This window comes from Lolium perenne, chromosome 5, assembly GCF_019359855.2.
Source record: "Lolium perenne isolate Kyuss_39 chromosome 5, Kyuss_2.0, whole genome shotgun sequence".
Lineage (NCBI taxonomy): Eukaryota > Viridiplantae > Streptophyta > Magnoliopsida > Poales > Poaceae > Lolium > Lolium perenne.
In genome coordinates this window covers 239,331,882-239,402,686 of record NC_067248.2, presented here as the reverse complement: position 1 = coordinate 239,402,686, position 70,805 = coordinate 239,331,882, and the positions used below count along the sequence as shown (strand labels likewise).

Below are 70,805 nucleotides of genomic sequence, written 5' to 3'. Positions count from 1 at the left end.
ATAATAAAATTCTTGGGTATTTGTACCAGATTGGTTGGTATGAGATGTCATACAATACAACGCAATACAAGAATACGATGGCCTAAGTGACTGATAAGGAATATGGTAATAATGCACGTACGGAACATAATAAAGTGTTATTATGTCTCATCGTTGGCATTCTACCTAGCCCTTAGAGTTTATAATAAAGAACTTAATAAATTGTTATTTTGCTCTGGTCAAATGAAAACAATGAGTTGTTCAAATTATGACATTGCTCCATGTACGATGGATAAGTTATTATAAATCTTAATGGTGAAACACACATACATAATACTGACGCTAAAATGCCATAAGGCAAATGATTTGAATTCCACTCATTAGTGGAACCGCCATTTAGGTCATGTTAGAAAGGAACGCATGAAGGAACTCCATTTGAATGGAATTTTGGAGTCATATGATTTTTGAATCATTTGGCGCTTGCAAATCTCTTCTAAAAGGAAATGACTTAAATACCGTTCATAGGCCAAGAGTTGAACGGGCAACTAACTTAGTGGAAACATACATGATGATATATGTGGTTCACCGGCATAGTTGTGTGCGGGAGATTCTTCTACTTCATGAAAACTTCCAACAATGAATTGAGTATATATATGTGGATATATTCGATAAGGAAGAGGTTTGAAACATTTGAATGGATTCAAATAAATTTCAGCATGAAGTGGAAATCATCGTAATAGAAAAGTCAAATATCTATGATTGGATCATAGTGGAAATATTTGAATTACGAGTTTTAGCGAACATATAAGAGAGTTATGAAGTTGTTCTACAACTCACGTTTCTTGGAGTATCATAGTGATGATGAAGTATCCGAGATACGTCTCCAAACCTTGTTGGATCAAAGATGAGATAAAATAGTGATGCCATTATATTTTTATGGATTATGCTTTAGAGACTACCGCTTTTACACTAAATAGAGCATCATCATAATCCGTTGAAATGACACCATACGAGTTATGGCATGGGTATAAACCCTAATAGTCCTTTCTTAAATTTTGGTATGCATAGCATAAGTAAATAAGTTTACAACCAAAATCGGATGAATGTCTTTGTTGGTTATCCCAGAGAATTGATTGGGAATTCTTTCCACTATGGAGACAAAGATAAAAGTGTTTGTCGATGTTTCTTACTTATTTCAAAGAAATTGTTTCTAGCGAACTATTTGAGTGGGAGGACAATGGAACTTGATAAGGTTCATGAACCTGAGCATGATGATCAGAGTAGCACAGCATCGGAAATGGTTCCAGAAGTAGCTACGAAGATCATGGCTCCCATGTCTACAAAGTGTTATAGTCATGGAGATCAAAGTACTTATTGAACCTTGTAGGTATGGTTTACTTTATGATCAAATAAATGATTTGTGGACAAAGGATTGATTTTGAACAATAATAAACCAACTACATACAAAGAAGTTATGATGGGCCCTGACTCCGTTAAAATGGCTATGCGCCATGAAATCCAAGATAGGTGAATACTTTTGAAAGTAAATGGATCTATAACATAGATGGACTTGGACGGAATATCCTTAAAGAAGCTTGACTTATCGAAAAATTGTTTACGACAAAGTTCAAAGAGTTGACTACGATAAGATTAGATCTTCCGTGGCAATGCTTATAGTCTATGTGGATTATTCTAGTAATCGCTACATATTTCTTTTATGAGATATGATAGTAGGATGGCAGAAATACATTCCTTACCAGAAGTATGTATGAAGGATTCATACCAGATACAACCAAGAGTTTTGCTGGTCCTTGGAATACTAGATAGGTATACAAACTTCAATTGGATGAAGTGAGTATCACGGAGTTGGAATCTTCACCGGATGAAATAGTCAAAGAGTTTTTGATTTCATCAGAAACGATGAAGATGCTTGCATTTGCAAGAAATTAAGTGGGAGCGTTAAGACATATTTATAATACTTTATGTAGATGACATATCGTTGATTATAAATAATGTAATTATATAATTGATTAAAAAGGTTTCATTGAGAATTAACTTCAATGAAAGGATATGGAGTGAAATATATTTAGTGTCAAGATCTATGAAGATAGATTGAAACACATAATAAGTTTAAGTTAAAGTACATAGAATGGATATTGAAGTAGTTCAATATAGAAATATTAAGAAAAATGTTCTTGTCATGTGAAGGTTTAAAAACACTTGAGTGTATCTGACACTCAATGAGTAAAAACACATGAGTGACTTTAGATCACGAATAATATGTACAAAGTCAGATGTCCTGTGCTCTAAAAGGGAGCATATACCAGAATGATTCATGTGATGATCATTGGACAACAGTAATAATATCCCTGAGTACTTTAGAAGAACCAAGGATATATATATATATAGTTTTTGTATGGGGTAATGACAAACAAATCGCTGTAAGGTGTTGCACCGATATTAGTTTGGTCACATATAAAAATATTTTTCAATCTCAATTAGGATAAGTGTTGATTAAAAGGTAGCGCAATGAGCTAGAAGAAGTCTTTTCTAGATTTAGAAGAGTTCTAAATAGTGTGACGGATTCTACAAACGAAGGCAGAATATGTCATTGTTTTGACAATGACTAAGAGTGTTAAGTCGAGGAGTTCTTTGAGAACTTGGTGTAGTTCCGATAGTGTCAGAACTTTGAAGCTATATTGTGTGTGACAATATTAGTGACTTATTTCAGACCGCGGAATTAAGGTTCCACCAGAAGACTGAACATATACGATTAATGCCGACTCATTTGGAAAATGAGTGATGCGTTGAGACGCAAATGAATTTCAAAATACATACGGTTCTGAGCATGTCAGATTCGTTGACTAAAACCTCTCCCGTAAGCAAAACATGATAAGCACCAGAAGGCCAAGGTGTTATATCTTTTCAAATGTAAACTAGATTATTGACTCTAGTGCAAGTGGGAGACTGTTGGAGATATGCCCAAGAGGCAATAATAAATTAGTTATTGTTATATCTTAGTGTTCATGATAAATGTTTACATCCCATGCTATAATTGTATCATCCGAAACATTGGTACATGTGTGTTATGTAAACAACAAGGAGTCCCTAGTAAGCCTCTTGTATAACTAGCTTGTTGATTAATGGATGATCATGGTTTCGTGATCATGAACATTGGATGTTATTAATAACAAGGTTATGTCATTAGGTGAATGATATAATGGACACACACCCAAATGAGCGTAGCATAAGATCAAGTCATTAAGTTTCATTTGCTATAAGCTTTCGATACATAGTTGCCTAAGTCCTTCGACCATGAGATCATATAAATCACTTACACCGGAAGGGTACTTTGATTACATCAAACGCCATTGCGTAAATGGGTGGTTATAAAGATGGGATTAAGTATTTGGAAAGTGTGAGTTGAGGCATATGGATCAATAGTGGGATTTGTCCATCCTGATGACGGATAGATATACTCTAGGCCCTCTCGGTGGAATGTCGTCTGATTAGCTTGCAAGCATATGATTGGATCATAAGAGATGACATACCACGGTACGAGTAAAGAGTACTTGTCGGTAACGAGGTTGAACAAGGTATGGAGATACCGATGATCGAACCTCGGACAAGTAAAATATCGCGAGACAAAGGGAATCGGCATCGTATGTAAATGGTTCAATCGATCACTAAGTCATCGTTGAATATGTGGGAGCCATTATGGATCTCCAGATCCCGCTATTGGTTATTGCTCGGAGAGGAGTCTCGACCATGTCTGCATAGTTCGCGAACCGTAGGGTGACGCGCTTAAGGTTCGATGTCGCATAAGTAGATTCGGAATATGAGATGGAGACCGAAGTTTGTTCGGAGTCTCGGATGAGATCCAGGACATCACGAGGAGGTCCGGAATGGTCCGGAGAATAAGATTCATATATGGGAAGTCATTTTCAGGGTTACCGGAAAAGTTCAGGATTTTTCGGTATTGTACCGGAGGTTCTAGAAGGTTCCGGAGGGTACCATAGTGGGGCCCACCTATCCCGGACGACCAACATGGACCGGAGGGGTCGCATAGGCCCACATGGGCCATGCACACCAGCCCCCCCAAGGCCCATGTGGCTGTACCAAGTGGATAAGATCAAATCCCTTGAAAATAGGGACTTAACTTGGGGGGAAGTTCCCCCCTTGTTTTGGCCGACCCAAAGGCTTGGAGGAGGGGCCAAGGCAGCCCCCCCACGCCTATATAAGAGGGAGGGGAGGGCTAGGGCGCAGCACATCATTTCCCCAAGCCCTAGCCGCCCCTCTCTCCCTCCTCCTTCTTCCTGCGCAGGCTTGGCGAAGCCCTGCAGTAATTTCTCCTCCACCTCCACCATCACGCCGTTGTGCTGCTGGGATTCCGAGGGGATCTACCACACCTCCGCTGCCCGCTGGAACGGGGAGAGGACGGGCTTCATCGACACCGTACGCGCGACCGAGTACGGAAGTGCTGCCGGATTGCAGCACTGGGGATGATCGTCTACACCAACAACGAGATCTAATCTCGTAGACTTTGGAAATCTTCGAGGGTTAGTCTCACATCAATCTCGTTGCTCCGATCTTGTAGATTAGATCTTGGGTGTTCCATAGATTGGATCTTGGATTTATTCGTCTTGCGGTAGGAAATTTTTTTGTTTTCTATGCTACGAACCCCATCATATAGGAATGCTCAAGATCCAACATTGCCCAAGAGAAGGAAATATGGTTGCTCATAAACTTGCAAAACGATGCTTTGAGACTGATAGTATTATTCAGTGGGAGGGAGATCCACCAAGTCATGTTTTAGTAGATGCCCTTAATGATGTAGCTCTTTTGAGCAACGATGTAATCGAACAATGATTTCAGCAGCAAGTTTCAGACGCACTCTTTTCCTTACCAGGGTACCGAAGGGGGCTGGAAGGTTTTTAATGAGGCGGCTTGCTTGCTAGGTTAATATATTTGTGCTTTTCAAAAAAAAAAGCGTGTAAGTTATCCGAAGCAAAAGGAAAGAGTGTGATCCTAGGAGGTTTGATGTCTAAACACGATTTAACTTGGAGCCTCCTAGCTTAGTGCACAAAACGACATAATACAATGTGTTTGTGTACAAAAAGTAAACGGATATTGTATTTTTTATTTTATAGGGTTTTATTATTTACTTTTGGTACCTATATTTGCTTTTGATCACTAGGTAGCTCTTCACTTCATTATTGTGCTACTTTATGATTCCAAATATGATGTCGGGTACTTTTGCTCTATGAAACCTAAATTTGCACATAATCTTTCTTTTCTTCATAATTTCAGGTTTGAAAATGGGCAACGCGGGGCGGAGGAGTGCAATTTTTTTCTTAAAAAGTGCAGTTCCTTAGTTTGTAATAGTTTTTACGCCCAAAATTGCACGTACATACTTGTGCCAGTTTAGGCTCACAAATGTAGCCTAAATTGGATATACTCTTGTGAGTTTTTGTTTGCCAACACGTGAATGGATATTTTTGATTTTCTTTTCACGTTTGTGTTGTGTGCAAGGTTGAAAAAAACAGTCGCATGCGCAAGGGAGCAAGGGATGTGAACTATGGTGAAGTCGACTGCGCTCCACAAAACATTCCTGAAAATAACAATCACGCACGATTTCGAACATGACATACGGAGTAGTGGAGTACAAGTCACGAACACAATCTTCTGCTTTTCTTTTCGCCAAGCAAACAGTCACAGTCACGAACTGATCGATCAGGATTCAGGACGAGCGATCGCACGTGCTATTTCCTTTGTGCGTCTCGCTCAAGGTACTGGAGAACCTCCTCCGGCGGCACGTCGCGCCACACCCGCTGCCTCATTGCCGCCTCCTTGTGTTATAAAAGCGACAAGCAAATAACGAAGAACGAAACAAAAACACACGCAGGGGACACAAGATTTAACGTGGAAAATCCCTTCCAACACAAAAGGAGAAAAAACCACGGACGCCAGCCAGCAAAACTTCACTATATCGGAGAGTGTTTACAAACGCCGTGGGTTATCTTATAATCTGATAAACCCTAGCCGGCGGCTTACAAGATGTATATATACGCTTCGGCCCAAGCCTCCGGCGACGGGCCTCGCTCCGCTCGTCAGAAGTTAGCCCCCCTTTAGTATATGAATTTAGATCAAAATACAACAAACTCCACCTTGAGACAAATTCCATCTTGTAGCATAAACTTGAACAATCTTCTGAACAACCAAGAAAAACACTTGATGGCGCCAACAACCACTTAGACTAAACAGTTATACCAACCAAGCTCGAGCAAAGCTCAAACTTGAAAACAGGACTGACTTTGTCATCATATCAGCAGAATTATCATAAGTACTTATCTTGCATACCTTCAGTTTACCTTGAGCAACAATGTCACGGACATAATAGGTACTTGATATCAATGTGCTTTGTGCTCTAATGGAACATTTGATCTTTAGTAAGGTATATTGCACTTTGACTGTCAGAAAACAAGTTAATGCAAGAATCATCTCCACAAAGCTCAGCATACAAACCTTTTAACCAAACAGACTCTTTGCAAGCTTCATTAATTGCTATATATTCTACTTCGGTCGTAGATTGGGCAACAACAGATTGTAACGTTGCCTTCCAACTCACAGCACATCCACCAACAGTGAACACATAACCTGTGAGGGATCTTCTCTTATCCAAATCGGCAGCAAAATCTGAATCTACATAGCCTACGAGTCCCTCACCGGTCTTGCCAAACTTCAAGCAAGTTTTGGATGTGCCACGAAGGTACCTGAAAATTCACTGAACAACTTTCCAATGTTCTTTACTAGGATCAGCCAGATATCGACTCACCAAACTCATAGCATATGATAAATCAGGACGAGAACAAACCATGGCATACATCAAGCAACCAACAACACTAGAATATGGAACTCGTGACATGTACTCAATATCTTCATCAGTACTAGGACATTGCAATGCTGAAAATTTGAAGTGAGAGGCAATTGGTGTACTAACAGACTTTGCATCATGCATATTAAAACGATGAAGAACTTTCTGAATGTAATTTTGCTGACTAAGAAATAACACACTAGATTTTCTGTCTCTTGTAATTTCCATACCTAATATTTTCTTAGCAGCACCAAGATCCTTCATCTCAAATTCACTACTCAATTATGCTTTCAAAGTAGTGATCTCTTTCTTGTTCTTGGCAGCAATCAACATATCATCAACATATAACAGCAAGTATATAGGTGATCCATTAACAAACTTGATGTAAACATAACTATCATACTGAGATCTCTTAAACTCATGTGCAAGCATAAACGAATCAAACCTTTTGTACCACTGTCTTGGAGACTGTTTCAGACCATAAAGGGACCTCTTCAACTTGCAAACAAGATCCTCCTTACCAGGCACAACAAAACCTTCAGGTTGGTCCATGTATATCGCCCCTTCTTCAGGGTAGTCGATGTGCTCGGCGGCGACCCGCTCTTCATCTTTCGCAACCTGCGCTCTGTCGCCGACACCGGTGCCGTCCGCTTCGCCTTGCGGATCGCACCGACGAGGCGGGCCGATGTGCGTTTGCCCTTGCGCGGCTTGCGCCCCATTAGGATCAGAGAGCGGTGCGCGATCTAAGTACAGAGTGTGCTGTTTTCAGCATTTTCCGACCTGAGCTCTTTATATAGAGCTCGTGCGACGAGACTGCATATATGGAACATGAGGGCATGTGAACCCACTTTTTGAAAAGTTCCGTTTGTGATCTCAAAACATGTTTTAAAAATCGAAACACAAAATGATTTCCCAGATGATCTCAAATATGTGCCCTGGACATGAGTTTCGTGACGAAAAAATCTTTTATTTTGTCTCGGCAAAAAAGTGAAATTTTGCAGGACTATACAGCAGTATATATGTGACATATTTTGTCTTTTTTAGATTCTGAAATAAAAAAGTGGTTTCTCCGCGAAAACTTTCTACGCACACATGAAACATGCGTACGTATCCGGATATTTTTATTTCAGAATTTTTTAACATTTGAAAAGTGCATTTCCAACTAGGGTTCACATGCACCCAGGTTCAAACCGGACTTTTCCTCGTGCGATACTCTCTTAATGACAGGCTTCGAGAATGGCAAACGACAAAGGGGAGTGCTAGGAATCGGATGCCGATAGATAGACTCCCATCGGACTCCTTTTGCGACGTCCGACAAACGTACTCGAGTAATGGCTGCCAGATTCGTCGACCAATGTATTTGGAACCTCGTCATCACGGTCCTCTGCACCTGCATATTGCCAGACTACCTGTTCGTGTGCGCAATCACTGCTAAAAAAAAGTCCTTCGGTTCCACGTTGTACCGTGTAATTAATCTTTGATAGTCAAGTGGTATATGTTCCTATTGTAGCTTTCTGTAACATCTTTTTACATAGATCAACGCTTAGATTTTCAAATGTGTGTTTTCTTATATCCGAGATACTATACCTTTGTATTTTGACTAGGTCATGATTAGCTAACCTAGTGTGCTATAGGTGTTGTTGTTCCATGAAGTAGCCATTGATACATTTAAGCAATGTTAGACAGAATCATGATTATTTTTTTGATTATGTATGCTACCTAAAACTCTAATATTTTGTGTGTGAATTAAATATTGGGATTTATTGACCAGAGGGGTGAATGAAAGATTATCAAATTCGAACCAACTTGGAGCAACAGAAGAGTTGAAGCAACAACAAAGCAGACTAAGATAGCAACAAGATTTCTGTTTCAACTAGAGTCTTGAAGCATAGAGTCTTGAAGCATATGGAATTTGATCGTGTCACGGTTATTCCAAAAGCTTCGACTAGGTTGGACTCCACTTACTTGGATGAGGATGAAGCGATTGCCACATCAGATGGTCAGCTTCTTTCTCATCTAGTTGGTGAGGTGTCAGAGGTGGGTTTGGATGAGGACGACATGTACTCTTTATATGACTTAAAGGCATCTCGTCGGAAATCCAAATCTCCCTCTAGCAAAAAACCGCGGAAACGGTTAAAAATTCCCAACTATCCAATTGTTTCCCAATGAATGGCATGTTCGCAAATAGCAGAGGTCTTGGTGACTTGGCTAAACACTTACATTTTGCCGACTGCATTAGGGATCATAATTTGGATTTTTTGGCTATTTCTGAGACGGGGCGACGGGATTTCTCGCAAAGTCTTCTGAACCGTATATCCGGTGGTTTAGACTTTACTTGGATATCCTGTCCGCCCCGTGGGCGCTCCGGGGGGATCCTACTCGGTGTCAAAACAGACTCTATGGAAGTGTTAGCACATTCGGTTGGGGAATACCATATCAAATTCCACATCCGTAATAGAGCTGACAATTTCATATGGAGTCTTGTAGCCGTGTATGGTGCTGCCCAGGAAGCTCATAAGGCCGCCTTCCTACGCGAGTTGGTGAATCTAGCAAAGGAAAACCCTCACCCTATTCTCATAGGGGGGGATTTTAATTTGCTGAGATTTCCATGCGAGAAGAGCAGAGGTAGTTTTGACAATCATTGGCCTTTCTTGTTCAATGCGGTCATAGACAGCTTGGATTTGAGGGAGGTGTCAATGACTGGCAGACAATTTACTTGGGCTAACAATCTTCCAGAGCCAACATATGAATAGCTAGATCGCGTACTAATGGATACCGACTGGGAATTGAAATTTCCAATGGTGACGGTACGCGCACTAGAACGTATTGTTGGGTTCTCGGATCATGCTCCCATATTATTATCCACTGGTTTACCTAGACCTCCGAATAACCGCCGTTTCAAATTTGAACTCGGTTGGCTGAATCGAGAAGGTTTTCAAACCATGGTTAAAAAGGTATGGGATAGGCCGGTTGTGGGTGTGTCTCCGATACAGAGGTGGAATAACAAAATGCGTGCGGTACGCAAACACCTATGTGGTTGGGCACGACATACAACTGGCATTCTTAGAAAAGAAAAACAACGACTCTCATCTATTATAGATGACCTCGAAGCTAAAGCAGAAGTTAGACCGCTTTCCGCACAAGAGATTGAGCAAAAAAGCCAATCAAACGCGGAAATCACAAAACTTCTGCGCGAAGAGGAGCTGAAATGGTACCAACGATCTAAGGCCCAATTTATTCTCGAAGGAGATTCAAATACAAGGTACTTCCATTGTGTGGCTAATGGCAGACAAAGGAAGAAGCTTATTCGTACTCTCGTTCAGGATGAGGGGACGATTGAGGTTCATGAGCAGCTAAAGTCGTTTATTACAAGTTATTACAAAGGGCTTTTTGGTGCTCCAGAGGAAAGCAATTTCTCGTTGGATGAGACAAGAACGGAGGATATCCCCCAAGTCTCTCAAGCGGAGAATAATTTTCTCACTTCGCCTTACTCTGAGGAGGAAGTTAGAAAAGCTGTCTTCCAAATGGAGCATAATAAAGCCCCTGGCCCTGATGGTTTCCCAGCTGAATTTTATCAATCTTTCTGGGATGTCATCAAGGCTGATTTGCTAGCTCTTTTTACGGATCTGCATGCTGGGCAACTAGAGCTTTTTAGGCTCAACTTTGGTGAAATTATCTTATTGCCCAAGGTTAATGAGGCAGAAAGGATTCAACAATACCGTCCTATTTGTCTTCTTAATGTGAGCTTTAAAATATTCACTAAAGTTGCCACGATCCGATTAAATTCGGTGGCAGATCATGTGATTAGGCCCTCTCAAACAGCTTTTATGCAAGGACGGAATATTCTGGATGGGGTTGTAGTCCTCCATGAAACTGTTCATGAATTGCATAGAAAGAAGTTGAATGGCGTCATTTTAAAGATCGACTTCGAAAAAGCATATGATAAGGTCAAGTGGCCCTTTTTGCAACAAACTCTCAGAATGAAAGGTTTCTCTGGTGAGTGGTGTGCGTTAATCAATAGTTTTATCTCAGGAGGAAGTGTTGCCATTAAAGTCAATGATGACGTGGGCAAATACTTCCAGACTAAGAGAGGACTAAGACAGGGAGATCCATTATCGCTAGTGCTATTTAATATAGTGGCTGATATGCTTGCTGTCTTGATTGAACGTGCAAAGTCTGAGGGCCAGATTGAAGGGGTTATTCCTCACCTGGTTGATGGAGGTTTATCCATTCTTCAATATGCCGATGATACAATTCTTTTTATGGATCATGACATAGACAAGGCTCGGAACCTGAAGTTAATTCTTTCTGCGTTCGAGCTTTTGTCTGGTCTGAAAATAAATTTCCATAAGAGTGAATTGTTTTGTTTTGGTGAGGCCCAAGATAATATGCCGATGATACAATTCTTCAATATGCCGATGATACAATTGTTTTGTTACAGAGTATTCTGAGCTTTTCGGCTGCGGCCAAGGTCAATTTCCAATTAGGTACTTGGGAATTCCGATTCACTATCGGAGACTTACCAATGCTGAATGGAAATTGGTTGAGGAAAGACTTCAGATTAGATTAACTAGTTGGAAAGGCAAATTGCTGTCCTTGGGAGGAAGATTAGTTCTCATAAATGCGGTACTGAGTAATATGGTACTATATATGATTTCTTTCTTCCAACTTCCCAGAGGAGTCTTAAAACGGTTGGATTATTTCCGATCAAGATTCTTCTGGCAAGGGGACTGCGAGAAGCGTAAATATCGGCTGGCTAAATGGAGTGTGCTGTGTCGGCCCAAAGATCATGGAGGACTTGGTATTCAAGACCTCCAGATCAAAAATAGGGCACTTCTCGGTAAATGGTTGTATAAACTACTTACCGAAGAGGGCATATGGCAAACACTCCTCAAGAGGAAGTATATTGGCTCAAAAGCTTTATCTCAGGTTATTTGGAAACCAGGAGATTCACATTTTTGGGTTGGTCTTATGGAAACAAAGAAGTTTTTCTTTCCATATGGCTCTTTCTCTATTAAGGATGGATCGGAAATTCGTTTCTGGGAGGATATATGGTTGGGTAACACCACGCTCCGAGAACAGTATCCGGCATTGTACAATATAGTGCGCCACAAAAGCGATACTATCGCTAAGGTGTTGGAAGACTTCCCACCAAATGTGGATTTCAGAAGAAGTCTCATCGGTCTCAGACAAACCTCGTGGGATGAATTGTTACAGCGTCTTGAGTTAGTTCAACTGACGCAGGGACCGGATGAATTTCGGTGGAACCTTACCGGGAATGGTACATTCTCAGTGGCTTCCATGTACAATGTTTTATTCAGCTAGAACTCCCGGTCGATAATAATTCAAAGATTTGGAAGATGAAAATACCGCTGAGAACAAAAATCTTTGCATGGTATCTTCGTCGAGGGGTAATCCTTACTAAAGATAATCTTGCCAAACGCAACTGGCATGGAAGTAAAAAGTGTGTCTTCTGTCATCAAGACGAGACAATTAACCACTTATTCTTCCAATGTAAGTTTGCTAGGTCTATATGGTCAGCTGTCCAAATAGGGTCTACCTTATACCCACCACGTAGTGTTGTCAATTTATTTGGCAACTGGCTCAATGGTGTGGATGTTAGGTTTAAACGTTTTATTAGGATGGGAGCGATTGCAATTATCTGGTCGCTATGGCTATGTAGAAATGACAAGATTTTCAATAATGTTTCTTCTTCTTTTTTGCAGGTCATCTACCGATGCACGGCTTTGCTCCGCTCATGGATACCGTTGCAGCGTGTCGAGCACCGGGACCTCTTTACGGAGGTGTCTTCACGGTTGGAGGATACGGCGAGGGATATTTTCTCCCAACATGGGTGGCAGCGTGACCTTTGGCTAGATCCTCCTAGCTAGAATTTGTTTCTGTTTTTTGATCTTTTTTTATCCATTTGAACACCTTTCTAGTTTTGTAACGAATTTGTGTGCGGCTGTGTGCATCTTAGTTATGCAGAGGCTGGGTCTATTGCGCAAGTAATAAAGTGCCCATTTTCGAAAAAGCAACAAGATGGTGCCAGGACACTAGACGTCTTCATTAGGGAAGCTAGGCAAGCCTACCTGCACCGATAACTTGGGGGCGGCACCGAAATCGGTTTACAAAATGATAACAAGTGCCGTTTGTTAGCATGATCAACAACTAAACCCAACGCCGCCAGCTCGAATGCTCGACGAAACGCCACACTTACGATCCACTCATCCGAAGCACAAATTAAGACGCCATGGTATCTTATTCTCCTCGTTGAAAACATCTCGTGCAGCTGCTAATCGCTGGCGCCACCGGAGGACGCGGGCGGGGGAGGCGACCAGGGCGGCAACACCTGCGGCCGGCAGACCTTGGCGCAGTCGGCCTCGTTCCGGAAGCAAGGGTTCTCGGGCGTCGACAGACAGCAGAAGCAGCTACTGATACTGTCGACGCTATGCCTATGATCAGCAGCGCATCTGCTCTTCAAACATTTCCCGGGCAGCGGTCTGATCTTGATGCTGCCGGGCCCGGTCTGGCCGTCGCCGTCGCAGCCGTCTAGCTGACGGCCGCCTGCACACGGTGGAATAGACGAGGAGATGCATGCGTGTTAGCATATGATGATGGAAATCTTCAGCTGATGGATGACTTGAGTACACTTACAATGTGCGGAGAACGCGTGGCATCCAAGGATGAGCACGAGGATGAACACCGATTCAATCAGTGTTGCCTTCTTGCTTCTCATCTGGCCGCGGGATCTGTACCACGTCATGCTTGATGGATTATGTGTATATGTATAAAACTAGATCGACGAAGCTGTTCTTTTGACAATAGATCGATAAAGCTGTTTATCGACGAACACGGCTCTTGTGCTTGAGTCGAGCCTCGTGCAGTCGTGCTACTTATATATTGGCAAAGACGTAGATATACAAAGCAGTCTACTCCTTGGATAATGCATTAATTAAATGGATATCATTCCTTGGATAAATAAGATAGTATGGTAAATATTCAATTAGTTCATCGTTATGGCTACATATCCTTTTGTCTTTTTTATTTCCAGATAACATGGACTAAAAAGATGAGTACTAAATGTTTTTAGGACCGGAGCTTTTTTTTCTGCAGAGCATAGCAATTGAACTTTTCATCTGTCTTCTTTTCCCTCTATGGGCGCACCTGATTTACAATATATTTTCATTATTAAGTTCAACACGAAAAGGGCTTTCAAAATTTGATCTCACTTGGATAAATTTCTGGAAAAATTGTATGGCTGTAGTTATCACGTAAAACCAACGGCATTTCAAAGTTTAGTCACAAAAATCTCCCCAATAACTAACTGTACAGAGCCTACACACATAATCAAATCAAGTAGCGGAGTAGACAAAGTTTCCGCATGATGGAAAGTGACTGGCATCTACTGGCTGTAATCTCCGCTCTCGGATCTCCTGGAGCGAGCACGGTCACTGTGACTACGGCGGCCACCGTCCCGGGAACGGCTGCTGCCACCATCATCATGAGTCTGCTCGCTGTAGTGCCTCTGCCCCCAATGAGATCGATGACGAGGGCTGCGACTGGCTTCCGTCGAGGTTCTTCCTCCTCTGACCCTGTCATCCTCGTTGCCTGGAGACACCTCTCCGGGCTCTCGGCTCCTCTGCTTGCTATGGCCGCTGTCATATTCGGCAAGGCTTCTCTGCCTACTGGGGCTACTGATATCTCCAGGCTCTCGGTTTCTTCTTCTACTCTTGCGGTGATGATAACCGTCGTCTTCGGTTGGACTTCTCTGCCTACTGTGGCTGCTGATATCTCTGTGCTCTCGGCTTCTTCTCTGTTTCTGATGATGATCTCTGTCGTCTTGGGCTGCACTTGCATGCCTATCATAGCTCTTGATATCTCCATGCTCTCGTCGGCTTCTCTTCTTGCAATGATCGCTGTCGTCTTCGGTCGGGCTTCTCTGCCTACTGTGAGTGCTGGCCTCCCTATAAGTAGATGATCTTATCCTACTTTGTGATTCTTCCCTGTGGTCACGGCTGCTTTTGCGCCTGCGGGGGCTGCCTTCGTCTTCGGTTGGACTTTGCCTTCTGTAGGTGCTATCAGCCCTGTCCTTGGATCTTCTCCTAGGAGGTGGCGACTCTTCCCTGTCAACGTGTCCACCTTTTCGTCTCGGTGGTGGGGGAACCTGTCACAGTGGGAGTACAATAATGTTATTTCACTCCATGGCAGCAAGCAGGCATGGAATAACCACTCTAAAAGATAAGGTACATAGAATAGAAACTAATATTCACTCCAAAAGATCGGGATAGCAGAGTAAATAAAAAAATGGTTCCTCATTGTGAGAACACTCACTGCCATGGTTAACTTGCCAGTGCTAATGTCTGTAGCTACTCATGAGGTTTTAGTAATGACAATGATGAGTGAATATCAAGTTAATATCATACTGAGAAATATTCTTCTATTCTTCCTAATCTTTCAAGGCAACAGCCAGTTTATTCTATGGTGTCGCTGGAAGAAACCATGAATTAGCACTTCCATTTTTTCTTAGCTATTAAGAGATGAAAATGCAACAGGCTCTAACATTTGATGTAGCAGTGATACCTAGTGTAAATATTAAATAGCACTCCCCTTTAGCAGTACAGGGTAAAAGTGACAAAACTACCTGAAAACGTGTCATATATCGCCCTTCAGGTGGTGGTGGGATGCCGAGCTTTTTCAGTTCATCATAAGGAATAGGCCGCCTGTGTTTTACAAAAAATACACATTGTTACTGAAGTCTCATGACCCTTCTCGTAAGAATATAAAAAATGTAACAAATGTTTCAATTCATACAAGGGAGCACGAAATGGCCTCTCACGACCTCCAAATCGAAGCTGGCCAGATTCTTTCTTTCCTCCAAGGCCTCCACCTGTAAGAAGACAATCCCATGTAGTAAGAAGATCAGCTCAAGCACGCTGAGTTATACATTATACATTTATACTTAAGCATGGACACATACCTAGCCTCCTTGGTATCCATCCGGGCATAAGTTGTTGCCTGTAGTAGTCTACAATCACTTCACTGCCATCAATAATGGAATGGTGTGCATCCTTGCGGCCAAAGGCAGTATCAAATAGATTTCAAATATACGCCTAGAATGCAGCAGGAAACAAGCAGGCAAAAAAAGACTTTCAGATATTATAAAGTTGATTGATACCTCATAGGCACGACGCATCTCCCTGTCCGTTTCATACTCCACAAATGCATAACCACGAGAAGCACCAGTAACTGCAAATGTAGTAGCCTGGTCAGTGAAAATGAAATTGTAAAGATCGAGGTATGCAATCAGTCACACGTTAATGAAACACTGCTAATTGTCTGTGTACCAACAAGAACAGCTAATAAGAAGCTGCTAAGGCACTACCGACCTAGCGAGTTGACCTGAAAGTCGGAGATTGATGCTACACTGTTTTTGATAGCAAGATAAAACTCCCCATTTAGGTTTATCAGAAGGTAGCACAACATTCCACTTTGTTACCTATGCCACATAGAACACTCCAATTTGAACCGAGATAAACTGTACTGATTTTATCTTCACTGCAATTCGTGATGTACGGTTCCAAAGTTCCCCAATCAAGCTATTTATTCTCGAGTAACAAATGGTAGAATTCAATGAGCAAAATGCTTAACCCACCAATATCCCGCACCAGTCGCATGCTCTTCACCTTCCCGTACCTGCCCATCGCCTGCTCGGCACACCGAATCAGCAGAAACAGTTCAGACCATCAGACAGGAAAGGATACACCAGCAAACCAAGCACAGAGGCACACGCCAGAGAGGCGCACCTTCCGGAGCGTCTCGTCGTCGGTGAGGCGGGAGAGGTGCCCGACGAACACCGTGCAGTAGGGGTCGCCGGCGGCCTTGGGGTCCCCGAACGGATCATCTAGAGAAGGAATGGGACGAAAAAGATCAGACACCGAGTGAGGGACCTGCAGCGCGTTGATGCGCGAATGGGAGAGGAGTAAAACGGGAGGGGAGGAGGAACGGAGGAACGGAGAGCACGCACAGAGGCCAGCGGTGGAGCAGAGGAGGGCGCGGAGGACGGCGTTGTCGTGGGGGGCGACGTCCGTGCCGTCGATGCTGCCCGCCTGGATCGGGTGGTACTTGTCCGCGTAGAACACCGCGCCGGCGTTCCCGCCGCCGCTTCCACTGACTCTCATCTCGCCTACGCCGCCGCCGGATGCCGCTGCTACCTGCTGACAAACCGGACGCCGCTTGGTGGCCGCCGCCGGTGAGGAGAGAGCCGCCCAGGGGAGCGGGGGAAGAGAAAAGAGATTGGGCCGGGCTGAACCGTCAGGTAGGCTCGGTCAGTGTAGGAAATCTGACATCCACTCGAACCTATTTCTTGGAATCCTTTGTTTATTCCGTGATGAAATAAAACAAACTTTGATGACATGAAATCGCATTGGATTGAAATGTGCTTGACATTAAGATATTGCGTTTTTCATATTCCCACATTTAGAATCATACGAATCAAAGAGGCATGTAGTGTGGTGCGCGTAGTGAAACATGCTTCGAATTCCAAGCTTTCAGTTTCAGACAACTTATTAGTTTGCTCGTAAACAAATCGTTTATTAACTCAATATGTCTCATCAAGGCGATACCGTCAACAGACTCATACCCATCCTCTCCTTATTTTGGTCATTTGTAGAACAGAGAGATTCTCCTGGTGATAAACCTTCTTAGCATGTCTATCATCTACCCTGACCTAGCCGCCGTCCCTCCACCCTCCCAGCGTTGCCGCCGCCCCTCCACCGTCCCTCCCATCCCCTCTCCTCCCTTCCCACCTTCGCCCCGGGTCGTCTCGTGCGAGGCGGCTCCGGGCGACGACCCGAACCCAAGAAGAGGCGGTCCATCTTCCTCCTCCTGGCCACTGCCGCTGTTGGGGTCGGCGGTGGCGGTCGCGTCCGACTGCCAAAGGCAGGGGAGGTGGTGGCGCGTCCATGGACTCCCCTTCGCGTGGAGGTAGGGTCCTCTAGGGGAGGCGACAGTGGGCGGCGTGTCTGGTGGCGGTGGCCTTCGGCTACTTCATCTAGATCATGGCGGGAGACGCAGTGGCATGGCGGAACTCCGCGGAGAAAGGGTGGCAGCGGGATCGTTGCGGACCTTCACCGGCCGAGTTGGAGGAGGAAGATGGACCATGGATCCCATCCATGGCGGCGGCGTGGGGGCCAACTGTTCCGGCTTTCATGGTGGTGGTCCTAGGGTTCCTCTTTCGCGAAGATGAAGATGTTCCGGTTGCCGATCTTTCTTCATCTAGCCGGATTAATGAGTTCCGGAAGGCTCCGACAGCGAATGGAACAATGCATCTTTTGCCTGGAGTTCACGGGATCGGGTGGTATTCGGTCACGCGCACACATCTTTTTATTCCGACCGTTTGGTTCCGGAGGGAGTGGCGCGAAGCTCTGTTCTGTGTTGACATCAAGAGACTTTTGGTCCATGGTGAAGTCACAAACAGGGAATTTCATGGAGGCGGGATTGGGGGATTAGCTAAACAAGGTTCAAGCCTCCGCGATGTTGAGGAACTTGCTTTGGTGTTCCGGGATTCGCAACAATGATATGAAAGTGGGGGCAGCAGCACAGGTGAAGTTCAGAGTCCTACCTTTCAGGGTGAAAATCCAAGGTCTGTCCTTAACTGGTTGTGCCCGGCAAAGATCTTGTTGGAGGCATTGTTTTGAGAGTGGGGACTATCTTCAGGGTGAAAACCTAAGGTCTTTGATCGAGCGACGACGGCGCTGGTGCATTGTTCCCTTCTTGGAGGCATCGCTTTTGGAGAGTCTGTATTTCAGGTGATGTCTAGGGGGTGGATGTATTACTGTAGCTAGGTCTGGGATACTATAGCGGAAATTTTATTTCTTAGTATTGTTTTATTTTTTTTGGATGTGTGCATCCGTACTGCTATTAGGATATTAGTTGTTACAGAGGTTGGGTGTAATTGATATCTTTTAATATTAATATATTCTCTTTATTGAAAAAAAAATCATCTACCCAAAGATACGACACATTAGGAAGATTTAGGGTTTCTTTGCTTCACAGAATATGAAAAACAAATGAATAGAAAAAACACATGACTAGACTGTCATGACATGTAGAATCCTACATGAGTTTGTATATTAATTAAGTACATGTAGGAAAACTTTATAAGAGGTTTATCTCTTGCTAGAAATCATATGAAATTATAGTGTAGAAAAATTAGTCCATAGTAATTATTGAGGATGTATTCCTTTGAACCAAATAGACTCTATAGGCAATTCTGTAGATTAAAAATCCTACAAAATTTTCGTGGAAATCCTTTGAAGTTTGAACCAAAGAGACTCATAACCTATCAAAATCACAGAACTGGATATCTCACTATCATCCCATATGCATCATAAGGTATGTACCACACCATCTCGCCGCACAACTGCATGGACAATTCAACCCACTTACACGAGTTCATTTCACTACAATTCCTAGAAAACCGCCTTCCCTTAGGCCAACAATAGCCAGAGTAAGGAGTCCAGACATAACTCGTATCAGGAAAGAAGATAATAAAATGGACAAGAATATGGGCATTTCTCACCGCCTCGCAAATGAATTGGGTTCAATAGTTTATACAATCGGGAGGGTGCATTGTCAGCTCAAATTCACAATATAATGGCAAACCCAGAAACATCAAGCCATGAACCAATTACAACCTTCCCAAATACTCACATTACAGTATATAGAGAACCCAAAACGCGATTACTGAAGTGGTCATCAACAAAACACATCTCGCTCGCCTGGGCTAAACTTATGCAACAAGAGCACATCAGTCAGCAAAACCACCACACAGGAAATGCAAGGAGAACAGAAGCCTGTTGTGGAACTTGGTAAAGCAGGGGTGGTACTGTAAAACAATGCTCATGATGAAAAAGATGTATCAGCAGAACAGAAGTCAGCCGTTGCATGTATCAGAAGGAGCAGCTGGTGGAGGTTGAGGTTTATGCTGAAAAAGGGGAGAGAGTGCCTTGACGACAATGCTCATGCTAGGCCTGTTCTCGGGTTCGTACTGCACGCAGAGCGCTGCCACTGCTGCAAGCTGCAATCAAGAGAAGAGAACCATTCAGAGTTTAAATATGTTTCAAGCTGTTTCTTAGGTAGTGACACGGTAAGAGAGGGCGATTGTACTGCACACAGAAGGGAGGGGAGAAGAGAGACAAACCCTGGCAACGCCTTTTGGGGGACACTCTCCCTTCAACCTGGGGTCAACACATTCTTTTACTGTATCCTCGGTCAAGCGAGGTGTTGCCTGTGTCCACAGAGAGTATTAGCACCCGATCAGAAATATGCAAATCAACTTCTACATATACAGCAGAATAGTTGTTATGTAAATCAATCTATAGTACCAAGTGACAGGAGATATAGTTAGTAACTACAGCCTGATTTGGAGGACATAAATAGATCAAGAATAACATCAAAATTTTTATTCAATACCGACCATTTTTTGCGAACTTTGTTCACCTGACGCTGATATGATTTTGTAAGTATATTTTCGAGAAAATGCAAAATAATTGTGTCTCATTTCATTGAAAAGATGATAGAGTATCTACAACATTAAATCTAGTGTGAAAATCTTTTGTAAGCTTGACCAGATTTAAAGAAAAATATGTCGACATCTACAATGTTAAATCTAGTTTCAAAATATATTTCATGATTAATCTAATAAAACTAAATTGTTGTTGTAGATGTTGATATTTTTTATAAACTTGGTCAAACTTAAAATAGTTTGACTTAGGAGAAACCTAGAACGTCAATTATTTTGAAAGAGAGAGCATAGCTGGGAAAGAAATTGTATGCTGAATAATCTAGTATATTATTTTTTTGCGGAAAAATAATCTGGTTTTATGATTTTGTTATGAACCACATACTTACCCATATAACTAGACTTCGCTGACCTCTAGGCATTGAATTATCTAATGGTTTCCTTCCCGTCAGAAGTTCTAAAAGAACTACTCCAAAGCTATATACATCACTTTTCTGAGTTATCTGGCCAGCCATGGCAAACCTGCATTGTTAATAAACAACACTTCTTAGATAAAACAAGTAGTGTAAACAAATAATAAATCGACATAGTGCAATGGAAGGTCTGCATATGTAAAAATAAAGAACAGGCACGGTGGAACTAGATCTATTAATTGTACCGTAAATCTTGTTTTAGAAATGACAGTCTTGTGTAGCTATTGAATATAGTCTGAATAATAGTCTATCACCCATACCTAGTATGAAAGGAAATAATGAGATATTTTCTAATAATAATTTTTTAGGGGAATTTTTTGAGGTGTTTTCTAATAATAATTATGCGGGGCATCTCTATGGTAGAAAGGAATAACTAATCTGCAAATACATGTGTTGTTCAAGTATTCAAGTTGAATAATTACTCAGGAGCATGATAGCCGAAGGTTCCAAGGACCCGGGTGGAATGCAAACGAGCAGCCATATCAGGAGACTGATTCGAAAGAGTAAAATCTGCAACTTTCGCTCCGTAGTCCTCAAATAGAAGGACATTGCTAGACCGTATGTCCCGATGGACTATCGAAGGTTGAGCCTTCTCATGAAGATATTCTAGCCCTTTAGCAGTATCTATCGCAATTTTGACCCGCTGCATCCAGTCAAGTGCTGGGCCAGGCTGTGCACCAGGGACACCTTTTCTTCCTTGTTGATGACAGAAAGCATGAAAACAATGTTAGAGTGGATAAAACCACTGTCCTATATGAGTTATTTTGATCATGATGGGCTAATGAAGAAACAGACAAACAGATTCCACAGCGTACCATGTAAAATATCACGTAGAGAACCCATCGTAGCAAATTCATAGGCCACCAGACGTTGATTTCCTTCCACACAGTAACCAAGCATTTCCATAAAATTTTCATGCTTTAATTTTGACGCAATCAAGAGCTACAACCAAAATAAATAAATAAAGTTCATCAATAGAGTTGTAATATAAAAATATGAGGAAAGCTATCATAACTTAGCAAAAGGAGCATATTACCGACTAGCTGTACCTGTGTAAGAAATTCATTATCGGGCTCACTGTCTGATGAAGTATCAAGCATTTTAACAGCAACATGTGTTCCACTGTCTAGAATAGCATAGTACACTCTGCCGTATGATCCTTCACCGATCAAAGCTTTTGGCCCAAAATTGTTGGTCTTTTCTTTCAATTCATCAAGTGAAATTTCAGGTACTTCAATGGGAGGAGGAGGTCTTGTTGGGTCACTTTTGGAAGCAAACCCATTTTCTGTTAACCATGTGTTCACAAACAACTTCAGGCCCAGATAATAAAACCATAACTAGAAAGCAATCAGGAATGCACGACACGGTCACTTATCATAGGCGGAATAAATAAAATACAAGTATTTAAGCGGTGACAAAATTTTACATGGTTCAACACTTCAACTAACAGCTGAAAAGGTGCGTGGTACCTTCTTTCCTCTTTCCACGCACACATAATTCTTTCTCATCTGGGCTGGACCGAAATTCATCTTCGCGTTGATGATATGAACCATGACCTTGTGAACTATGGAAATTGCAGCAGCAAAACCACCGGGACATGATGACGACCTCCTTTTAGTTCTTCCTATCTATATGCCTCCGATTCCTAAGGGAAATACAAGAGCATTTTGGCATGAATGCAGATGTTCAGCAAGAGTACTATTCTCTATCAGGAATTCAGGACAGACGTAGCCATCATGCATGGAAACTTTCAAGTGAGAAAACTATTCCCCTGCAAGTGAACTATCCTAATTCCTACACCAGCAGAGGCGTGGAAGGAGCTGAGATTGACTAGTGAGGAAGCACGGAAGGGAGAACCTGAACCCGCGAGACGTACGGTGACCCCGGTCGGTCTCTCCCCCTCCGGTCAGTACGTCGGCGGCGAGGATGAAGAGGAGAATAAGCAGCGGGGGACGAGCTGCCGGAACGGATCCTCTCGTGCTGGTGGTCGTGGCCGTGGGTGGGACTTGGGAGGGAGGGGAGGGGAGGGGTTTAAATAATTCTTCGTTCCGTCATTGGCGTGGCTGGCTGGAACGACATGGGCTAGCTGAAATGGCAAAGGGTTTAATTAGTCACACAGGCTTCTACCAACCCGGTTCTGCCCAATAGTTTACAACAAATTGCTGGCCCGGTCCGATCGGACTCTTCAACTCCAGGCAACTTCTATCACGCTGAACTCTGTCGGCGTGGCCTGATATCAACGGTATTGAGGGACGTTGGAAGCACCCAATCCAAAACTGATGATGGAGTATGTGTTCACGTTACCCAAGAACAAACAAATCCTTCTATATTCTGGTGTGGAACCGGTGGAATGCAAGGAATAAGATCAATGCTGGCGAGGCAGAACGTTCTACTCCCCATGCGTGCAGAACAATTCAGAAGTACGCCATTGAATTCAAGCAGGTGCAGCCGCCTAGTCTTGTTGTAGGGCAGCTCAAATGAGTGAAATGAACGAGGAAGTACTACGGAACAAGCCAGATCGGGACCAGGTGAAGATTAACACGGATGCAGCTTTTTGGAACCACTTGGTACGGGGGCTTGGAGTTTTATAGCTAAAGATGACAAAGGTGAGTTCGTCACCACAGGTAAACTGAGACACCTACGTTCTGCATTAGAGACAAAGATCAAGGCATGCGTTTCAGCGGGTGGAGGGTGTTAAACGAGTTGTAGCTAGGCTGTTTAGATATCGTCGCTTGCTACGCCCTTCCTCGTCTCTGGGTGCCATCCTTTCTCCTGCATTTTCGTGATTCTATCTCTAGTTTTCGTGTACCATAAGTTGTCTAGCTATAGCCGGTTGTTGTAACAATCTTTAGATGAGATCTGATGTAATCTTGTATGCCAAGTCTCGTTCCAATCTAATCTTGTTTCTTGATATGGTATCAGAGCCAAACCTTTCCACCATGTCGAACGGCGCTTCTTCTTCTCCGCCTCCGTCTGGACTCAGCCTGCAGCATGGCTCGGTGACAGAGAAGCTGGGGAGGGACAACTACCCTCTTTGGAAGGCGCAAGTCATGCCGCCGCTGCGGGCGCACCAGCTCGTCGGATTCCTCGACGGCACATCGGAGGTGCCGCCCAAAACCATCCGGTGGAGATGGAAAACAAGAAGGGGGAGAAGGTTCCCCAGGTCGTCCCCAACACGGCCTACACTGCGTGGGTTTCCCAGGATCAGCAGGTTCTGGGGTTCCTCCTCTCCTCCCTCTCACGGGAGGTGCTCACGCAGGTCGCGGCACTCACCACCACCGCGGACGTCTGGGCTGCGCTGTCGACGATGCACTCGTCGCAGTCCAGGGCGCAGATCATGCATCTGCGGATGCAACTCGCCACCACCGCCAAGCGCGACCTCAGGGTTGCGGACTAATTCGCCAAGATGCGGAGCCTAGGAGACGCCATGACTGCGGCAGGTTCCAAGATGGAGGACGATGAGCTTGCGTCGTACATCCTCGCTGGCCTCGACTCCGAGTGGAACGCGCTCGTCACCGCCATGACCACCAAAACTAAGACGGTATCTCTCTCTGAATTGTATGCTCATCTTCTCAATTTCGAGAACAGGCTCGACATATAGAACGGTGGCTCCATGGGCAACGTCGTTGCCATCAACCACAACGGCGACGGCGGCCCTCCTGGTGGCGGCGGAGGCATGTCCTCCGTGAACCTGGCGTCCCGTGGAGGGAGCAATGGCGGCAACTGTGGAGGCCGTGGCGGTGGCTTCGGTCGTGGCCGCGGTGACGGAGGCCGTGGCGGAGATGCTGGCGGTGGCAACTACAACAGCAATGCCAACCACAGCCAGCAACCCTTTGACGCCAACGGCAATCCACGACCGCAATGTCAGCTATGTGGCAAGTATGGCCACGTGGCAGCGAAGTGCTGGAAGCGCTTCAACAAGGGGTACATGGGTGAAGAGAAGGTCGCTGCAGCCATCACTCACTCCTACAACGTCGACCCGTCATGGTACATCGACACCGGCGCCACCGATCACATCTCGAGCGAGCTAGACAAGCTCACCTTCCGCGAGCGCTACAATGGGCACGAGCAGGTCCACACACAGTGGATCAGGTATGGATATTCACCATGTTGGTCAATCTACAATTCATACCCCTTGTGATAAACTTGTTCTCAAAGATATATTGCATGTTCCTAATGCCACCAAAAGCCTCCTTTCTACTTCTAAATTAGCGTTTGATAACAATGCTTTTCTAGAGATTCATCCGTTTGATTTTCTTGTTAAGGAACGGGGCACGAGGATAACCATTCTTCACGGTAGGGGTCGCCATGGCCTCTATCCTCTTCAGCTGAGATCACCTTCGGCGTCAAAGCAAGCTTTTGGAGTCAATAAGCCGTCTACTTCGCGATGGCATAGGCGTTTAGGACATCCGTCTTCCACCATAGTTTGAACAAGTTTTGAGTCACAATAAACTTCCTTGTGTTAAGAATCTTTCTACGCAATCGGTTTGTGATGCGTGTCAAAGAGGGAAGAGTCATCAACTCCCTTACCCCAAGTCAACTAGTGTGTGTAGTGCTCCTTTATAGCTAGTTTTTTCAGATGTGTGGGGGCCATCCATTGCTTCGGTTGGTAACCAAAAGTACTATGTAAGCTTCGTTGATGACTATAGCAAGTTTACATGGATCTACCTCCTTAAGAATAAATCCGATGTCTTTGCTCGTTTTCATGATTTTCAGAACTATGTTGAACGTCTTTTTGATCGCAAGATTATATTGCTATACAATCTGATTGGGGAGGAGAATATCAAAAATTGAATTCCTTTTTTCAGCGCATCGGCATTGAGCACCATGTATCTTGTCCCCATGCGCATCAGCAAAATGGATCAGCTGAGCGTAAGCATCACCATATAGTCGAAGTTGGACTTACTCTCCTTGCACATGCCAATATGCCTCTCAAATTTTGGAACGAGGCTTTCCTTACGGCCACTTTTCTCATCAATAGACTCCCTAGCAAGATCACAAATAATGTCTCTCCGCTTGAGCTCCTTTTCAAACGTCCACCAGAATACAATTTTCTTCGCACTTTTGGATGTGCTTGTTGGCCCAATTTACGTCCCTATAATTCTCGCAAACTTGAATTTCGCTCCAAGCGTTGTGCTTTCATTGGCTATAGTAATCTTCATAAAGGTTACAAGTGTTTAGATATTTCTAGTGGTCGAGTCTATATTTCTAGGGATGTCATATTTGATGAGAATATTTTTCCTTTCTCCGAATTACACTCTAATGCTGGTGCCCGTCTTCGTGCCAAAGTACTCCTCCTTCCACCTGAATTAATTGCCTTTATCCGTTTTGATAAAGGGGGAGTATTGATAGATGATCAACTAGGTGCTAATCCTACTAATTCTGTTGCAAGTGATTTTTCTGGTACACAGGATGGGGTGCTGATACGTCTCAAACGTATCTATAATTTCTTATGTTCCATGCTACTTTTATGATGATACTCACATGTTTTATACACATTATATGTCATTATTATGCATTTTCCGGCACTAACCTATTAACGAGATGCCGAAGAGCCAGTTGCTGTTTTCTGCTGTTTTTGGTTTCAGAAATCCTAGTAAGGAAATATTCTCGGAATTGGACGAAATCAACGCCCAGGGGCCTATTTTCACACGAAGCTTCCAGAAGACCGAAGGAGAGACGAAGTGGGGCCACGGGGTGGCCACACACCAGGGCGGCGCGGCCCAGGCCCTGGCCGCGCCGGCCTGTGGTGTGGGGCCCCCGTGAGCCTCCCGACTCCGCCCTTCCTCCTACTTAAAGCCTTCGTCGCGAAACCCCCAGTACCGAGAGCCACGATACGGAAACCTTCCAGAGACGCCGCCGCCGCCAATCCCACCTCGGGGGATTCAGGAGATCGCCTCCGGCACCCTGCCGGAGAGGGGAATCATCTCCCAGAGGACTCTACACCGCCATGGTCGCCTCCGGATTGATGTGTGAGTAGTTCACCCCTGGACTATGGGTCCATAGCAGTAGCTAGATGGTCGTCTTCTCCCCATTGTGCTATCATTGTCTGATCTTGTGAGCTGCCTATCATGATCAAGATCATCTATCTGTAATGCTACATGTGCGTTTGTTGGGATCCGATGGATAATGAATACTATGCTATGTTGATTATAAATTTATTTATGTGTTGTTTATGATCTTGCATGCTCTCCGTTGCTAGTAGAGGCTCTGGCCAAGTCATTGCTTGTAACTCCAAGAGGGGGTACTTATGCTCGATAGTGGGTTCATGCCTCCATTAAATCTGGGACAGTGACAGAAAGTTCTAAGGTTGTGGATGTGCTGTTGCCACTAGGGATAAAACATCAATGCTATGTCTAAGGATGTATTTGTTGATTACATTACGCACCATACTTAATGCAATTGTCTGTTGTTTGCAACTTAATACTGGAAGGGGTTCGGATGATAACCTGAAGGTGGACTTTTTAGGCATAGATGCATGCTGGATAGCGGTCTATGTACTTTGTCGTAATGCCCAATTAAATCTCACACTACTCATCATATCATGTATGCACATTGTTATGCTCTCCTTATTTGTCAATTTCCCAACTGTAATCTGTTTACCCAATATGCTATTTCTTATGGGAGAGACACCTCTAGTGAAATGTGGACCCCGGTCCATTTTTTTACATCGAATACAATCTACTGCAATACTTGTTCTACTGTTTTCTACAAACATCATCTTCCACACTATACATCTAATCCTTTGTTACAGCAAGCCGGTGAGATTGACAACCTCACTGTTAAGTTGGGGCAAAGTACTTGGATTGTGTTGTGCAGGTTCCATGTTGGCGCCGGAATCCCTGGTGTTGCGCCGCACTACACTCCGTCACCAACAACCTTCAACGTGCTTCTTGACTCCTACTGGTTCGATAAACCTTGGTTTCTTACTGAGGGAAAACTTGCTGTTGTACAACATCATACCTTCCTCTTGGGGTTCCCAACGGACGAGTGCTTTACCGTCACAAGGAAGCTACTACGCCCACGGCAAGCAGCTCTTTTTCTGGCGCCGTTGCCGGGGAGATCAAGACACGCTGCAAGGGGAGTCTCCACCACCAATCTCTTTACTTTGTTTTTGTCTTGCTTTACTTTTATTTACTGCTTTGTTTGCTCTCTTTATATCAAAAACACAAAAAAATTAGTTACTTGTTTTACTTTACTTAATTTCATGCATGTTTTTATTTCACTAGTTAGGCTTAATGGAAAACAACAAAAATATTAGAGATCTTTATAGTATTTATCTCGAGTTAGGACATGAGGTGTTTGAAGAGAAAATTAAAAAACCTATGGAACTTTATATGCGTGTTAATGGCAATGTTATTAGTATGAATGCTTTGAACACTATTATTGCTAATGCTATGGAAGAATTTAAGCTTGGGGAAGCTGGTTTTGATGAGAATGATATTTTTAGTCCCCCAAACATGGAGGAGAAAATTTACTTTGATGATACCTTGCCTCCCATTTATGATGATAGTGGTATCTTGGTGCCACCTACTATGGAGGATAAAGTTTATTATAATTATACTATGCCTCCTACACTTGATGAGAATAATAATGATAGCTACCTTGTTGAATTTGCTCCCACTATTACTAATAAAATTAAATATGCTTATGTGGAGAGTAATGATACTTTTATGCATGTAGCTCATGATAAAAATGCTTTATGTGATAGTTATATTGTTGAGTTTGCTCATGATACTAGTGAAAGTTATTATGAGAGAGGGAAACATGGTTGTATGCATCTTAATAATATTAAGTTTCCCCTCTTTATGTTGACAATCTTGAAGTTACACTTGTTTTATCTTTCTATACTTGTTGCATTATTCTTAATGAATTTGTTTATTTACAAGATTCCTTTTCACAGGAAGTGGGTTAGGCTTAAATTTGTTTTGAATTTGCTTCTTGATGCTCTCTTTTGCTTCAACTCTTATTTCTTGCGAGTGCATCATTAAAACTGCTGAGCCCATCTTAATGGCTATAAAGAAAGCACTTCTTGGGAGATAACCCATGTTTTTATTTTACTACAGCAACTTTTGTTTTTGAGTCTTGGAAGTTGTTACTACTGTAGCAACCTCTCCTTATCTTAGTTTTATTGCATTGTTGTGCCAAGTAAAGTCTCTAATAGAAGGATGATACTAGATTTGGATTACTGCGCAGAAACAGATTTTCTTGCTGTCACAAATTTGGGTTGAATTCTCTGTAGGTAACTCAGAAAATTATGCCAATTTACGTGCGTGATCCTCAGATATGTACGCAACTTTCATTAGTTTTAAGTTTTCTCATTTGAGCAAGTCTGGTGCCTCTAAAAAATACGTCTTTACGGACTGTTCTGTTTTGACAGATTCTGCCTTTTATTTCACATTGCCTGTTTTGCTATGTTAGATGGATTTCTTTATTTCATTAACTTTCAGTAGCTTTGTGCAATGTTCAGAAGTGTTAAGAATGATTGTGTCACCTCTGAACATGTGAAATTTTTGATTATGCACTAACCCTCTAATGAGTTTGTTTCGAGTTTGGTGTGGAGGAAGTTTTCAAGGGTCAAGAGAGGAGGATGATACAATATGATCAAGGAGAGTGAAAGCTCTAAGCTTGGGGATGCCCCGGTGGTTCGCCCCTGCATATTTCAAGAAGACTCAAGCGTCTAAGCTTGGGGATGCCCAAGGCATCCCCTTCTTAATCGACAATATTATCAGGTTCCTCTAGTGAAACTATATTTTTATTCGTCACATCTTATGTACTTTACTTGGAGCGTCTGTTTGTTTTTATTTTTGTTTTGTTTGAATAAAGTTGGATCCTAGCATTCATTGTGTGGGAGAAAGACACGCTCCGCTATTGCATATGGACAAATATGTCCTTAGTTTTACTCATAATATTCATGGCGAAGGTTGAACTGCTTCGTTAAATTGTTATATGGTTGGAAATAGAAAATGCTATATGTGGTAATTGGTATAATATCTTGAATAATGTGATACTTGGCAATTGTTGTGCTCATGTTTAAGCTCTTGCATCATATACTTTGCACCTATTAATGAAGAAATACATAGAGCTTGCTAAAATCTGGTTTGCATGTTTGGTTTCTCTAAGTCTAGATATTTTCTGGTGAGAGTTTGAACAACAAGGAAGACGGTATAGAGTCTTATAATGCTTTCAATATGTCTTTTATGTGAGTTTTGCTGTACCGGTTCATACTTGAGTTTGCTTCAAACAACCTTGTATCGAGAGGGAATACTTCTCATGCATCCGAAATCCTTGAGCCAAACACTATGCCACTTGTGTCCATCATACCTACCTACCACATGGTATTTCTCCGCCATTCCAAAGTAAATTGCTTGAGTGCTACCTTTAAAAATTTCCATTCTTTATCTTTGCAATATATAGCTCATGGGACAAATAGCTTAAAAACTATCGTGGTATTGAATATGTACTTATGCGTCTTATCTCTTATAAGTTGCTTGTTGAGCGATAACCATGTTCCTGGGGACGCCATCAACTATTTCTTTGTTGAATATCATGTGAGTTGCTATGCATGTTCGTCTTGTCTGAAGTAAGAGTGATTTATCATGATCAAATGGTTTGAGTATGCATATTGTTAGAGAAGAACATTGGGCCGCTAACTAAAGCCATGATCCATGGTGGAAGTTTCAGTTTGGACAACAAACCTCACTCTCTTATGAGAATATTATCTATTGTTGAATGCTTATGCATTAAAGAGGAGTCCATTATCTGTTGTCTATGTTGTCCCGATATGGATGTCTAAGTTGAGAATAATCAAAAGCGAGAAATCCAATGCGAGCTTTCTCCTTAGACCTTTGTACAGGCGGCATAGAGGTACCCCTTTGTGACACTTGGTTGAAACATGTGCTATGCTATGATAATCCATGTAAATCCAAGCTAATTAGGACAAGGTGCGGGCACTATTGGTATGCTATGCATGAGGCTTGCAACTTGTAGGATATAATTTACATAACTCATATGCTTTATTACTACCGTTGACAAAATTGTTTCTTGTTTTCAAAATAAAAGCTCTAGCACAAATATATCAATCCATGCTTCTCTCTGCGAAGGGCCTTTCTTCTACTTTCAATGTTGAGTCAGTTTACCCATTTCCTTCTATCTTAAGAAGCAAACACTTGTCTTAACTGTGCATTGATTCCTACATACCTGCATATTGCACTTGTTATATTACTTTATGTTGACAATATCCATGAGATATACATGTTATAAGTTGAAAGCAACCGCTGAAACTTAATCTTCCTTTGTGTTGCTTCAATGCCTTTACTATGAATTTATTGCTTTATGAGTTAACTCTTATGCAAGACTTATTGATGCTTGTCTTGAAAGTACTATTCATGAAAAGTCTTTGCTATATGATTCATTTGTTTACTCATTACATTTACCATTGTTTCAAATCGCTGCATTCATTACATGTGCTTACAATAGTATTGATCAAGATTATATTGGTAGCATTGTCACTAAGAAATTATCTTTGTTATCGTTTACCTACTCGGAACGAGTAGGAACTAAGCTTGGGGATGCTTGATACGTCTCAAACGTATCTATAATTTCTTATGTTCCATGCTACTTTTATGATGATACTCACATGTTTTATACACATTATATGTCATTATTATGCATTTTCCGGCACTAACCTATTAACGAGATGCCGAAGAGCCAGTCGCTGTTTTCTGCTGTTTTTGGTTTCAAAAATCCTAGTAAGGAAATATTCTCGGAATTGGACGAAATCAACGCCCAGGGGCCTATTTTCACACGAAGCTTCCAGAAGACCGAAGGAGAGACGAAGTGGGGCCACGGGGTGGCCACACACCAGGGCGGCGCGGCCTGGCCGGGCCGGCCTGTGGTGTGGGGCCCCCGTGAGCCTCCCGACTCCGCCCTTCCACCTACTTAAAGCCTTCGTCGCGAAACCCCCAGTACCGAGAGCCACGATACGGAAAACCTTCCAGAGACGCCGCCGCCGCCAATCCCATCTCGGGGGATTCAGGAGATCGCCTCCGGCACCCTGCCGGAGAGGGGAATCATCTCCCGGAGGACTCTACACCGTCATGGTCGCCTCCGGATTGATGTGTGAGTAGTTCACCCCTGGACTATGGGTCCATAGCAGTAGCTAGATGGTCGTCTTCTCCCCATTGTGCTATCATTGTCTGATCTTGTGAGCTGCCTATCATGATCAAGATCATCTATCTGTAATGCTACATGTGCGTTTGTTGGGATCCGATGGATAATGAATACTATGCTATGTTGATTATCAATTTATTTATGTGTTGTTTATGATCTTGCATGCTCTTCGTTGCTAGTAGAGGCTCTGGCCAAGTCATTGCTTGTAACTCCAATAGGGGGTACTTATGCTCGATAGTGGGTTCATGCCTCCATTAAATCTGGGACAGTGACAGAAAGTTCTAAGGTTGTGGATGTGCTGTTGCCACTAGGGATAAAACATCAATGCTATGTCTAAGGATGTATTTGTTGATTACATTACGCACCATACTTAATGCAATTGTCTGTTGTTTGCAACTTAATACTGGAAGGGGTTCGGATGATAACCTGAAGGTGGACTTTTTAGGCATAGATGCATGCTGGATAGCGGTCTATGTACTTTGTCGTAATGCCCAATTAAATCTCACACTACTCATCATATCATGTATGCACATTGTTATGCTCTCCTTATTTGTCAATTGCCCAACTGTAATTTGTTTACCCAATATGCTATTTCTTATGGGAGAGACACCTCTAGTGAACTGTGGACCCCGGTCCATTCTTTTACATCGAATACAATCTACTGTAATACTTGTTCTACTGTTTTCTGCAAACATCATCTTCCACACTATAAATCTAATCCTTTGTTACAGCAAGCCGGTGAGATTGACAACCTCACTGTTAAGTTGGGGCAAAGTACTTGGATTGTGTTGTGCAGGTTCCACGTTGGCGCCGGAATCCCTGTTGTTGCGCCGCACTACACTCCGTCACCAACACCTTCAACGTGCTTCTTGACTCCTACTGGTTCGATAAACCTTGGTTTCTTACTGAGGGAAAACTTGCTGCTGTACAACATCATACCTTCCTCTTGGGGTTCCCAACGGACGAGTGCTTTACCGTCACAAGGAAGTTACTACGCCCACGGCAAGCAGGTGCATGGAGGAAATTCAGCTGGTACAGAATCTGATGGTGATTCTTTGTCCAGATCCTCCTCGGGATCGGAGGGCGCGCGATCCGGAGTAGATCCTGCCGGGTCTGCTGCTCCGTCAGCGGCTGCAGGTGGCAGCCCGACATCCCCTGCCCACGGTACTGCTACCAGCAATGTGGCGAGCGAGGAGACGTCGCATGCGGGGCAGGCGTCGCCTTCGGTCTCCACGCCCGGATCGTCTGCGGCTTCTTCCACGCCATCTTCGGCCACATCCAGTGCCACTGGATCCTCTGCGCTGAGCTCTGAAGAATCAGGAGATTCTCATGCTGCCACGCCTGGGCTGTCGGCTGCCCCTCCTCTAGGATCTTCTGCGCTGACTCGTGTTGTGACCAGGCTGCAAAATAGAATTGTCAAGCCTAATAAGCAATATGATGGATATATTCGCTATGGTAACTTATGTCTTACAGGAGAACCTGAGGATGTTCAGCAAGCTCTTGAGGATCCTAAATGGAAGGTTGCCATGCAGGAAGGGTATGATGCTTTGGAGAGGAATAAGACATGGCATTTTGTACCGTTCAGAGAAGGGAGAAACATAATTGATTGTAAATGGGTGTACAAAATCAAGAGGAAGTCTGATGGTACTATTGAGAGGTATAAAGCACGACTAGTTGCTAAAGGCTCCAAACAGCGGTATGGTATTGACTATGAGGACACTTTTAGTCCAGTTTTGAAAATTGCCACTATTAGACTTATTCTGTCTATTGCAGTCTTACAAGGGTGGACACTTCGACAGCTTGATGTTCAGAATGCGTTTTTGCATGGTGTTCCGAAAAAGGAAGTTTATATGAGACAGCCACTTGATTTTGAGAACGGTGATAAGCTTATTTGCAAGTTGGATAAAGCATTGTATGGGTTGAAACAGGCACCACGAGCTTGGTATGCTCGGTTGAGTACTAAGCTTCAGCAACTTGGCTTCACTCCATCAAAGTCTGACACGTCTGTGTTTTTCCTTGCTAAACCTGAAGCCACTATGTTTGTACTAGTATATGTTGATGATATTATTATGGCAAGCTCTACACAAGCAGCAGTTTCAGGTTCACTTCAGCAGTTGAGAGGAGATTTTGCTCTCAAGGACCTTGGAGACTTGCACTATTTTCTGGGCATTGAAGTGAAGAAGGTGGTCGATGGTATCACTCTTTTGCAAGGGAGGTATACAAGAGATTTGCTTAAGCGTGCTGGGATGGAGAAGTGCAAGGGTGTCACATCACCTATGTCTTCCACTGAGAAGTTAAAAAATCTGAAGGGAAACTCTTAAATTCTGAAGATGTGGCACGGTATAGAAGCTTGGTTGGTGGTCTTCAGTATTTATGTATGACGCGACCTGACATTTCCTTTGTTGTTAATAAGGTATGTCAATATTTGCATGCACCAACAGTTTTGCATTGGGCTGCAGTGAAGCCTATTTTGAGATATTTACACCATAGATACTGGTATGAGAATTAGAAGATCTTCTTCCACACTTGTGAGTGCTTTCTCAGATGCTGATTGGGCAGGATATCCAGATGATCGTCGGTCTACATGAGGGTTTGCTGTATATTTTGGTCCTAAATTAATTTTCCTGGAGTGCTAGGAAACAGGCGACAGTTTCTCGCTCTAGCACTGAGGTAGAGTATAAATCTCTTGCTAATGCAACTGCTGAAATTATTTGGATCCAGTCGGTCCTTAGAGAAATTGGTGTTAAACAGCCGAGAACAGCATGTTTGTGGTGTGATAACTTGGGAGCCACGTATTTATCAGCAAACCCGGTATTTCATGCAAGGACCAAACACATTGAGGTGGATTTCCATTTTGTTCGTGAGAGAGTATCGAATAGGCAGCTGGAAGTCCGGTTCATTCCTTCTGGCGATCAGGTTGCAGATGGCTTCACTAAACCTCTTCCGGTGAAACAACTCGAAGCATTCAAACGGCATCTCAATTTAGAGAGTTGCGTTTGAGGGGGCGTGTTAAACGAGTTGTAGCTAGGCTGTTTATATATGATTCTATCTCTAGTTTTCGTGTACCATAAGTTGTCTAGCTATAGCCGGTTGTAACAATCTCTAGATGAGATCTGATGTAATCTTGTATGCCAAGTCTTGGCCAATATATAAGTGAAGCCTCGGCGCCCCGAGTGGGCAAGCCGTTCCAATCTAATCTTGTTTCTTGATAGAGGGGGCTGTGGCTGTCAGCCCGTTGGTGCACTCGGTCTAAACAAGATTGTGTTTGAATCATATTGAAAAGTTCTGGTGGCCGGGTGCTCTAAATTCCAGCAGCCCTGAGTTGTCCGAGATCAGCATCCTGCTCGGTGGAGCCTAATGGGCCAACCCTGATGCACAGGAATGCGGGGCGAATTTTTTTCCAGAAGCACTTACCATCAAGAAAAGGCCTAGGCATCAGGGTGGACCAGATGTGGGGCATCAGGGTCGGCCCAGGTTGCGGTCGACCGAGGCGAGCAACCTAGCCGTGGGGCTCCTGTCGATGATCGATCGAGCCATCGAAGGACGGTTCACGTTCGCAACTTCTGATCGCATCGATCGGGACTCTGGATGGAAGACGGGCTCGGGACTCGGGCGGTCCTGACGCAGACGGCAGATTGATTGGCGTGGTGCCGCCACCGGACGTTGCGCCAGGCAGGCAACTGCGTGTCTGCGTCGCCCACCTCCGTCAAGAGCAATCAATAATCTGCCGAACGAAACAACTCGTCCCAGACTCATCCTGCTGGTAATTCCCTAAATTTACATCTAATCATTTGTGATTTTTTGTGCTAGTAAACTAGTAGATGAGATCCCAACGAAAATTGTGGCTAGTATATTATGGAGGCGATTTTATGCAGGGTGTTCATATTCTTTGTCAAATTTAGAGACTCATGTGAAGCAGTTATTTGTGAAATGCAGATGTATAATGGATAGATATATCTTCTCAAAAGAAAAGCACAAGATATTTGCCGCACCATCTCTCACCACAGAATTTCATGGACAATTCAACCCATTTACATGAGTTTATTAATTGAAAAATGGAGATTTTACCACAGTTCCTGCCTCCGCTTAGGCCAACTCATAACAGAAAAGGGTATAATAAAATGGACAAGAATGTGGGCATTTCTCATTGTCTCCCAAAAGAATTAGGTTCGACAGTTTATACAATCGGTGGGTGCACTATCAGCTCAAATTCACAATATAAAGGAAAACCCAGGAACATCAAGCCATGAACCAATTATTAGATCCTTCCCCAATTCCCACAGTACACTATATATAACCCAGAACACGATTACTGAGGTGATCATCAAGAAAACACATCTCGCACGCCTGGGCCAAACGAATGCGACAACCCATCATTCAGCAAAACCACACAGAAAATCAACGAGAACAGAAGCCAGCTGTTGAACTCGGTAAAAGGAGGGGTACTGTGAACTCATGCTGAAAAGGATGTATCGGCACTACAAAAGTCATCTGTTGTATTAGGCACAACAGCTGATGAAGGTTGAGGTTTATGCTGAAAAAGAGGAGAGAGTGCCTTGACGGCAATGCTCATGCTAGGCCTATGATCTGATTCGTACTGCAAGCAGAGCGCTGCCACCGCTGCAAGCTGCAATCAACAGGAAAAAACCATTCAGTGTTCAAATTTGTTTCAAGTTGTTTCTTAGGTAGCGACAGTGTAAGAGTGCGCGCGTGCACAGAGAAGGGAGGGAAGAAGAGGCAGACCCTAGCAACGCCTTTTGGGGGATACTTGCCCTTCAACCTGGGGTCAACACATTCTTTCACTCTATCCTCAGTCAAACGAGGTATTGCCTGTGTCCACAAAAAGTAGTATCAACCATTCAGAAATATGCAAATTTTGATTCAAATTCTGCCCATTTTTTCGATGATCGTTTACCTTACACTTATGTTGGAGGAGTCTAATTTCAGACTCCCAGAAGTTCAAACCGGGTAATTTTGTCGTGTTTTAGACCCTAGACTCTTGTTGCTGTTTTCTTCATTTTATTTAGATTTTTTTACTTGAAGTTATTGTCTTTACCATTAAGTTGTACTAGTAGGCAAACAAATCGTATATTGAATACTGTAGTATTGTGATATTGTGAGATCAATTGTTAGGAACAAAATACAGAAATACTCACCCATGTAACTAGACTCTGCTGACCTCTAGGCATTGTATGATCGACTGGTTTCCTTCCTGTCAGAAGCTCTAAAAGGACAACTCCAAAGCTATATACATCACTTTTCTGACTTTGCAGGCTAGCCATGGCATACCTGCATTGTCAATAAAGAGCACTTCGTAAATGAAGCAAGAAATAGTGTGAATTAATAATTAAATCAAACCTAGTGCAATGGCAGATCTGCATATGTAAAAATAAAGAGGAGGTGGAACTAAAGCTATTCATTCCACCATAAATATTGTTTTGAAATGATAGCCTTGTTTAGCTATTGAATGTTTTAGGAATAATACTATCAGTCTATCACTCACGAGTGCCTAATATGAAAGAAAATAAACATGGTTTTAAAAAAATTATGGGGTGATATCTCTATGCTCCAAAGGAACTAATCTGCAAATACATATGATGTTCTCAAGTATTCAAGTTGAATAATTACTCAGGAGCATGATAGCCGAAACTTCCAAGGACACGGGTGGAATGCAAACGAGCAGCCATGTCAGGAGACTGATTCGAAAGATTAAAATCTGCAAGTTTTGCTCTGTAGTCCTCAAATAGAAGGACATTGCTAGATCGTATGTCCCGATGGACTATCGAAGGTTGAACCTTCTCATGGAGATATTCAATCCCCTTAGCAGCATCTACAGCAATTTTGACCCGCTGCATCCAGTCAAGTGCTGGGCCAGGCTGTGCACCAAGGACACCTTTCCTTCCTTGTTTGCCATTAAAAAGCAGAAACAATTTCAAATCAGACCAGTCTCCAAGATGAATTGTTTTGATTATGGTAGGTCTAATGAAAAAACATGCAATCATTTTCCAAGACATAGCAAGCGTACCATGCAAAATATCATGTAGGGAACCCATTGTAGCAAATTCATAGACCACCATATGTTGATTTCCTTCCACACAGTAGCCAAGCATTTGCAGAAAATTTTCATGTTTCAATCTTGACACAATCGAGAGCTACAACCAAAAAAAAAGAACAAAGAAGTTAATCATGAGTAAAGCTATCATAAGTAGCAAAAGCTTCATGTTATACCTGTGTAAGAAATTCATTATCGTGCTCAGGGTCTGATGAAGTATCAAGCTTTTTAATAGCAACAGGTTCTCCGCTGTCTAGAATAGCATAATACACTCTCCCGTTTGAACCTTCACCGATCAAAGCTTTTGACCCAAAGTTTTTTGTCTTTCCTTTCAGTTCGTCAAGTGAAATTTCAGGTACTTCAATGGGAGGAGGTGCTTTTGCTGTCTCACTTTTGGAAACAAAGCCATTTTCTGTGAACCATATGTTTACATACAACTTTAGGCCCGAACAAAAAAAGCACAGCAGAAAATTATAGGATACCTAGAAACAAAGCACTTATCATAAGAAAAACAAATTAAATAAAATATTTAACACATGAAAAATTGTTAGATGGTTCAGCTGATAGGTAAGATAATCACAAAAGGTGTTGAAAACAATGTCGAGAATGCGCGACTTTGCATTACACAATACATATATTTCACTTTTCTTGTACTATCTCTGTTAGGGATTATAAGGCCGGCACGTATACCTAGATTGTAAATTCGATCAACGTAATACACGATATATATTATAAAATATATATGATTAAAAAGTTCAAGCACTCTACTTTCTAATGATATAATTTGTGTGCCTTAAAATTCATATTATGTTAGTCAAATTGATGATCAAGGGATCCGCACCGGCCTTATAATCTCAAACGGAGGGAGTATGTCGTAACATTAAAGATCATAGATCAAAATTTTGTGCTCATGCTTAAATTGTTCTAAATCAATTGACAAAAGATGGTAAAGTGTTGCTAGTCATTTCATGGAATACCTGGGAAGGACTTGTTGGGTATTCTCCTCATGTGGGCTGTGAGGAGATGGCCTTATGAAGCCTTTTAAGCGGCTCAAACAAGTGCAAATTCCCAGTACCCGTTAGGGTTATAACCAAGGAAAAAAATTATGCGCTAAATGAAATACCATGGCATTCCAAAATACGCTATGCACGTTATAATGTGCTAATAGCACGCTATTTAACAAACTAGAGTTTCACAAAAAAAGAAGATAAATATAGCATGTATACGAAGGATTTTGGTAACTAAAAAATTGTTCAAATGGCAATGATCAATAAATCAAATGAAAAAGTTCATATCACAATGAACGACAAAGAATTGTTATAGCCTAACTAGTAACGTCAACAATTCAACAACCATAGTCTAGAACTAGTGGGCTGAAAGGCTTAAAATGGCTAATTGACTGCTCTATTTCTCTACGAAAAATAGCGCTTCTATAACGCTATGAAAAATAGCACACATAGTGCCGCTAATAGTGGGATTAGTGTCGTAGTGAGACAGATATGCATAGTGTAGTGTTCACTCTCTAAATACGCTATAGCGCCGTTAAAAAAACAAAATAGCGTGCTATTTTTTCGTTGACCGAGAGTTATTTTGAACATTGCACATGAGGGAATGGAGAGGATAAACCTCCCATCGAGCAACCACTAGGTGGAGTGACGAAAAACCAGGTTAGCCTCTATTGGAAAAGAAAACGAAGGGATAAGAAAGAGAAGATAGTGATGATGCAACTGATGAAGGCAGTATAGTCAATGACATGACCAGCCATCTGATGAAGATGGTGATGAAGTTGATGATAATCCACCTAATTCCCCACCGTTGCAACAATTGGATAGAAGTGGAGGAGATCCAGTACCTTCCACATCAATATGTGTTGATGACTGATGCAGATGAGCCCTCATGCTATGTGTTGAAGGATAGAGAGGGAGAGAGATATGCGGAATATGTTGGATGTTGTATTGCGCCTCATGGGCGAGTATATATAGGAGTACAAGGGACCAACTTGGAGTAGAAGACAAGAAACAAATCTATCCCTACCTAATCTATCCCTAACCGTACGTAACCAAATATATCTCTAACACTCCCCCGCAGTCGTAGCGGTAGTGACGTGAACAACAGTAGCGTCGCAGACGGTCAGACTGGAGATAAACCGAAGTGGACCCCAGAAGGCTGACACTCCCCCGCAGTCACAGCGGGAGCGTCGTGGACGGAGTTGCGTCGTGGATGCTTGGACTGTAGAGGAAGCTGGTGAGGCGCAGGCGAGGTGGTAGCCCTTTGTGCCGATGTCGAGGTCAGCCGTGCCGCACGGTCGATGGAGGTGGTGCCAGGCCCGGTCAACCGACACTACGACCGGCCCGGTCGGCCCTGGTCCCGGTTGGACCGGCTGCTAGACCGGACCAGCCGGCCACAGTCCCGGTCGTCCAGGGGGGCTCCGCTCATCCGTCCGGTCGGCCGCCCGGTCAGACCGGCTGATGGACCGGACCACCCGGCCACCGTCCCGGTCGTCCAGGGGGCTCCGCTCACCCGCCCGGTCAGACCGGCTGATGGACCGGACCAGCCGGCCACAGTCCCGGTCGAACCGGCTGCTGGGCCGGACCGGCCGAGGCGGAGACGACGCCGGCGAGCCGGCCGCGGCAGCCTACCAAGGCAGGCGCTACAGCCAGCCAGCGAGTCGACCGCGGTGGCCGGCGTAGGGCGGATGATGGAGGAGAGCCAGTGCAAAGTCGACGCCGAGGTTGGAGTAGAGGGGCGTGATGACGGCGGCGGTGGGCGACTCAATCCGATCTATGATCGGTGAAACCAAAAAGAAAAACGCCGGTCGAGCGACCGGCGGAGCAAAAAGAAAACCAATCTACAGATTGGAAAAAAAAAGACTCGAGGGCAGCGGATCAACAGATCGGCGAACGAACCCTCATACGGATTGCGCGGCCCCCGGGGTAGATCATGGAGATCGACCTCCCCGGGGGCGGCGCGGCGCGGAAGCTTTGTGGCGGCTAGGTCAAGGAGCGTGCCGCTCTGATACCATGTAGAAGGATAGAGAGGGAGGAGAGATTGCGGAATATGTTGGATGTTGTATTGCGCCTCATGGGCGAGTATATATAGAAGTACAAGGGACCGACTTGGAGTAGAAGACAAGAAACAAATCTATCCCTACCTAATCTATCCCTAATCGTACGTAACCAAATATATCTCTAACACTATGAGGTGGTAGTGTCTGATGAGCACAAGAATGAATGGTCAGAACCCATGCAGGATGAGATGAAATCCTAGTATGAGAACGACACTTTCGAGCTGGTGTCTTTTCAAAAGGGCAAGAAAGCACTGAGTGGGTGTACCGCACATCCAAGGTGCATCGGTAGATTGGTTAGATAGAATAAAGGTATTGACTTCGATGAGATATTCTCTCTGGTGGTCAAGAGGTCTTCGATCAGAGTTGTGCTTGGCATTGCTGCCCCCATACACTTGGAAATTGAACAATTTAATGCGAAGACAGTATTTGTACATGGTGACCTAGAGGAGGAGATATACATGGAGCAACCAAAATGATTCATGGTTGTAGATAAGAAGCAAGTGTGCAGATTGAAGAAGAGCTTGTATGGCTTGAAGCAAGCTACTTGGAAGTGGTACAAAAAGTTCGAGTCCCTTATGATTAAGCTTGGTTAACATAAAGCACAGCCTCATCAGTGTGTCTTTATAAAGAGGTAGACGTGTCTTATTTATACGTATGGATATGTTTCCTTCCGACATCAGCAACGATCCGTGAGTTAAAGTTTACGGTTCCATTAGTTCTGCCTGCTACATATTTTCAGATCGTGTTTAAGAGTGTGCTAATCTCCAATTAGGCCTTGTTTACTTCTCTTGTATTTTCACCCCCAAAAGTTTGGGGATAAGAGGGGATTTGGTGTTCACCCAATCCCCTACCATCCCCTCAAATACCCCTCCCCAAAAATACACTAGTATGAGGTAGAGTTTTAAATCTAGGCAAAAATGAGGGAAATTGTGGGGATATGTGGGGATTATCCTCCCCAAACCTGGAGAAGTAAACATGCTACTTGGGAGATTTCGGGATTGGGGATAATCCCCTCCAATCCCCTAAAATACTCTACAAGTAAACAAGGCCTTAAGGATTTACCGGTTCCCTGCAAGTCTTCCCAGCAGATATCATGCATCAAATTGTATGAAACGATTATTGCAATCTCCCTATGAGTCAACGATATCTTTTTTTTCCCAAAAAAAAGTAGAGATACCACAACTTTTTCAGCACACCGAGATGCCATGGATATATGTAAGATAAAATCACCGAAAGTGTGGATGATACGATTCTGGAGAACCCAAAACGACTATGTTTAAACCAAGCAAGTAAATCTCAAGTGTCTACAAGAGTTGCAAACCCATTCCCCGTGGCATTAATTAAGAGCCTCAAATTCAATGGACTTGAATATAGGCAGATTAAATTACAGTAAACGGCAAAAAAGAAAAAAAAGTCAATAGAGGAGCGAGTGGTACCTTCTTTCCTCTTTCCACGCCTACATAGCTCTTTCTCATCTGGACGGGAACGAAATTCATTTTCACGTTCGTGATATGAACCATGACCTTGTGAAGGATGAAAATTTCTGCCGCAGAACCACCGGCACATGACGACGACCTCCTTTCAGTTCGCCTCTGATTCCTAAGGGAAATACAAGAACATTTTGGCATCAATGCAACAAAATTTCCAATGAAGATCAATACAGATGTTCACTAAGAGTACTAATCTCAATCACCGGCACATGATGACCTCCTTTTAGTTCTTCCTATCTATGTATGCCTCTGATTCCTAAGGGAAATACAAGAGCAGTTTGGCATCAATGCAGATGTTTAGTAAGAGCACAAGTCTCAATCAGGACAGCCGTATCCATCATGCATGGAAACTTTCCAGTGAGATAACTATTGCATAGGATTGTGGGCATGCATCACGCATGGAGCAGAGATTACATGTGCTCTGACTGTTAAATCAAGGCGAGGTTTTCATCCTGTCCCCTCCAAGTGAAGTATCCTACTACACCAGCAGAGGCACAGAACCGCCGCGTGGAAGGAACTGATTACTGAGGAAGCACGGAAGGGAGAGGGAGTGTCACCTGAACCCGCGAGACGTACGGTGACCCCGGTCTCCTCCTCCGGTACGTCGGCGGCGAGGATGAAGAGGAGAATAAGCAGCGGATGACGAGCTGGTGGAACGGATCCTCTCGTGATGGTAGTCGTGGGTGGGAGACTTGGAGGGGAGGGGTTTAAATAGCTCTTGCTGCAACGACATGGGCCAGCTGAAATGGCAACAGGTTTGATTTTTTTTTTGAAAGAAAAAAAAATTAGTGCACACAGGCTTCCACCAACCCTGTTTTGCCCAATACTCCTAGTTTTACAACAAATTGCTGGCCCGGTCCATTTGACTCTTCAACTCCAGACTTAACGATATTATCCTCTCTCGCGCTGACTTCTGTCGGCAAGGCCTAGGGTCAACGGTATTACAGGACGAGCCTCAAAGGAGAACATGAGAGACGGACAATGCGAAGAGTATCACGATTCACGAAGCAGTAGTACTACCCAGTGTCCAAAGTCTAGACATAATTCGGGGCAGGCAACCAGATAACAAGGATGTGGCCGCTTCTCATATCTCACGCAAGCTTCAAGTTCATCACATTATAAACACAATCAATCGATGATGTTAGCTCAAAACCACAATGGCAAGCCCAGAAAATGTCAAAAGCATGAGCTAATTACATGTTTACGACCTTCCCAAGTTCAGAGCACGGCAGTTACTGAGGTGAGCACCAACAGAACACATCTTGCACACCCAAGCAAACAAATGCAACAAGAGCACATCACTCAGCGAAATCACACACTAAAGCCTGTCGTTGAACTCGGTAAAGCAAGGGTACTACTTTCGATACTGTAAAAACAACTCACGCGCAGGGACAGGCAGACGAGGGTATATATATGCAGCTTAGCACTCTTTTTACATTCATTCATGCTGAACCAGGTTGGTCAGGCGTCTCAAGCCGTTGTATCAGGAGCAACGGCTGGTGGAGGTTGAGGTTTGTGCTGAAGAAGGGGAGAGAGCGCCTTGACGACAATGCTCATGCTGGGTCTGAACTCGGATTCGTACTGCACGCAGAGCGCTGCCACAGCAGCAAGCTGCAATCAAGAGAAGAAAACCATTCAGTGGTCAGATTTTTTTCAGACCTGTTTCTCAGCTAGTGACGGTAAGAGAGGGAGGAAGAGAGGCAGACCTTGGCAACACCTTTTGGGGGATACTCGCCCTTCAACCTTGGATCAATACATTGTTTAACTGTATCCTCGGTCAAACGAGGTGTTGCCTGTGTCCACAGAGAGTAGTAGCGACCAGTCAGAAGCATGCAAATCAGCTTATGCACCTTAGAATATATAGTTTTTTATGTAATGACATACAAGGGCACTACGTGGCACAAAATATAGCAATCACTTTAAACTGGAGGGCATAGATCCGGAATAACATAAAATTTTATTGATTTTTCAATGTTCGTTCACTTGATGATCATGTGTAAGGCTAGTCTGAGACTCAAGTTCAAATTGTTGCGTTTGCCAATTTTATGTCCTAAACTCCTGTTGCTAGTGCATGCTTTCCTCGTCTTATTTAGAATAATTTTACAAATCAAGTACTCCTGGCAAACAAGTCATATGCCGAAGGAGTAATTCTCTTCACCATTAAGTTATACTCCTGGCAAACAACTCATATGCTGAAGAGTCTGTACTGTGAGATTGTTTATTGTTACGAACCAAATACTTACCCATGTAACTAGACTCTGCTGACCTCTAGGCATTGTATGATCTACCGGTTTCCTTCCTGTTAGAAGCTCTAAAAGAACAACTCCAAAGCTATATACATCACTTTTCTGAGTTAGCTGACCAGTCATGGCATACCTGCATTGTCAATAAAGGGCACTTCTTAAATGAAGCAATAACGCAAAGTAATGATTAATAAACGTGGTCCAATGTAAGAATAAAGAATAGGTGGAACGACAGCGATTCATTTAACCATAAATCTTGTTTTAGAAATGACGGTCTTGTTTAGCTATAGACTATAGTGAATATAGTCTGAATAATACTACCAGTCTATCACCAATTCCTAATATGAAAGCGAATAAACATGTTCTTCTAATAATAATTATGGGGCATGTTTCTATAGCAGAAAGGAAAAAACTACTCTGCAAATACATATAATGTCCAAGCATTCAAGTTGAGTACTTACTCACAAGTCACAACTACTCTGCAAATACATATAATGTTCAATCATTCAAGTTGAGTACTTACTCAGGAGCATGATAGCCAAATGTTCCAAGGACACGGGTGGAATGCAAACGAGCAGCCATATCAGGAGACTGATTTGAAAGATTAAAATCTGCAACTTTCGCTCTGTAGTCCTCAAATAGAAGGACATTGCTAGACCGTATGTCCCGATGGACTATTGAAGGTTGAACCTTCTCATGAAGATATGCTAGCCCTTTAGCAGCATCTATAGCAATTTTTACCCGCTCCAACCAGTCAAGTGCTGGGCCAGGCTGTGCACCAGGGACACCTTTCCTCCCTTGTTTATGATTAAAAAGCAGGTAAAAAACGTCAGATCAGACCACTCTCCCGTATGAATGGTTTTGATCATGAGGGGCTAATGAAGAAATAGGCTGACAGTTTACATAACATAGCAAGCGTACCATGCAAGATATCATGTAGGGAACCCATTGTAGCAAATTCATAGACCACCAGACGTTCATTTCCTTCCACACAGTAGCCAAGCATTTCCACAAAATTTTCATGCTTCAATCTCGACACAATTGAGAGCTACAAACCAAACGAGGAAAATTAGTTCAACGGCGGAAGGCTGTAGTTAATATAAACATATCAGGGTAAAGCTATCATAACTAGGAAAAGCTGCATAGTACTTGGCAACTATACCTGTGTCAAAAAATCGTTATCAGACTCAGCTGAAGTATCAAGCTTTTTAACAGCAACATGCTTTCCACTGTCTAGAGTAGCATAATACACTCTCCCGTATGATCCTTCACCGATCAAAGCTTTTGACCCAAAATTGCCTGTCTTTTCTTTCAGTTCATCAAGTGACATTTCAGGTATTTCAATGGGAGGGGGTGCTTTTGTGGGATCACTTTTGGAGGCGAACCCATTTTCTGTTAACCATGTGTTTACAAAAGAACTTAGGCCCAAGCAACAAAAGCACAACAGGAAAAGAGATGATAACTTGAAAGCAGTCAGGAATGCATGCCCTTATGATAAGCAGAATATATAATACACAAACATTTAACCTACAAAATGTTACATGGTTCAGCTGATAGGAAAGATAAATCTGAAAAGGAGTTGACAACTATGCTGAGAATGCACTACCTTGAAGTAAAAACTGTAAAAGAGCGTGGTTTCAGTTTCTTATCTATGTTTCCTTCACTTGTAATTTGCAACATTAAAATCATAGTCCATTTTGGTGTTCATGCTTAACTTGTTCTATATCTACTAACAAATTGAAGACCATGAATACAAGCTAAGTAGAGATACTAGAATTTTTTAAGCACATCCTGATGCCATTGGATATATATGGATTTTTTTAACAGAAAGTTGATGATATGATTCTGGAGAACCCAAAACGACAATGTTTAAAGCTAGCAAGTATAGAACTCAAGTTTTTACGAGAGTTGCAAAGCCATTTCCGGGTGGTATTATGAGTTGGAGAACATAGGCCTCAAATCACTGTAGTTGATTAGATTATATGAGACATGGCAGAAAAAATATATAGAAGTCAATATGGAGGAGTGGTACCTTCTTTCTCGTCTGGGCTGGAAGGAAATTCATGTTGCTGCTCACGATACGAAGCATGAAACTGGGTGCAGCAAAACCAGCGGCGCATAGTGACCCCCCTTTTGGTTCTTCCTGTCTACTATATATATGCCTCCGATTCCTAAGGAAAAGGGAGAAACACGGAGAACATTTTGTCATCAGCACAGATGTTTCCTACAATCTCGATCATGGGAATGTTCCAACGGTTGAGAAGTATTGCATAAGATTGCAGGCATGTGTCATGGAGCGGCGATTTACATATGCGGTGACTGAGAAACGAAGACTGAGGTTTGCATCAATTTCTAGCAGCCCACCCTGTGCGAGCGAACTATCCATGCGCGTAGACTCGTGCACTGATAAGCCGTACTAGTACACAAGCAAGCATTGGTTGCTCGTGCTTGCTGCACGAGTAAAACATTGCTTGCGCTGCCCTTGTCAGTTTGTAGGATAGCCTGACTAACGATCAACCAGTGCTGAAGTAAACCGGGTTGCTAATACTATCCAACACCTGGAAGTCTGAAGTGAAAGCGGAGAACGAATGCAGGCGACGAGACCTCCCCGAAAGCAGAAAGACCAGGGCACCGAGTTGTACACGCTAGAGTAGCGGTGAGACACGAATTGCGGCGCCTCCCCGTCCCAGGCGGCGGCAGCACCTGAAGCCGCCAAGCTCCGTCGCGCGCGCATGCCCCCAATCCCGCGCCGCCAGGCAGTACCGAATTCGCACCGCGCGGTTCGCCAATTCGGGCCGAAATCGATCGGCTGGAAGGGAATCCGCAGGAGCCCCGCGACCTCGCCTACCGTCTCGGACCTGTGCCGGGACATGGGCATCCACACGGCGCCGCCCGCGCGAGAAAATTGTAGGGAAGCGCGGCCCGGGTCTACGGCTCCACGGACGGACCCCGCCGCGTGGAAGGAAGTGGGGAAGGGAGGGGCGGGACGGGGAGGAGTAGAATCGTCACCTGCGGGGCGATGGGTCAACCCGGGAGGTCGGCCGCGAGACGCGCGGCGGGCCCCGATCCGCGATCGTGCTGCGCCTCCGGTGCTCCGGCGCGAGGAGGAGGAGGAGCTGGCGGGCAGCTGTGGGGCGGGCGGGCGGAGGACAGCGAAGAATCCCCTACCCGTGGTGGTGGTGGTGGTGGTGGTGGGGTTTAATTGGTTCCGTCGCCGGGCCGGGCTGGCTTGGCGTGACAGGCAGGACGGGCGGGGTGGGTTAAGGAGGAGGAGACGACGAGGCGAAACAAAAGGAGACGAAAGCAGTGGACACTGGACAGTCGTCGCGCGACAGCCAGCGGGGTCGGCGCTGTTGCTGTTGCTGTTGCTGTTGCTGTTGCTGGTCCTCCCCTGCCGTGCCGTGCCGTGCGACCCCCGCGTTTACCCACCTGCCTCGCCACCACCATCGTATCCGCACCGCACCGTGTGCCGCCGCCGCCGCGCCCACGCCTTTCGGTGCGGGTTTGGTTCGCTACTTGATGCGTGTCGTGTCGTGCTTGTTGCTGCAACCACAAGCATCATTCCTCGTCTTTTTTCCAGCCTACCTACACGCACGCACACGGCACACGGACGGACGCGGTGTCGTACGTACGTGTTTGCGAATCAAGGCTTCATCATTTGGCCGCGCGCGTGGGAGATCCATCTTTGCCTTCGGGCACCTCCGTCGGTTGGATGACCACAGACTTTTTTATTTTATTTTTCAAAACCTAGTAGGAGTACATACTTAAACGCTCACACACGCATATATACCTAGACCCTCACACATGCGTATATACACTCACCTATGAATGCACGTACATACACCCTACCGCTGCGAGCATCTCCTCCGAGTGACCGAGTCAAGAAACTGATCTAATGGGTGTTGAGATTGATAAAGTCACCGCTTGCGCCTCGCCTTCGGTGAAAACGCCTTCTCCCACTAAAAAAATATTTCGCCTTTTTTTAACGAGACACCAAAGTGTCGAATCTGTAATTCGAACTCTGGTGGGATCGACATGTCACCGTCCTCCTAACCATCCAACCGCGCCTTGATTTTCACCACAGACTTCTTTCATGCATCACCGCTGATAATGGTGTGTTGCTTTAGCCAGCGGAGTACTTTGGAAATTGGAACAGTACGGATCGATGGTTAGCAAAACCCATGCTACCATCGTTTCGGCGTTCGGTACGTGCGGACCCATTCTATCACTTCGCTCCACGATTTGTTTTAGCTTTAGTTCAAACTAAAACCACAGCAAAAATTAATTGTGAAACAGAGGGAGTAAAAAGTTGGTACTTTTCGGTCTAAGGATCCGGTGGACTTTGGCCGACCATTCTCTTCATTCTCGTAGCATCTACAAAATTATCCTTAAGCTATTCTATAACGTCGATCTTGATCAGTAACCCTTCCATGAAATTATCCTTTTTGAATCCTCTTGCTCTTACACGTCTAACCCTTTGTTCTCCTCTGCCCCTTTCTTAGTTGTCCATCTATCGCTAATCGACTTCCTCCCACCCTCCCTCCATCGTTACCATGTGGTCAAACTAAGAATTGTGTGTTGCACTCCGCTGGATAGAGTATACAAAACTGGGCTCTTTCATACGAAATATTTCCAATGTTGGTGCAACTATGGTGCTTCGCGACAATGCTGTGGAGGTTATCTTTGCAGCATGGCGAGTACTCTTTGATTGTGGTTATTCTTTGGAGGTTGAACTGATGGCATGTGTTGAGGGATTCAACTTGGACTCCAATACTCGATATGTTCGCAAATCATTCTCAACTCTCAAATGTCACAGATTGAATGTTTTTGTGATGATCACTAGCAACGTCCTTGTGTTGGTGAAAGAGATGCTAAGGTGCTCAAATTAGTCAAGACCAAAATCTATAAGACATGCACTCGCTAAGCTTGGGCTCTCTCAACGTCCCACATCGTGTTGTCTAAGGAATGCTTCACGAGAGATTGTTGGGGCAATTAAAGAATATTGTAACTACATTCACGATTAATAAAAGAAATACTTGCCTAAAAAGGTCTTCCTCTCCCTGCTTCACTCCCCATGTATTCCTCTTCTCCCTTCTTCATCCACCCCTCCCGCCTCCTTTTTGCATCAAATGAAAAAAGTAATACCTCCGTTGGGTATTATAAAGCGAGTGGGACAATTTGATAATACACATAAAGTTTCTAACTTCTCCTCAATAATTACTGCATGCACCACTAATTTCACATCCATCGACGAAGATAGATTAAAAGAAAACATACATTAGAGAAGCATGACAATAAATGAGAAACGACTTATAATCTCTAACAATTTTAAATAGCTCAATGATCTTATAATCTCTAACAGAATGAGTGCTAATACTCCACAAGGTAACAAAGTCAACTATGATTGTTGATAGTAAGAAACCCGGTGGTCTAATTTGATCACATCGTATCCAATTAATATCAACCCAAGTTCATGTGCAATCCCAATGGTTAAAATCTATGATGTTGCGCAAATTCATCGAAGTATTTTCTTTTTTATGTATGTAATAATTTTTGTATATTTATGCAAGATTTGTAATATGCTACAACATTGGCGTGTCCGGGCCTAAAATTGGAAGAAAACAACTTAACTATTCCACCAAAAACAACTACCTACATTCCTGTGACATGTATCAAATGATGTTGTTAGAGCCAAAGCTAACAAACATAGTATCCCATCATACGTAGATCTATTTGGACCCCACAAATTGGCCAATAAACCCAGAATCACTTCACCTGGTGATCTTTTTAGAGCGAAGAAAACATATAATTTAGAAATTAGCCAAAAACCAAGAACCTCATTATCTAATGATGTTAGAGTGAAGAAAGATGCCAAACCCAGGATCTTTGTAGAGGTGTGACATTGATTAACTACATGGTTTTCTACATTCTCATGTAGCTATACATTACTTACTAATATTTTTCCTTTTTAGGTCCCTCAATGTTAGCCGTCGACGACTCTGACAAGCACAATGTCTTTGAAAACAATGTCGAGATTGATAACTCCTAGCCAAGTTGCTTTTCATAGAGCCCAAGTTGCAGGAGATGAGCCAGATATTCCTTATTATGTATGCAAATGACAATGTTCAATGTCACCACTGGAAATTTTAAGATGGTCAATATTTGAGATTTGACTATTTAAATCATCTTTCTATACATATTTTTATCTATTGTCAACAACTAGCTATATTATTCTCGTGTAGTAATTTTCAGCTAAGTACAACAAAGTCTACCTCAAGCAACATTTGGCTAATGGTTTTCTGGATCATAAATTAGTTGCTTCAGTTATTTAAACAATCAAGTTTGCACTTTTGGAGTGATTGGAGTATTAGTATACACTTTTTTGCCATGCTATTTTTGCTAGCCTATGCTCTTCTCTAATAAAAATAGAATTGAAATAAGTGTGTAGGAAACTACTATTCTACTCGTATATTACCACTGTCACTTCAAATGTCAACATGAGACATCTTATTTAAATAAGAAAACTATTATTTTAAATTAGTGTTAATATAACACATAAGTGTGAAAGGCAGTGATAATATATTGGATGTAGTAACCATACCCCCCCCCCCCCCCCCCCTTATGATGGAAATGGTAAATACCTATATTTTTTTGATTGATTGTACAATTCAGATTAGATTGACCTATAATGCCTTTTACATTCATGTTAGTCTTCATCTCTATATGCCTTAAAACAATATGATGGTTGCGTGAGGCTTTGTGGTATCTAAAGCAATTGACCATACAATTTAGAATGTGTTTTCAACTAGACTTGTGATGCATTTTGCGTTCACTTTTAGCTATCTTTATATCATAAGAAATATCACACGTGGAAATTATGACTTGTTAACTCAATCTACCCGAGACGTTGTGTCTCATTGTTAACCCAACATGGATTGATTGGAATTTTTTGCACTCACATAAATCATGGGTTCAAAAATACGCGTCTCATTTTTAACAAATTGCGAGCACAAATTTTAAAACAAGTATTGGAATTTGCACTATGTCTATTATTTTAGTAAGGCGGTAATGTGAAAATTTCTGCAGCATTAGTCTATGTGTGAATCCCCCCCCCCCCCCCCCCCACGCACACAGAAAATGTTTTCTCTGGTTATCTTCGGTTGCTATGATGACAACAACAATGATTTGTAGAAAGGATGAAGCACAAACATATGGGATCAAGACGCCGATGAAGGACTCGGACACAAGTCCAACTTTTATGTGAGGGGATGAAAGTGGCAAATATGGCCAATCCATGTAGATCTTGGCCGTCTTTTACTTGTACCATGTGACCATGTCATGGAGGGAGGCTAGTAGTAGGGGATGGAAGTGTGCTGCGCTTTACGGTTTGATGTGGAGATTTTGGAGTACATCAGCGAATTGAGAAAGAAGGGCTGGGTCATTGAGTATAACAAAATGGGTTGTGAATGCTCAAAGGTCATACTGAATCAATCGGGTAGTCATTTATGGTGGGACAAACCTATCAGCGTGAAAACAAGCTTGACAAAGAGTAACTGATGCTTTGTTCCGCTAGCTCTAGTGTGTGTCGTGTGTGCTGCTTGTTGCTGCAGCAACAAGCATTTCGTGCGTGCCTTGGGCACCTTTTTTCCAGCTTACGCCCGGACGTGGCGTACGTGTTGTCCCATTATGTTCACTGGTTTTGCGGCCTGAGAATTGGCGATGGCTTTGGTTTTGGGCAGATGGCAGCTGATCAGGTCGATGATAATTGGGATTGGATAGCTTTAGTCAGCGGTGTACTTTACGAGAGTTTTGTTGGTTAGGAAATATGTTTGTTAGCGTGCTGGTATTAGGCATCCAAGAGGAAGATACTGACAGCATATACATATACCTGTATAACTAATTAACGGCATTGGCTGGCGGAATACCCAGCCAAGGAGGAGCTACCCTGGTCCTATCATATTACATGCACTACATGCAGCGCACAGGACATGTCGGCCCAAAGAGAAGATAGAACACTATTCACAAGGAGGTTTGTTTTGGCGAATCAGACTGTTTATTAGCAGAAAATTTAAAAAAGATGATCAAGCGATCTGTACGTCGGTTTGGGAATTTCGGCTGTAAAGGAGTTTCTACCACTAGAGCTGTTCCTCCATAAATCAGATCACGAGACACTAGAACACTATAATTAGCTAGCTTGATAAACTCAGCCACCAACGTCAGTCAATACTTCAGACCGACACATGCGCTTCTGTTCAATCCTGTAAGGAGTACACGTATCAAGCTGGCAATGGCAACTGTCTAGTCCAGGCCACCCACATTCCTCTTGTACAGCGTTAGTCAGTTAACTGTTCCAGACAGATGTAGCTAATGTGTTAGTGTAAAACAAAATTGATGCTGGTAATTCATTAACTACTAGTTTAGTTTAACTTTCTAGCTCCACTTGAATGCTTGCCAACTCCCGCGCGGAATCTCCTCCTGCCTCCTCCTCGAGGCCGACGAGGGCCTTCTTCTTCATCCTCGTCAGTGACCTCGGCCTTGTATGTGACATAGCCTTTGGCTGCGTACTCTCGTCGAATCTCATCCCGCTTTGCAAGCAATTGCCTATTGCTCTGCTCCGCAACTTCCGTGCATCTGGCCCACGTGGCCCTTAATTGGCTGAAGATCTCCGGGAAATCTGCTTCCAGCTCGGGCGACACGTTGGGCATCTTGGGGTATGTATTCAGCTGGATGTTCATGAGCATCTCCGCCTCGTCTGGCGGGTACCGGAAGGTCTTCCACTTCTTCTTTTTCCCCCCTCTGGGTTTATTACTCCGGGCCTCCACGGCAGCGAGGGCGGCGTCCACCGCCTTGTCCACCGCCTTGTCCACCTCATCATCTGAATAGCTCGACGGTGCCATTGTTGACAGGTCGCCGTTTTCCATCGTTGCTCGGATCCTGTAATCGACGACCACCAGAGGATTTGTTGTTTGAGAAAGAAATAAAAATGCTAGATTGGTCACTGTACATCAATCTGACTGTGAATTAAATCCAGGGCCTCCATGTTTGAATTGAACAAAAGAACACACGCAGGCAGATCCGAGCTGAACCGGCCGGATCGAATCCTAATCGACCCAGTTTATGATTGAAGTTCAACGCGCCAATAGAAGATATGAGAAGGTGTACGCACATACCTAGGGCAACGCGGCGGCCGACGGCGCAGGTGGTCAAATCGATTATCTTCCCTGCGGTTCCGGCGAGAGATCTCTCCCCTCTGTGGCTATGCGTCTCTCGTCTGGGAATCTGACCCAGGTGTTGTAGGCTCGCCCGTATATAAGAGCCACGGGCAAACCCTTTCCGACTCCGTGCATGATGGGGAGTTGAGCCCGGCTCTGGCTCCACTTCCAATCCAAATCAAAGTCGTGAGAAAATTGGGCCCAACATAAAAAGGCCCATGTAGCCCAAGTAGTTGTAGCTCAACCGGTTGGCACACACACCCACGCAAATTGGAGAAGCAAGCATAAGAGCATCTCCAACAGACGCGCTATATAGGCCACGATGCAAAAAACGGTCGGTATGCAGCGCGCGGGAGAAAATCAGGCGCGGTGCTGCAATTTTTTTTTTGACGCGCGGTGTTTTGCACAATCCGGAGCGCCATATGTGACGCGTCGGCTACAGCGCGCGGCAACGCTCTGCGCACGCGCGAAAAGCCAAAGGCAGGAAATCCCCCCCCCCCCCCCCCCGCGCGCTCGCGCCCTCATTTCCCCACCGCCAGCCGCCGCGGAATCCAGCTGCCGCAGGTCGATTCCGCCGCCGGCCCCGCTGCGCGCGCCGCGGCGTAGATCCGCCTCGCCCGCTCCTCCCGGCGGCGGCGGCCGCTCCGCCGCTCTGTGACGCCCGCGCCGCCGCCAGCGACGGGCAGTAGTCGGCGCTCCTCCTCCGCCTCCCCCTTCCCGGCGCCGTCGCGTTGTCCTCCGCGCTGCCGTCGCCATGTCGTCGTCGTCTTCGAGCTTGCTAACAACATGGCGCGACCATGGTGCTCGCCGATTTGCTCGCAAGGTATGCACCTCCGCCGGCCAGCCTCTATTAGGATGTGATTTTTACTCGCCAATTAGCTATAATAGTTAGTTGTAGTTAAGTAATTTCATATGTATGTTTGTAGAGTTCATCATACGATTCATCGGATGACGAGTATGATCAAGAGGAAGAGAAGAACATATCGCTACTATTAGCATACCGCGCCGTTAAGAAGGCAAAATTTGGTGGATCGGTGTTCGGTAGACAGAAGTTGTGGAGAGAAAGGATTGAAGGGCATGAGAAGTTGATGCGGTCGTATTTCAATGAGAATCCGATATTCCCCGAAAGCTATTTTCGGCGGCGTTTCCGGATGAGTCTCAACTTGTTCAAGCACATCGCAACGGAGGTGACCAAGTATGATCGCTTCTTTGAGCAAAGGAGGAATGCCGCCGGAGAACTTGGTCATAGAACATATTAAAAGGTGACCGCTGCCTTGCGTATGTTGGCATATGGTATACCGGCGGATCTTATTGATGATCATTTGGCCATGGGAGAGAGCACTTCTATCTTGTGTGTGAAGCGCTTTGTCGTTGCAATTGTCAATGTCTTTGGCTCCACATACTTGAAGAGCCCCCAATGCTCAAGACACGGCAAGGCTTTTGGAGATCAACGCCAACCGGGGATTTCCCGGCATGGTTGGTTCCATTGATTGTATGCATTGGAGTTGGAAGAATTGTCCGGAGGCATGGCATGGACAATTAAAAGCGTACAAGAAGGATGCCACCATAGTCCTTGAAGCGGTGGCCGACCAAGAGACTTGGATATGGCATGCTTTTTTGGAATGTACGGGTCTTGCAATGACATCAATGTTCTTCAACGGTCACCACTAATGACAAGACTTGCAACGCGGGAAGGTCCATTGGTGGAGTTTGAAGCAAATGGCCACAAGTGCAACTATGGCTACTTCCTCGCCGACGACATATATCCAAGGTGGCAAACATTTGTGAAGCCGATTATTCAACCAAGAGGTAAGAAGCAAACCCAATTCCACAATGCACAAGCGGCGACTAGGAAAGATGTAGAGAGAGCATTTGGGATTTTGCAAGCCCAATTTGCCATTGTTAGAGGACCGGCTATATTTTGGGACCAAGAATGCCTTTGGTATATCATGACCGCGTGTGTCATCATGCATAACATGATTATAGAGGACGATCTCGGGAAAGATGTCAATCATACCCACTACGACTTGATGGGGGTTCAAGTGCAAGTGAGGAGGTCTGCACATAGGATTGCCCGGTTCATTGCCTCATACCATGCCATTCGGTGCAACGACACACATGATGAGTGATACGTCTCAAACGTATCCATAATTTCTTATGTTCTATGCTACTTTTATGACAATACTCACATGTTTTATACACACTTTATGTCATTATTATGCATTTTCCGGCACTAACCTATTAACGAGATGCCGAAGAGCCAGTTGCTGTTTTCTGTTGTTTTTGGTTTCAGAAATCCTACAAAGGAAATATTCTCGGAATTGGATGAAATCAACGCCCAGGGTCTTATTTTTCCACGAAGCTTCCAGAAGACCGAAGAGCATACGAGGTGGGGCGACGAGGCGCCCAGACCACAGGGCCGCGCGGCCAGGGTGGGGCCCGCGCCGCCCTATGGTGTGGGGCCCTCGTGTGTCCACCGACGCTGCCCTTCCGCGTACTTAAACTCTCCGTCGCGAATTAGGACAAGGTGCGAGCACTATTGGTATTCTATGCATGAGGCTTGCAACTTATAAGATGTCTTATGCATAACACATATGAATTATTACTACCGCTGAGAAAATTGTTTCTATGTTTTCAAAATAAAAGCTCTAGCACAAAAATAGTAATCCATGCTTCCCTCTGCGAAGGGCCATTCTTTTACTTTATGTTGAGTCAGTTTACCTACTTCTTTCTATCTTAGAAGCAAACACTTGTGTTAACTGTGTGCATTGATTCTTACATACTTGCTTATTTGCATTTATCATATTACTTTGTGTTGACAATTATCCATGAGATATACATGTTGAAGTTGAAAGCAACCGCTGAAACTTATATCTTCCTTTGTGTTGCTTCAAAACTTTCTACTAAGAATTTATTGCTTTATAACTCCTATGCAAGTCTTATTGATGCTTGTCTTGAAAGTACTATTCATGAAAAGTCTTTGCTATATGATCAGTTGTTTAGTCATTGTCTTTACCATTGCTTCGAATCACTTCATTCACTTCATATGCTTTACAATAGTATTGATCAAGATTATGATAGCATGTCACTTCAGAAATTATCTTTGTTATTGTTTACCTACTCGAGGGCGAGTAGGAAATAAGCTTGGGGATGCTTGATACGTCTCAAACGTATCCATAATTTCTTATGTTCCATGCTACTTTTATGACAATAATCACATGTTTTATACACACTTTATGTCATTATTATGCATTTTCCGGCACTAACCTATTAACGAGATGCCGAAGAGCCAGTTGTTGTTTTCTGCTGTTTTTGGTTTCAGAAATCCTACAAAGGAAATATTCTCGGAATTGGACGAAATCAACGTCAGGGTCTTATTTTTCCACGGAGCTTCCAGAAGATCGAAGAGCATACGAGGTGGGGCGACGAGGCGCCCAGACCACAGGGCCGCCTGGCCAGGGTGGGGCCCGCGCCGCCCTATGGTGGGGGGCCCTCGTGTCTCCACCGACCCTACCCTTCCGCCTACTTAAACTCTCCGTCACGAAAAACCTATTACCGAGAGCCACGATACGGAAAAAGTTCCAGAGACGCCGCCGCCGCCGCCAATCCCATCTCGGGGGGATTCGGGAGATAGCCTCCGGCACCCTGCCGGAGAGGGGAATCATCACCGGAGGGCTCTACATCACCATGCCCGCCTCCGGATTGATGCGTGAGTAGTTCATCCTTGGACTATGGGTCCATAGCAGTAGCTAGATGGTTGTCTTCTCCTCATTGTGCTATCATGTTTAGATCTTGTGAGCTGCCTATCATGATCAAGATCATCTATTTGTAATGCTACATGTTGTGTTTGTTGGGATCCGATGAATATTGAATACTATGTCAAGTTGATTATCAATCTATCATATATGTGTTGTTTATGTTCTTGCATGCTCTCCGTTGCTAGTAGAGGCTCTGGCCAAGTTGATACTTGTGACTCCAAGAGGGAGTATTTATGCTCAATAGTGGGTTCATGCCTCCATTGAATCTGGGACAGTGACAGAAAGTTCTAAGGTTATGGATGTGCTGTTGCCACTAGGGATAAAACATCAATGTTTTGTCTAAGGATATTTGTGTTGATTACATTACGCACCATACTTAATGCAATTGTCTGTTGTTTGCAACTTAATACTGGAAGGGGTGCGGATACTAACCCGAAGGTGGACTTTTTAGGCATAGATGCATGCTGGATAGCGGTCTATGTACTTTGTCGTAATGCCCTGATTAAATCTCATAGTAATCATCATGATATGTATGCATCTCTATTTGTCAATTGCCCAACTGTAATTTGTTCACCCAACATGCTATTTATCTTATGGGAGAGACACCACTAGTGAACTGTGGGCCCCGATCCATCCTTTTACATCTGAATACAATCTACTGCAATCACTGTTCTCTGTTGTTTTCTACAAGCAAACATCATTCTCCACACCATACGTTTAATCCTTTGTTTACAGCAAGCCGGTGAGATTGACAACCTCACTGTTAAGTTGGGGCAAAGTATTTTGATTGTGTTGTGCAGGTTCCACGTTGGCGCTGGAATCCCTGGTGTTGCGCCGCACTACACTCCTCCGCCAACAACCTTCATGTAGCCTTCATCTCCTACTGGTTCGATAACCTTGGTTTCATACTGAGGGAAATTTGCTGCTATACGCATCACACCTTCCACTTGGGGTTCCCAACGGACGTGTGCTTCACGCGTTATCAAGCTAAATTTCTGGCGCCATTGCCGGGGAGATCAAGACACGCTGCAAGGGGAGTCTCTCACATCCAATCTCTTTACTTTGTTATTGTCTTGCTTCACTTTATTTTATTTTCTGCTTTGTTTGCTTTCTCCATAATCAAAAATACAAAAAAATTAGTTACTTGCATTACTTTATTTACTGTCTTGTTTGCTTCCTATATCAAAAACACAAAAAAATAGTTACTAGCTTTACTTTATTTAATTCTGTTCTGCTTAGTTTATTTTTATTACTTTTAAAATGAATACTCCTGAAAACACTAAGTTGTGTGACTTCACTAGCACAAATAATAATGATTTCCTATGCACACCTATTGCTCCACCTGCTACTACAGCAGAATTCTATGAAATTAAACCTGCTTTACTAAATCTTGTTATGAGAGAGCAATTTTCTGGTGTTAGTTCTGATGATGTTGCTGCCCATCTTAATAATTTTGTTGAACTTTGTGAAATGCAAAAGTATAAGGATGTAGATGGAGACATTATAAAACTAAAATTGTTTCCTTTCTCCTTAAGAGGAAGAGCTAAAGATTGGTTGCTATCTTTGCCTAAGAATAGTATTGATTCATGGACTAAATGTAAAGATGCTTTCATTGGTAGATATTATCCTCCTGCTAAAATTATATCTTTGAGAAGTAGCATTATGAATTTTAAGCAATTGGATAATGAACATGTTGCTCAAGCATGGGAAAGAATGAAATCTTTGGTAAAGAATTGCCCTACCCATGGACTAACTACTTGGATGATCATCCAAACCTTCTATGCAGGATTGAATTTTTCTTCGCGGAACCTATTGGATTCAGCTGCTGGAGGTACTTTTATGTCCATTACTTTGGGGCGGCAACAAAGCTTCTTGATGATATTATGATAAATTACTCTGAATGGCACACGGAAAGGGCTCCACAAGGTAAGAAGGTAAATTCTGTTGAAGAAACCTCCTCCTTGAGTGATAAGATTGATGCTATTATGTCTATGCTTGTGAATGGTAGATCTAATGTTGATCCTAATAATGTTCCCTTAGCTTCATTGGTTGCTCAAGAAGAGCATGTTGATGTGAACTTCATTAAAGGTAATAATTTCAACAACAATGCTTATAGGAATAATTCTGGTAACAACTATAGGCCATATCCTTCTAATAATGGTAATGGTTATGGTAATTCTTATGGTAATTCTTACAACAATAATAGCAGTGTACCCTCTGGTCTTGAAGCCATGCTTAAAGAATTTATTAGTACACAAACTGCTTTTAACAAATCTGTTGAAGAAAAACTTGGTAAAATTGATATTCTTGCTTCTAAGGTTGATAGTCTTGCCGCTGATGTTGATCTTTTAAAATTTAAATTTATGCCTAATGAAGATAAAGATATTAAGTCATTTGCAACAGCAAATGCTATCCAAGTTCGAATTAATGAAAATATTAGATTGATGGCTGAATTACATGCTAGGTGGGAAAGAGAAGAAAATGAAAAAACTTGCTAAAGAGAATAATGTAGCTAAAGTTTGGACTATTACCACCACTAGTAATTTTGATGCTTCACATGTTGCTAAACCTCCTACTATCAATGGTAAAATAATTGGTGTTGGCAATGTTTCTACTCCTAGTGCAAAGCATGCAAAACTGCCTGAAATCATTAAGCTGAAATCGTTTGTGATAAAACTGCTGAAATTTTTCAAAATATTGGGGACAATGATCCCATTGCTGTAGATCATAATGGTTTAGATTTTGATGATTGTCATATCTCTGAAGTTATTAAGTTCTTACAAAAACTTGCTAGAAGTCCTAATGCTAGTGCTATAAATTTGGCCTTTACAAAACATATTACAAATGCTCTCATAAAAGCTAGAGAAGAGAAATTAAAACTTGAAACTTCTATTCCTAGGAAGTTAGAAGATGGTTGGGATCCCATCATTAAGATGAAGGTCAATGATTTTAATTGTAAAGCTTTATGTGATCTTGGTGCAAGTATTTCTGTTATGCCTAAGAAAATCTATGATATGCTTGACTTGCCACCATTGAAAAAATGTTATTTGGATGTTAATCTTGCTGATAACTCTACAAAGAAACCTTTGGGGAGGATTGATAATGTTCATATTACGGTTAACAATAACCTTGTCCCCGTTGATTTTGTTGTCTTGGATATTGAATGCAATGCATCTTGTCCCATTATTTTGGGAAGACCTTTTCTTCGAACTGTTGGTGCTATTATTGATATGAAGGAAGGTAATATTAAGTATCAATTTCCTCTCAAGAAAGGTATGGAACACTTCCCTAGAAAGAGAATGAAGTTACCTTTTGATTCTATTATTAGAACAAATTATGATGTTGATGCTTCATCTCTTGATAATACTTGATTCACACTTTCTGCGCCTAGCTGAAAGGCGTTAAAGAAAAGCACTTCTTGGGAGATAACCCATATATGTTTTTATTACTGTTTTGTTGAGTCTTGGAAGTTGTTACTACTGTAGCTACCTCTCCTTATCTTTACTTTATTGCATTGTTGTGCCAAGTAAAGTCTTTGATAGTAGGGTTGATACTAGATTTGGATTACTGCGCAGAAACAGATTTCTTACTGTCACGAAATTGAGCAGCCCCGTCTGTAGGTAACTCAGAAAAATCTGCCAATTTACGTGCGTGATCCTCAGATATGTACTCAACTTTCATTAAATTTGAGCTTTTTCATCTGAGCCTTTTAAGTGCCCCTGAAAAATTCGTCTTTACGGACTGTTCTGTTTTGACAGATTCTGCCTTTTATTTCGCATTGCTTGTTTTGCTATGTTTGATGGATTCCTTTGTTCCATTAACTTTCAGTAGCTTTGTGCAATGTCCAGAAGTGTTAAGAATGATTATGTCACCTCTGAATATGTGAATTTTTGATTATGCACTAACCCTCTAATGAGTTTGTTTCGAGTTTGGTGTGGAGGAAGTTTTCAAGGATCAAGAGAGGAGGATGATACAATATGATCAAGGAGAGTGAAAAGTCTAAGCTTGGGGATGCCCCCGTGGTTCATCCCTGCATATTTCAAGAAGACTCAATCATCTAAGCTTGGGGATGCCCAAGGCATCCCCTTCTTCATCGACAACTTATCAGGTCACCTCTAGTGAAACTATATTTTTATTCAGCAACATCTTATGTGCTTTACTTGGAGCGTCTGTTTGATTTTATTTTTGTTTTTGTTTGAATAAAATCGGATCCTAGCATTCTTTGTATTGGAGAAAGACACGCTCCGCTGTTTCATATGAACACTGGTGTTCTTAGCGTTACTTTTAATGTTCATGGCGAAGGTTGAAACTGTTTCGTTGATTGTTATATGGTTGGAAACAGAAAATGCTTCACGTGGTAAAAGGTATATTGTCTTGAATAATTTGATACTTGGCAATTGTTGTGCTCAAATAGATCATGTTTAAGCTCTTGCATCATGTACTTTGCACCTATTAATGAAGAACTACCGTAGAGCTTGTTGAAATTTGGTTTGCATGATTGGTCTCTCTAAGGTCTAGATATTTTCTGGTGAAGTGTTTGAACAACAAGGAAGACAGTGTAGAGTCTTATAATGCTTGCAATATGTTCTTATGTAAGTTTTGTTGTACCGGTTCATACTTGTGTTTGCTTCAAACAACCTTGCTAGCCAAAGCCTTGTACTGAGAGGAAATGCTTCTCGTGCATCCAAATTCTTGAGCCAAAAACTATGCCATTTGTGTCCACCATACCTACCTACTATGTGGTATTTCTCTGCCATTCCAAAGTAAATTACTTGAGTGCTACCTTTAAAATTTCATTCTTCGTCTTTGCAATACATAGCTCATGGGAAAATAGCCTTAAAAACTATTGTGGTATTGAATATGTTTCTATGTATCGTATTTCTTATAAGTTGCTTGTTGAGCGGTAACCATGTTTCTGGGGACGCCATCAACTTTTACACCTTTGTTGAATATCATGTGAGTTGATATGCATGTTCGTCTTGTCTGAAGTAAGGGCGATTTTCATGATCAAATGGTTTGAGTATGCATATTGTTAGAGAAGAACATTGAGCCGCTAACTAAAGCCATGAATCATGGTGGAAGTTTCAGTTTGGACACTAATCCTCAATCTCTTATGAGAATATTATCTGTTGTTGAATGCTTATGCATTAAAGAGGAGTCTATTATCTGTTTTCTATGTTGTCCCGGTATGGATGTCCTTAGTTGAGATCTATCAAAAACGAGAAATCAAATGCGATTTATCTCCTTAGACCTTTGTACAGGCGGCATAGAGGTACCCCTTTGTGACACTTGGTTGTAACATATGTTATGCAATGATAATCAATGTAAATCCAAGCTAATTAGGACAAGGTGCGAGCACTATTGATATTCTATGCATGAGGCTTGCAACTTATAAGATGTCTTATGCATAACACATATGAATTATTACTACCATTGACAAAATTGTTTCTATGTTTTCAAAATAAAAGCTCTAACACAAAAATAGTAATCCATGCTTCCCTCTGCGAAGGGCCATTCTTTTACTTTATGTTGAGTCAGTTTACCTACTTCTTTCTATCTTAGAAGGAAACACTTGTGTTAACTGTGTGCATTGATTCTTACATACTTGCTTATTTGCATTCATCATATTACTTTGTGTTGACAATTATCCATGAGATATACATGTTGAAGTTGAAAGCAACCGCTGAAACTTATATCTTCCTTTGTGTTGCTTCAAAACTTTCTACTAAGAATTTATTGCTTTATAACTCCTATGCAAGTCTTATTGATGCTTGTCTTGAAAGTACTATTCATGAAAAGTCTTTGCTATATGATCAGTTGTTAGTCATTGTCTTTACCATTGCTTCGAATCACTTCATTCACTTCATATGTTTTACAATAGTATTGATCAAGATTATGATAGCATGTCACTTCAGAAATTATCTTTGTTATCGTTTACCTACTCGAGGGCGAGTAGGAACTAAGCTTGGGGATGCTTGATACGTCTCAAACGTATCCATAATTTCTTATGTTCCATGCTACTTTTATGATAATACTCACATGTTTTATACACACTTTATGTCATTATTATGCATTTTCCGGCACTAACCTATTAACGAGATGCCGAAGAGCCAGTTGCTGTTTTCTGCTGTTTTTGGTTTCAGAAATCCTACAAAGGAAATATTCTCGGAATTGGACGAAATCAACGTCAGGGTCTTATTTTTCCACGGAGCTTCCAGAAGACCGAAGAGCATACGAGGTGGGGCGACGAGGCTTGTTGGGGGGATGACCCCCGGTATGCCAAAGGCATGCGAAACCGGATGGCTTGAGCCATCAAGATACCGGTTAGATGTTCATTCCGGACTGTGAGTTTAGGCTCTCAGCTAAGGAAGCCAATACCGGTATGACCAAAGAGAGGCATGTCGGAATGAGCTAAGAAGATACCGGACTACCGGTATCAGCAAGCTGGTCAAAGATTCTCCCAGGAGCTAGAAGACAAAGATGAGCTAAGCAAAGTAGCTTTAAACGAAGCCATGACGTAAAAGACAATGGTGACGCCCAAAGCAACCGGAGGACATCAGCTTCCCTGATTAAAGAAGATACCGGCGTCACCTATGATTAAAGTAGCTTTATAAAGTAGCTTTGTAAAGTAGTTTGTCTGTTCAAAGATGCCGTTAGGGTTTCTTCCCTTGTAAGCCACCCTCTCCCCTATATAAGGAGAGGGGGCAGCCTCCTTCACGGGCGACGACGAGATAATACGAGCATGTGTGTATGAAAACTTCTTGTAATCTTGTTCATGGAATAGAGAAGATCTAGAACGGAGTTCATCCTTGTGTCTCTCTTCTTCTACCTCTGGCCTTGGCCAAGTTCTTGAGGAAAGCACCCGGAAGTTCATCCTACCTAATCCAAAACCCTCCCCCGAATACTCTAGCGTCCAACTCGGCCCCAACTTAAGCCATCCTATGGCATCTGTCTGTTCACCACGATGACAGTTGGCGCCCACCGTGGGGCAGAGAGAGGCGCTTGCTGGAGTTCATATTCGGGCGGGCCTCCTCGACGTCGACGGCGAGCGAACGGTGTCCGCGCTCGTGCAGAACATCTACGCCATGGACTTCATCAACGACAACGTAGGCTTCTTCGCCAACGGCGGTAAGTTCCCCAAGAACGGCCGCATCATCGAGTTCGGTAGCCGCCGCATCTACTTCGGCACCGTCCCTGTGCGCCAGTGCCTCTCGCCGGTGCTGGTGGCACCGGATCCGCCAAGGTGGCTGTGTGCTGGTCGCGCCGCCGGCAGCGTGGAGGTCATGATGGCTGGCGTGGCCGGCGCCGGCAAGGACGCTGTGGAGGAAGGCGCTGGCCGTGTGGCATCGACCCGCCCGGCCAAGCCTCCGCTGGAGCGCGACGCAGGCGCCGCGGGAGCATCTTCAGCACCACCGGAAATGCCACTCCAAGTGGCGATGAACGTGCTGGCGACACCCATCGCGCAGAACATCGATCCGGCTGTGGCCCAAGCGCAGCTGGAGGCGACATGCAGGACGCTGCTTTCCGGCGGCGCAAACATCCTCCAGGCGCAGCGCGAGCTGAACCTGACCCTACGTGAGTATAACGCTGCCCATGGCTTTGCTTCAGTTAGTGCTCATGCTGCTAGGATGCCGGAAAACCGGCTTAAGGCTCGCAATCTAGATCAGGATTTGCGTAAGGAAATTCATGCCGGTAAAAGTACCTCTGCATCTGTGAGCATCGTAGAGAAACCGAAGTACAGTAGTCCGGATAAAACTATAAAAGCTGCTAAAGCCGCTATGGAGATGTGTGATTCGTTATCCGGTGAGGCTCTGGCAAAGCAGAAAGATAGAGTTAGAGAGTTGCTAGATACCATACAGGCACAAAATGATGAGCTTGCTAGAATGAACAAAGCAGCGCTAGAGTCAAAATCGATCCGGTCGACAAAAGTTGCCGGAAGAAAGTCCCAGGGGCAGGCTTCGTCCCCTCATCCAGATAAAAGAAGAGAAAAAGAAATGAATGCGCGGCAGATGACCGTGTATGATCCGGTTCTTGCCGGAAAACAAAAAGCCGGGCCACATAATGCCGGAGAAAAAAGCTATGGAGCAGGTCGTGGCTATGCCGGAAATGGCTATGGCTATGCCGGAAACAATCATGCCGGTAGACACGAGACCGGGCAAAATTATCGAGCTGCAAGGGCAGCGTACACTGAAGAAGAAATACGACCACCAAGGTACCGGCAGGCAAGAGCCGCGGAACCGGAAAGATATGAAGAAGGAGATTCCGAGGTGGAACGAATCAGAGCCTACCGGAACCCCTTGGGGGAACGCGTGGGGTAAAGATGCTTGCCAAGCCAGGATGCGAGGCACAGGCTGGACAGAGTGCATCTTTCCGAAATGATAGAATCTGAGGGTCCCCCAGGACAAAGGTGCTTTGGCCCACGAATCATGGGAGAAGAGCCACCGGTACGCAATTTCCAGTTTCCCCGAGACACAAAAACGTATGATGGTACGACCAAGCCGGAAGATTGGCTGTCGGATTATGTCACAGCTGTCTATGTGGCTGGTGGCGGAGTAAACCGGCGTTGGGCGGTAAGAATCATACCGTCCTACCTGGTAGGACCTGCGCGTATTTGGCTTAACAACTTGCCGGCAGGAAGCATAAATGGATGGTTGGACTTTGAAGAAGCCTTTGTGAGCAACTTCAGCAGCACTTACAAGAGGCCAAACCGGCCCCAGCAGCTTGCTTTATGCCAGCAGCGTGCAAGTGAAACAGATCGAGACTATCTCACCAGGTGGAACTCAATGAGAAACATGTGCGAAGGAGTGATTGAAGCACAAGCTATTGCTTGGTTCAGTCAGGGATGCCGGAGAGGATCACCACTGTGGCAAAGGCTGCAGAGAAACATGCCAAGCACATTGGCTGAAATGATGCGAGTGGCGGAAAACTATGCATTGGGAGACCCACTGCAACCGGCTGTGCAAGCTGAACCGGCGCAGTCAAACCAACCCCGGCAAGATCAACACCGGGATAACCGGCATAACAAAAGAAGGGAAGATTTCCCGGATTGAAGGTATGGTCCGCAGCAAGTAGCCATAGTGCAGGAAAATTCTGGCCCCAGCGGAAACCAAAGGCAAAAAACCGGATCGCATCCATGGGCGGGTCCTAAGAAGAAATGGGTACAAAAAGAAGGATGGGGACAGAAAAAAGATTGGCAAGAGCATATGAGATACACCATGGAAGCGGCGATGGACATGCCGTGCAAGCTTCATACTCCACACCCATCGAAGCCGGCAAACCATTTGACAAAAGATTGTTCGTGGATCAAGCACTTGATGCTGAGAGGAGCGGCAAAAGATGCGCAAGCAGATGGCTGTTCCACAATCCTACCGCCCTCGCACGACATGCTACACCAACATCCATTACCACCACCACCACCTCTTACCGGAGCCAATACCATACCGATACAACAGTACCAACAAGTTAACCGGGTGGAGGAAAATCATGATCAACCACCTCCGCCGGCACCTTTAGGCCGGAATGTTTACGAGGACCCACATTTGTGTTGTGTTGTCTTTGTCACTGAGCCAACCGACAGGCAAAGTGTGCATCGCCGCTCTATGGAAGTAAACGTCGTGATGCCGGCAGTTCCCAAGTACGTGCTGTGGTCAGATCAGGAAATCACCTGGTCGTTCAAGGATCACCCCAAAGTCATGCCGAATCCGGGTGGATACGCTCTTGTTGTGGACCCAATCATGAGAGGGCCAGAAACTCGAGTAAAATTCAGCAAAGTGCTGATAGAGAATGGAAGCAGCATAAACATCATGTACAAGGATACAATGCGTACACTGGGCATAACCGAAAACATGCTGCAGCCAACTCACACAACATTCCATGGAATCGTTCCGGGACTGTCCTGTGCACCGGTAGGAAAAGTCCGGGTGGATGTGTCTTTCGGAGGATGTGACAATTGTCGGGTGGAAAACATTCTGTTTGAGGTGGTGGACCTAGACAGTCCCTACCATGCGTTGCTGGGGAGACCGGCATTGGCAGCTTTCATGGCCACAACTCATACAGCTTACCTCAAGATGAAGATGCCGGCACCTCGTGGGCCCTTGACTATAGTGGGAAACTATAAAGTCTCACTGGAAACAGCATCTGCCGGATCAAACCTAGCGGAATCGCTGGTGATCGCAGAGGAAAAAAGGAGGATGCAAACCGCAGTTGCGCTGGCTCAATCCTCACAGTTGAGTTTGGCGACAATAAGTGGAAACTTGGGCTCACCGGCGTTCAAGCCGACGAATGAAAAAAAGGACATTGTGCTGGATCCGGCTTACCCAGAGCGCACCGTTCGTATCGGTGCCGGCCTCAATCAAGCATAGGAAAGCGCGCTCATCAGCTTCCTCTGTGAGAATCGGAATATCTTTGCCTGGTCTACTGATGACTTGGTGGGTGTTCCGAGGGAGCTGGCTGAGCACTCTCTAAACGTCCGGAAGGATGCCAAGCCGGTGCGACAACCCTTGCGCCGGTTCGCTGAAGATAGAAGGAAAATCATTGGAGAAGAGGTGACAAAACTGTTGGTTGCCGGTTTCATCGTGGAGGTCACGCATACTGAGTGGCTGGCCAATCCGGTGATGGTCGAAAAGAAGAAAGATGATAACCTGGAGGCAAAATCTCCAAAGGTGTGGCGCATGTGCATCGACTACACCAACCTCAACAAGGCTTGCCCAAGAGATCCTTTCCCTCTGCCCCGGATTGATCAAGTGATTGATTCTACTGCTGGGTGTGAGTTGTTGTCTTTTCTGGATGCGTATTCCGGTTTCCACCAAATCCCCCTGAAAAAGGAAGATCAAATAAAAACTGCGTTCATTACCCGGCACGGGGCTTATTGCTATGTTACTATGCCTTTTGGTTTGCGCAACGCTGGTGCAACGTACCAGCGCTGTATGCAAAAATGCTTGTTTGATCAAATCGGAAAGAATGTGCAAGTCTATGTGGACGACATTGTGATAAAAACTAAGGTAAAAGACACCTTAATCGATGACATCCGGCAAACATTTGACAACCTAAGACGGTTCCGGATGAAACTTAATCCGGCAAAATGCACCTTTGGTGTCCCTGCCGGTAAGCTGCTTGGCTTTCTTGTGTCAAGCCGGGGCATTGAAGTTAATCCGGTAAAAATCCGGGCAATAGAAAGAATGACTGTCCCACGGGAACTAAAAGATGTGCAAAAGTTTACCGGAAGCTTGGCATCGCTAAGCCGGTTCATAAGCAGGCTAGGAGAAAAGGCTTTGCCGCTCTATGCCTTAATGAAAAAATCGGATACTTTCGTCTGGACCCCACAGGCAGACGCAGCGTTCAAAGAGCTGAAAACAATGCTAGCCACCGCTCCGGTATTGGCCTCGCCTTTGGAGAGGGAGCCCATGTTGTTCTACATAGCAGCAACCAACCGGGTCGTGAGTGTTGTGGTTGTGGTAGAAAGAGAGGAATAAGGGAAAACCGTGCAGAGGCCGGTATACTACTTGAGCGAGGTGCTCTCCCTATCGAAACAAAACTACCCCCATTTCCAAAAGATGACCTATGGCGTGTTCATGGCCGCCACTAAACTCAAGCACTACTTCGAGGAGCACCCCATGAAGGTGGTGAGTGAAGCACCCATTTCGGATATCATGGGCAACAAAGATGCCAGCGGCAGGATTGCAAAGTGGGCAATTCAGTTGTCACCATTCGTACCGGTATACGAAAGAAGAGACGCCATAAAGTCACAAGCTTTGGCTGACTTCCTAGTCGATTGGGCGGAGATGCAATACAAGCCGCCAGAACACAAAATAGAATACTGGAAGATGCACTTTGACGGATCCAAGCTCAAGGAGGGTTTAGGTGCCGGTGTGGTACTCACCTCACCAAAGGGAGATCATCTCCGGTATGTTTTACAAGTGCACTTCAGGGCATCAAACAATGTCGCTGAGTACGAGGCTCTGATACATGGGCTTAAGGTCGCAAAAGAAATCGGTGCGCACCGGATCATTAGCTATGGCGATTCAGATCTTGTGGTACAGCAGTGTTCCGGAGATTGGGACGCAAAAGATGCCAACATGGCCTCATACAGGTTTCATGTGCAAAAGATTGCCGGCTTCTTCGAAGGATGTGAGTTTCACCATGTGCCGTGGGCTGAGAACGATGCCGCGGATGCTTTATCCAAGCTAGGTTCATCCAGGCAAGAAATTCCTCCCGGAATAGCCTTGGCACACTTAAGAGTTCCATCAATCAAGCCAAGTCCGGAATCGGAATCAATTTTCGTACCGGAATCACATGTGGTGCCAATGGATATTGACGAAGGAAACCCGGGGACTGTTCCGGCAAACCCGGGGACTGGTCCGGTAAGCTTGGGGACTGCGACGCCCGTACCGGAAGAGGCAATGCTTGTGGACAGCATGGACATAGACGTGCCGGTGTTTGTGGTTAGAGAAGCACCATCTTGGCTTAAACCTATTAAGGAATTCCTGATCAACGGCAACTTGCCGGTTGACGAAACCGAGTCAAGGAGGATTCAACGGAGAGCCAAGGCTTACACCTTCATCAATGGGGAGGTATACAAGAGAAGTGTTACCGGTGTCCTACAAAGATGTGTGGAACCGGAAGAAGGAAAAGAGATGCTCAAGGAGATTCACCAAGGAGAATGTGGGCATCATGCTTCATCAAGGGCGCTGGTGGCAAAAGTATTCCGGCATGGGTTCTACTGGCCCACTGCTTTGGAAAATGCTGAGGATTTGGTAAGAAAATGCAATGGGTGCCAGAGGTACGCCAAGCAAAATCATACCCCAGCTTCCGGCTTAAAAACTATACCGTTAACATGGCCATTTGCTGTTTGGTGCCTTGACATGGTTGGCCCATTTAAAACCGCAAGGGGAAACATGACCCACATCTTGGTAATGGTGGATAAATTCACCAAGTGGCTAGAAGTGAAGCCTATCGCAAAAT

The 70,805-nt window shown here is 43.9% G+C and overlaps 4 protein-coding genes, 2 long non-coding RNA genes and 1 other non-coding gene across 7 annotated transcripts; 2 read left to right on the top strand and 5 right to left on the bottom strand.

Annotated features, from left to right (window-relative positions):
• Window positions 1-14,066: 14,066 nt before the first annotated feature.
• LOC127302398 (uncharacterized) lies at window positions 14,067-17,181 on the bottom strand. Its single transcript, XM_051332848.2, has 8 exons — window positions 16,881-17,181; window positions 16,660-16,757; window positions 16,509-16,560; window positions 16,032-16,102; window positions 15,834-15,924; window positions 15,668-15,743; window positions 15,498-15,576; window positions 14,067-15,020 (listed from the first exon to the last, which is right to left on the bottom strand). Exons 1-8 carry the CDS (start codon window positions 17,032-17,034, stop codon window positions 14,259-14,261), a joined length of 1,383 nt encoding a protein of 460 aa, XP_051188808.1. The 5' UTR covers window positions 17,035-17,181; the 3' UTR covers window positions 14,067-14,258.
• A 2,248-nt stretch (window positions 17,182-19,429) lies between these two features.
• LOC127302400 (PTI1-like tyrosine-protein kinase 1) lies at window positions 19,430-22,846 on the bottom strand. The gene is made up of 8 exons (XM_051332849.2): window positions 22,709-22,846; window positions 22,321-22,496; window positions 21,901-22,136; window positions 21,667-21,793; window positions 21,274-21,547; window positions 20,768-20,900; window positions 20,058-20,144; window positions 19,430-19,934 (listed from the first exon to the last, which is right to left on the bottom strand). Exons 2-8 carry the CDS (start codon window positions 22,448-22,450, stop codon window positions 19,791-19,793), a joined length of 1,131 nt encoding a protein of 376 aa, XP_051188809.1. The 5' UTR covers window positions 22,451-22,496; window positions 22,709-22,846; the 3' UTR covers window positions 19,430-19,790.
• A 1,450-nt stretch (window positions 22,847-24,296) lies between these two features.
• LOC127304932 (small nucleolar RNA Z247) lies at window positions 24,297-24,435 on the top strand. Its single transcript, XR_007853595.1, has one exon. It is a non-coding gene; the product is annotated as a small nucleolar RNA Z247 (small nucleolar RNA).
• Window positions 24,436-35,486: 11,051 nt separating this feature from the next.
• On the top strand, window positions 35,487-51,057 carry LOC127302397 (uncharacterized). Its single transcript, XR_007852880.2, has 2 exons — window positions 35,487-35,786; window positions 50,848-51,057. It is a non-coding gene; the product is annotated as an uncharacterized lncRNA (long non-coding RNA).
• Window positions 36,123-43,334, bottom strand: LOC127302395 (PTI1-like tyrosine-protein kinase 1). The gene is made up of 8 exons (XM_051332846.2): window positions 43,190-43,334; window positions 42,579-42,741; window positions 38,252-38,487; window positions 38,049-38,175; window positions 37,652-37,925; window positions 37,180-37,312; window positions 36,767-36,853; window positions 36,123-36,650 (listed from the first exon to the last, which is right to left on the bottom strand). The coding sequence occupies exons 2-8, from the start codon at window positions 42,706-42,708 to the stop codon at window positions 36,477-36,479; spliced, it is 1,161 nt and encodes a 386-aa protein (XP_051188806.1). The 5' UTR covers window positions 42,709-42,741; window positions 43,190-43,334; the 3' UTR covers window positions 36,123-36,476.
• LOC127302396 (PTI1-like tyrosine-protein kinase 3) lies at window positions 43,696-48,188 on the bottom strand. Its single transcript, XM_051332847.2, has 8 exons — window positions 47,885-48,188; window positions 46,908-47,046; window positions 46,038-46,267; window positions 45,797-45,923; window positions 45,399-45,672; window positions 44,876-45,008; window positions 44,339-44,425; window positions 43,696-44,243 (listed from the first exon to the last, which is right to left on the bottom strand). Exons 2-8 carry the CDS (start codon window positions 46,993-46,995, stop codon window positions 44,103-44,105), a joined length of 1,080 nt encoding a protein of 359 aa, XP_051188807.1. The 5' UTR covers window positions 46,996-47,046; window positions 47,885-48,188; the 3' UTR covers window positions 43,696-44,102.
• Window positions 51,058-53,060: 2,003 nt separating the features above from the next.
• On the bottom strand, window positions 53,061-54,194 carry LOC127302394 (uncharacterized). Its single transcript, XR_011746110.1, has 2 exons — window positions 54,046-54,194; window positions 53,061-53,809 (listed from the first exon to the last, which is right to left on the bottom strand). It is a non-coding gene; the product is annotated as an uncharacterized lncRNA (long non-coding RNA).
• Window positions 54,195-70,805: the final 16,611 nt, after the last annotated feature.

Excerpts from the sequence above, each read along its gene's own strand:
- LOC127302398 (XM_051332848.2), bottom strand. The coding sequence starts at position 17,034 with ATGAGAGTCAGTGGAAGCGGCGGCGGGAACGCCGGCGCGGTGTTCTAC. Across the intron at positions 15,925-16,031 it reads AGATGCGTCGTGCCTATGAG|GATGCACACCATTCCATTAT; the intron begins GTATCAATCAAC and ends TTTGGCCGCAAG. Across the intron at positions 15,577-15,667 it reads AGGCCATTTCGTGCTCCCTT|GCGGCCTATTCCTTATGATG; the intron begins GTATGAATTGAA and ends TGTAAAACACAG.
- LOC127302400 (XM_051332849.2), bottom strand. The coding sequence starts at position 22,450 with ATGTCCCGGTGGTTTTGCTGCTGCAATTTCCATAGTTCACAAGGTCAT. Across the intron at positions 22,137-22,320 it reads GCGTGGAAAGAGGAAAGAAG|AAAATGGGTTTGCTTCCAAA; the intron begins GTACCACGCACC and ends CATGGTTAACAG. Across the intron at positions 21,794-21,900 it reads ATAATGAATTTCTTACACAG|CTCTTGATTGCGTCAAAATT; the intron begins GTACAGCTAGTC and ends TTTTGGTTGTAG.
- LOC127302395 (XM_051332846.2), bottom strand. The coding sequence starts at position 42,708 with ATGTGCCGGTGGTTCTGCGGCAGAAATTTTCATCCTTCACAAGGTCAT. Across the intron at positions 37,313-37,651 it reads TTCGGCTATCATGCTCCTGA|GTATGCCATGGCTAGCCTGC; the intron begins GTAATTATTCAA and ends TTGACAATGCAG. Across the intron at positions 36,854-37,179 it reads AGCAGAGTCTAGTTACATGG|GCAATACCTCGTTTGACTGA; the intron begins GTGAGTATTTCT and ends TTGTGGACACAG.
- LOC127302396 (XM_051332847.2), bottom strand. The coding sequence starts at position 46,995 with ATGCGCCGCTGGTTTTGCTGCACCCAGTTTCATGCTTCGTATCGTGAG. Across the intron at positions 45,009-45,398 it reads TTTGGCTATCATGCTCCTGA|GTATGCCATGACTGGTCAGC; the intron begins GTAAGTACTCAA and ends TTGACAATGCAG. Across the intron at positions 44,244-44,338 it reads CCCCAAAAGGTGTTGCCAAG|CTTGCTGCTGTGGCAGCGCT; the intron begins GTCTGCCTCTCT and ends TCTTGATTGCAG.